We start from the raw sequence: 72,089 nt of genomic DNA, 5'->3' as shown, positions 1-72,089 counted from the left end.
TACAAGACAATTGAAGTACACTTTTTTCAATTTTTCAGATGAAGATATTTATAATGACCATAAATTTAAATTTTTCTTTCTTTTTTCTTTTTTTTTTTTCTTTTTTTTAACTAATTTGTTCTATCTAAAATCATTTTTATTTTTAAAACGAACATGTTTGACAATTGTAGAATTTTGAAAGAACCCAAAATATCTTTAAGATTAATCATTTGGAGGACACTCTAGAGGTTGTGAGAGATTTTGCTTTCAAAATTTATATTATTTCATAAATTTGTTCTAAAATTATGTGAGTATTTTTTTTCTTTTTTCTTTTTGTCTATATCGTTATTTATCTCTTTTTTTTTTCTAAACTTTTTTTAATCCCTGTTTCAAAGTTAGTCTCTCTATTAATTTTTATAATCCATTTTTATACTCTTATCTTAGGGTTGTTTATCTATATGCAAAATGAGCTAAACTAATTACAAATACAGTGAAGCCTAAAACAATTTATAAATATTACAAAAGTTTGTTCCATCTCATTTAAAAGTCCAAAAAGTTCATGCTCCACGAAAATCCATTTTGGCTTGCTTCTCCAATCTATGATCATTGTCTATCACTGGTAGTCAATAATAATCTACTATCATTGTCTATCAGTGTCAATTAGTGATAGTCTTATATCAATATCTAATCAGTGTTAGACCCTTGTCACCATCTTAGTAACTATGTAACTTCTAACTTAAGAAAATAATAATAATAATAATCTTGCCAGAAGCTAATGATGATGATGAAGAAGAGAATTTAAAACGAAAAAGGAAGTGACAAGAAATTGACTTTAGCATAATAGTTTTATAGTTGTATTTTTTATATAATTGATAGAATATGATATTAATGATACACTTATTTCAAGTTAACAAGAAGCACAATTTTCACACATATACCATCATTGATAGACATCGATAAAATATTACCACTAATTATCGATGATAAAAGTATATCACTTTCTATCACGACATGAATAAAAGACTATCACTGACTATCAATGATAAAAATATAAGTATATTACTTTTGATAATTGATAATAATGATAAAACATATTACTTTCAAACGTTGATGATAGTAATAGAAGGTTATCACTGACAATCTCAATAACAGAAGTATATCTTTTTCTATCACTGATAAACAATAATATGATACAAGTATTTCACCTTCCATCACTGATTAATTGTGACTATCAATGATAGAAGTATATCACTTACTATCATTGATAGACAATGATAAAAAGATTATTATTGATAAATTTTGATAAAAGTATACAGAAATATCACTTTCAAGTATGTGATTATTTTTGCATAAAAGCATGTTAGGAAATTGGAAGGCAAAAAAAAGACAAACAAAACAGAAGCAAAAATGGAAGATGAATGAATAGGACCAAAGAAAACGCAATCCATGAATATAGTATTAATAAAATTTCATACAACCCCTTTTGAAACCTATGAATAGGACCATAAAACACAAGGTCCAGAAGAATCCAGAAGCAAAAAAATTGAAGATGGGTGAGAAATTAAGAGATTTGAAAGAATTGAAAAATGGAAAAAAAAACAAAAAAACAAAAAGGAGAGAGAGAAAAAGAAAGATTTGTAGTTTCGGTGAAGGAAATCTCACGCAGGACACAAACAATATGCACAAAATAATCTCCAATAATAATAAGAAGAAGAAGGGCAATATTGTTATTAATTAATAACAGAAACCAGATTGTCATTTAATTACAAAAATCATCTCTTATAGTGGTAGTTGCAATTATACCCTGAAATATTTTTAATTTTGAAAAACTAAGTCCTCAATCTTATATAAATGTTAAAGTTGGGTCAAATTAGACCTTCAAACTTACATAATGGTATAAATGGTAACATTTGTATAAGTTTGAGAGTTCATTTTTTATCATTTATGGATTTAATTTCTATAATTATTTTAAATTTAAGGGTTCAATTTCAACACTAGTAGAAATTTAGGTGCCTGATTTTTATAATTGAAAGTTTGAGGATGTAATTACAACTACCACATACTTCACGAGTGGTTTTTGCAATTTGCCCTATTATTTAGTCTATTTGTAAATAAGTTTGTTAATTTTACTATATAATACAACAAAATATAATATTTTTATTCTATTTATTTTAAATGTAATATTAAAATAAATGTAATATAATACAATAATAAAATAAAATAAATTAAACATAATATATGAAATTAAATAACAAAAGTAAACAAAGTTAAAAGGATGGAATTTTTCACTTTCTCCAATCTTTTTGGATTTTTTCCAATGTGTATGTATTCCAAAACCCACCAAATACCACGCAATTTGACAAGTAGGAGGTGAATTACGTGATCTAATAATGTGTAATGTTGAGACACATGGACAATACTTTGGGAAATGAGTGCATGGCACATGTCAATGGACACTAAGTCTGAGCATCTAATGGTCCTCTATTATCATGATAGATGCCTATTACATATACGAAATATGCTTCGTTAAAACCTTATTGGGAAGAAATCCATTGGGAAAAAAATCATAGTGAAGGAAAAAGATTACATATTTCATATAATCTAATACTCTTAAAAAGAATACAGTATATTTACTCTCCTCATGGAAGTATCATTTGAGATCTCTGAGTCGCCGTATTCTAATATTGTGCACCAATTTCTCAAAGGTTGCGGTTGGTAATGAATTTGTAAATAAGCCTACTAGTTTAACCTTCGAACAAATTTGTTGTACAAATTGACGCAATTCTATTTGCTCTATGCTTTATTTGCAAGCTAAGACAAAATTTATCATTCCAATTTATTTCTTCAGAAATTCTTTTGTCTTTGTAATAGCAAGCTAAGACAAAATTTATCATCCCAGTTTCTGCTCAAATCATCAACATATAGTAAATCTCAGGTTGTGATTTCTTTATAAAAACACATGGACATATTGGATTGTTTTGATATTCTTCTCTCAATAAATATCCATTCAGACGATTGTACTACATTCGTCCTGATTGTTTCAATCCATATAGAAATCTCTGTAACTTTATCGAATACAATTCCCCGAAATTTTATTTATGTTTCAAGTACCTTAAATCCTTCTAAGATTCTCATATAAATATCATTATCAAGAGATCCATATAAATAGGTTGTGATTACATCCATAAGATGCATGTCTAGATTTTTCATATATGGTCAGACCAATTAAATATATTAATGTAATTACATCCACCATTAAAGAATACATCTCCTCAAAATCAATACCAGGTCTTTGGGAAAAACCTTGTTGCAACTAGTTTTGCCTTATATCTTGCGACCACATTATTTTCATATCTTTTCCTCACAAATACCCATTTGTATCCCGCAGGTTTGACACCTTCTGATATTCAGACTACTGGTTCAAAACCTAACGTTTTGAAAGTGGGTTTAATTCTGCCTCGATTGCTTTTTTCTACTAAAACCAATCTTTTCTATGTCGACATTCTTCAAAAGATTTTAGTTTAGGATCCTCACTGTTAGATATAATATCAAGAGCAATATTATACGCAAAAATGTTAACAATAACTACATTAGTCTGGTTCCATCTTCTTCCTGTTTTGACATAGTTTATTGAAGTCTCATTATTATCTTTAGATATTTCACCTTCCTCATTAATCATGTCAAGGATTTCTTCATGGGTATTTATATCCTCAACCAAGTCTTCTTGACTATTTATTATTTTCTTTTTCAAGGATTTTTATCTTTAGAACCCACTGGTCTATTACGCTTCTGGCATGTTCCATACTCATTAGCGACAACTTGCTGTATTGAGATATCAATTTTTGATAGAATATTTGCAGTTGGTATATGTGACTTAATTACTTTCTTTGCATATATAAATGCATTTAGTAACTTATTTGCTATATTTTGCAAAGGAATTATCTTCCGAACTTCAAGTTCACATTAATCTATACGGTGATCTAAATGAGACAATAACAATGCATTCCATGTAATTTCTTTCTCCAACTTTTTAATTCCTCCCTCTAATGTTGGAAAATTTGTCTCATTAAAATGACAATCAGCAAATCGTGCAGTAAATACATCACCCATCAGGGGTTCAAGATATTCAATAATTGATAGGGAATCATATCTAATATATATTCCTAATCTCCTTTGAAGACCCATCTTGGTATATTGTAGTGGAACAATTGGAACATATACTGTACATCCAAAAATTCTCAGATGGAAAATATTTGGCTCATAACCATAAACTAATTGTAAAAGCAAGTACTTATGATAAGCTACTGGCTTAATGCGTACAAGTGATGTTGTATGCAAAATAGCATGTCCCTATACAGAAGCTTAACTCTCATAAGCAATGGTCTAGCAACTAACTGCAAACATTTATGAATGATTTTGCTAAACCTTGTGTATGAATATGAGCTACAAGATGTTCAACATGTTGGAGTTTATGTCCTAAATTCCATGTATTTTGTAATTTGTAAAGACAAATTACTTATCTAATAAAATAAAAGGTATTTTATTAACATTTAGACTGCATTAATTCAATCCAGTAAACTAAGATCCAAGGTTATCTGATGAAACTTAAACATGTATGTGGGGACATACAGGTGGATCATGTTTAAGTGATAACCTAAATAGTTTGTAGTGTATGGATAAGACTAGGTATCTTATCCTGGTGACACTACGAATACGGCCCGCTTTGTAGATATTACTAATCCTGATCATTCATGTGAAGACATACGAGTCAAGGTATTCTATACAAAGCGTCTGTATAACACCAGACCGCGAAATGAATAGTCTCTCTTTAGAACACCATTGCTAGAAGAGACTTATATTTCACTAGAATGGTCGTAGATGACTTGATTTTAATCCTAAGTGAGTTGTAAACCCTTGTCTATGAGGGCGATTCTTTGATTTGTATGGGTGAGAGTGGCCAGATTAGCTGACTCAACAAGCCTACCATTTTCGAAATTTGTCCAAGCGGGGAGTTGGGAACACAGCTACATAGGATGGAATTTACTCCTTCCCGTCTTTAAGGAAAGTAGATAAATTGCTACCTTAATAGCTGATTTTGGGTCTTAAACATTGAGGCATTAACCTCTCACTCGCCCAGGAGATGTTAGTTTATAGTTAGACTATAAACTGTTTGTTCACTAAAGGGATCGGTGGTATTTAAGGAATTAAATGTAACTACAGGGGTAAAATGGTAATTTGACCCTATAGTTATGAGCGATTTGTGAAGGGTTGACTCACTGTTGATTGGTTATATCCATGGACACAGAAATATATCTACAGTCCGAAGAGTGTAGCAGTCGATCTTTAATAGAGTGCTTGATTAATTTAATTAAATAGTTTAATTAATTAACTAAAGAACTTCTCAAGTTCTCCTGTTGGATGAGGCATGCGAGCTTAGCCATTGAAAGTCTTTTCTTCACTCTTTCTTCAGTGTGTCTGTTTACCACCTTTAATTAAAGAGTTTAATTAATTAATCTCAGATCATTGGAGCTTCTAATCTGTAAGTCTATAAGGTTCCCTTGTTAGCTCACAAAAGAATTTGAATTATTCAAATCAATTGAAGAATAACATATTAATGAGATTAATATGATATGGTTAATTATAGATCTGCTCTATAATTAAGAGAAAAATATTTGAATAGGATTCAAGTATTAAATTCTTATGAATTTGATTCATAAAGAATTAATTAATTAATTTTGAGAGGTGGAGAGGCAAATAAACATATGATGTTTATTAATTAATTAAATATATATTAAATTGGATTTAGTATGACTATTTAATTAATGAACTAATTAATTAAATACTGATTACTTAGTGAAATTAGCCATAAGGGTAATTTTGGAAAGCTATGGAGAAAGTCTCCATATGAATTCATCATTTTACCTAAATTAGGGAAAAGGGATTTCATTTGATGAAACTCTAGCCTCCAAATCATTTTTCCTTAGAAATTTTCCCTTATCCATATTCTCTATTCTTCTTCCTCAACTAAGGTATGAGAGACCACTCTTCTCCTCTTGGTTCCTAGAGAATAACGAGGACTCACTTACGGTGGTGTCTATTGTTTGTTGGATAATCGTTCCGGAGAAGACGACGAGAAAATCGTGAAGAGTTCGGGAATCGACGAAGGTATGTGATATTCTTCTTCCCCTTTTCTCTACTCTCTTTTAAGCATGCTGATCTACAAGTTTATCATCTGTTTTGTTCTATTTAGTTGTTGTTTTGTTTCAATTTAAACCGAAAAGGAAAAATGCAAGGTCACACGCTTCCGCTCGGGAATCGATCCCTTCACAACATTTATCCCAATTGACATACAATAATTATCAAAAGCTTGAGATGTAAATCCATCAGCATTATCAAGACGAATGGTCTTAATTGTATAATCAGGAAATTGTGCTCATAACTTAATTATTTTAGCAACTAATATTGCGAATGCAAGATTTTGACTTGATAATAAGCACATGTGTGACTATCTGCGGGATGCGTCTATTAATACCATAAAATGGTTCACTTGGTGGGTTAATACGTCCATGTATATCACCATAAATTTGTTTTAGAAATGCTGATGATTCAAACCCCACTTTAGCTGGTGATGGTCTAATTATCAATTTTCCTTGAGAGCAACCATCACATGATAATGTACTAGATTGAAAAATCTTTTGGCTCTTCAATGGGTGTCTATTTGAATTCTCAATAATTCTTTCCATTATTATAGACCCTAGATAACCTAATCTGTCATGCGAAATTGTAAATATGTTTGGATTCATGAACTTTAAGTTCATTGTTGCATATGTTTTAATTACTCGTATATGAGTATAATATAATGCAGAAGATAAAGCAGACAACTCTTCCAATATACGTTTTTAATATGAGACAATAAATATGATATAAAGATACTTCATATTATTCTTTCTATCTGTCTCAATATGATAACCACTACTACGTATATCTTTAAAACTAAATAGATTTCTCTTTGATTAACTAGAAAACAATGTATTGTCAATTGTAAATTTTGTTCCTCTAGGAAAGATAATATTTACTTTTGCAAAGCCTCCAATTAGGTTTTGTAGAACCTGATATCGTATTGACATTGTCAGTTTGGAAAAATATTTTCTATTTGTATGTATTGTATGTGTAGTTGCACTGCCTGCCAGACATAGATCTTTTTTACTCATTTTTTAGTCACCCAACATATGAAACTAGTATAGGTTTCTTCATTAAAAGAAAATAATTAAGGAAAAATAACACTTGGAACATACAAATTTAATATTAACCAAGGACAAAAAACACGAAAATAAAAAAAAGGATAATATTATACTAAATATTCTCAAAATCAAAAGAAACACTTGTTATGCCATCAATTGTAGCACATTTTTTCACCCAATTTTCCCTTTAGGAGATTTAAAAAAATGTATCGCATCCACATTTGTTATATTGGATGGGTAAAATATCTCATCATGTTGGTATGCAAAATTTGTTTCCACATTTTTCCCTTTTTTCTTCAAGAAGGCTCGATAAAGATCAACTAAGTGTTTTGATGTACGACAGCTACAAAACCACTGCTCGGTCATTTCACATCAGAAACATTTATTTTCAACACGTTTCGAACTCTTATCTTGTGGATTTTTTTCCCTTGTGATCATCATTTTGTGTGGTTCTTTTGAAATTTGAATGATTAGAACGACCACCACGAAAATAATAATTATTTCTTCCTTTGCCACGGTCATGACCTCGACTACGACCATGACCTCGACCACGATTATTAACATTCACAATATTCACTTCAAGGAATGATGTTGTTTCAGTTGGTCCAGATTCATGATTTTTCATCAATAACTCATTATTTTGTTCGGCCACGAGAAGACACAAAATTAGTTTAGAGTATTGTTTAAAACCTTTTTCTTGATATTGCTACTGCAGGAGCATATCCGAAATGTAGAAAAATGTCTTTTAACATATTGGTTTAAAATTTTGAAGCAACTGCATCCATATTGGGACGAGCTTTAGGAAGAAAAATTATTTTTCGATGATCACATTTTTATGGCATCCAGGTGTATTTTGGCATCAAGCACTAATGACAAATAATTATTACCATTAATATCAAAAGCTACAAATTCTAATTTTATGATATTTTCATAGTAACACTATTACAAAATATTATATTTATATTAAAAATTTAATAAATATCAAATATATCAAACAACATTTAACTTATTAATTATAGCAAAGAGAGAAAAACCAACATACTTTTAGAACCTACCTTTATGGAGGAAAACGATAGGAGCTCGTGCTGATAACTGTTGTGAATTTGAGGAACACAACAAGAATACGGATATAAATAAAATATAATATTAAAAAATATATAATATAATATAATATAATGATAAAATAAATTAAACATAATATGTAATTATATTAAATAAATAAATAACGAAAGTAAATAAAATAAAAAGGAAGAATTTCTTCCCTTTCTCCATTTTTTTTAGATTTTGCCTAATGTGTATTCTAAAATCCACCAAATGCCACTTATAGGAAATTTGGCAAGTACAAAGTAGATTACGTGGACACTAATGATGTGTAATGTTGAGACACATGGACAATACTTTGAAAAATGAGGGCATGACACATGGTCAATAAACACTAACATGAGTACCTAATGGATATCTATTATCATAATATTATTATATATTTATCTACTTTTGTTTCTTTTTTGTACCATTTTTGTTATCTCTTTAACTTTTTTTCTCTGGGTATTTTCTTTCTAACCCTCTAACTTTTCTCACCTGATTAAAGTTCTTATCCATAAAATTTTTGCATCTCTCCAACTTTATTTCATTACCTTTTTTTTTTTCTTTTTAGGAAAATCTGTCTGATTAAATTTTGTTATCTTTTTTTTTCTTGTTCCACCATAAATTTTTGCCCCAGTATCTCTAACCCTTTTCTTTCTCAAACTTTTATCAGCATTTTATTTTCTCTTTTAAACTATAGTTTTAAAAAAAATGTTTACCGCTCTCTAATTTAGTTTATATATCTTTCAAATGTAAGACTTTTTCTTAGTAATTTATCCTTGACTCTAAAATCACAAAGAAGACTTTTAGTGAAATCAACCTTACTTAAACAAGTTTGAAATCAAATATTAAAATAATTTATAATGAAACACTTTCCGATTAAATCATTTTTGCTTTAAACAATTAAGTTAAACTCACTTCTAAATATGTTTTCAATTACTCAAAGCACATGGTATAAAAATCACCTTTAAAAGTATAAAACCAACTATTTAAATGATTATATGAAAATTAATTTGAACCTTAATCCATCACATAAACAAATCATATTTGCTAAAATCACTATTCATAGTAGAATCCAAAGTATAAGAAGACAAGAAGTCCGGATATGAACATTCAACTCGACACAAGTACATTAATTAATCCATGCTAGAGTTGGCTAATACAAGTAGGCCGAATTACATAATGATACTTGTAAACTTTGACCTTTCTTTAAAAAATGCTCATGCTCTTTTCAATATTACAATATTACCTTGAACCTTTCATAAATGTTTTAAAATTATCTCTTGTAGTAGAAATTATTTAGAATGTTGAATGAAAATTGAGACTTGAAACGAGTGTAAGATGACTTGGAATGGAAATTAAGATTGGACACCATCACACCATTTTAACTAGGTCAACAACACATTTCTACGTCGCAATTTTCATCAAACAATATAATATTGGCTAAATTATAAAATAAATGTCATTGAACTTTGTAATTTGTGTAAAAAAATACCTTTGAACTTTCAAAAGTTAAAAAAATACCATTAAACTTAAACTTTCAAAAAGAGTTTTTTTTTTAAAAAAAAAAAAAAAAAACTTTACCGTTAGTTTTAGGTAGAAAGTGTTAGTGTTTTGTTTAAACAATACTTTTGGACTTTCACAAGTGTCAAAAATACCATAAACCTAAAAAAACGATTCAAACCTACCTCATCGTTAATATATGAAAAAAAATCGTTTATACCTCGTTGTAAATGTAGGATCAATACGGTAACTCTAGAGAGGAATGACACTAAAATAATTTGGATCTTTTCCGACACTGCAAACCATCTAGATTGGTCGAAAATAGTGTCGGCCAAACCTTTCTCGATGGTCAAATAATCGTCGGCTGGATGGGCATAGTCTTGTCGGCGTAACCTTCCCCGACGGTATAACAGTAGTATCCTAGGGAAAAAAAGTTATCTCGACGGATGGAGAATAAGACTTTTATGCCGACCCTAAATACCACTGTCGGGATAATTCGCGAACCCCGCCAGTCGTAATTTATAAAGATAGACGGGATAAAAAATTTCGTCCGACGGTGATAAGACACCGTCGGGATAAATAATTATATCCCGACGATGACTTTGCACAGTTAGGCAGTTTTTATCCCAACGGACCGTCCGGATAAGTTACTTCCACAGACGGTGTGTTTTCATCGTCGGGATTTAGTGGCTTTTCCCAACCCCATGGATTGTTGGGGGTTTGTTTATTAGCGTCGGGAAAAGATAAAAAAGTTCATTAAATTATGGTTTTTTCCGACCCCTTGTATCATCGGGATTATATATTTAATCGTCATAATTAACTTTTTTTTTATTCTTTATTTTTTTTTTTTCAAATATCATACTTGTTTGAATCTTACAAGCATCATTCAAACTAATATAAAAATTGCCAAAATCAAGTAAAAGTCTACAATAGTAAATAATATATAAAAAACATGTTTGAATTTCGAGAGTTACTAATACTACTCGTCTTAAATTAAAACAATACATCCATAATTTCTTAATCCAAAATAACATTACATGATAGCGTCAGGTCTTATTGGGAGATGCATTTACAACCTTAATCCACAATTCCTAAATCAAAAGTTATATTTAGATCTACAACCTAAATACACTTGTCAAGAGACGCATCTTCAACATAAACCTCGAGGTACCTACAAAATACAAATTTAAATAAGTTTAATGCTCAATATACCATATACGAATCTCAAAATGAATATAGAATTTAAAACTCAACTAAGAACATTAATGAATTGAAACATACTAACTCAAACTTGCATATTTCAATCTCAAACTCAATATATAACTTAAAACCAATATAAGAACATTAACAAATAAAACCCACTTTAACTTCAAACCTAATATAGCACCTAAAACCCAATGAACTGATAACTACATATTTCAATCTCAAACCTAATATAGAACTTAAAACCTGACTAACTCATAAGAATTGAAAAAAACCAAGATATACCTACATTTACTTATTCAAACTCAACTTCATAATCCCCAGTTTGTAAACTTTATATGAACAAACTATTATGTGATTAATAATATTTATTCACTTTGTCTATAAAATATGTGATATTTTAGTTGCATTAACCACAAACCAATAAACTAACATCTAAGGTTATCATTGTACCTTAAACATATATGTGGAGACATACAGGTGGATCATGTTTAAGTGATAACCTAAATGGTACGTATTAGAAGGTTAAGGCTAGGTACCTTATCCTTGTGACACTACGAGTATTGCCCGCTTTGTAGGTGCTACAATTTGTGTAAAGTGCTACAAATGATCTGATCCTGATCATTCATGTATTAGATATGCGAGCAGGGATATTCTATGCAAAGGAGTTTGTATAAGACCGAACCACGAAATGTTTAGTCTCATTATATAACACCGTTCATAATAAAGACTTTCATTTCACCAGGATGACCATAGGTAACATGACTTTAATCCTGAGTGGGTTGTGAACTCTACCTATGATGGTGATCCTGTGATTTGTATGGGTAAAAGTGGCCAAATCGTCGACTCAACAAGCCTACCATTTTGGGAATTCATCTGATTGGAGAGCTGGAAATACAGCTACATAAGATGGAATTCACTCCTTACTCGAAACAGAGGTAAGCAGATAAATTGCTCCCTTAAAAGCTGATTCCGGATCTTGAACAATGTGACATCACACCCTCTCTTGGCCTGAGAGGGGTTTAGTCATAGTAGGACCATGATCTATTGTTCATTAGAGGGATCAGTGGTACTTAAGGAGTTAGATGTAACTAAAGAGATAAAACGGTAATTTGGCCAAGCTGTACTTACAAGTAATTTATGAAGGGTCATCGTACTGTTGATTGGTTATATCCAATGAACATGAAAATATATCTATAGTGCGAAGAGTGCAGTTGTCGCTCTTTAGTGGAGTGTTCGATAGTTAATGGATGGTGAATAGTTAAAGAGTTTAATTAATTATTCATGTACCATTAGAGCTTCAAGCTACTGGTTCATAAGGTCTCCTTGATAGTTTAAAAGGTTTTAGTTGAGAATCAGTTTTTGGGTTAATTTGAATTGTTTAAACTAATAAGAGAGATTTAATTATATATATAATTAAATTGTTTCAATTATATAGGATATAATTGTTATAATTTATTTGATACATTATAGTTTAATGGGAGAAAATAAATATTTGAATGAGATTCAAATATATTATCTATGAATATGATTCATAATTGTTAAATTTAATATAAATATGATTTATATTAAGTGCCATAAAATAGAGAAAAGAAACTATAGTTTATATTGTATATGATACAATATTAAAACTATAGGTTATATGTTATATTTGATATAACATATAGTTTAATATAAATATAATATGATAAGTTAGTTATCATATTTATTTATATTATTTTATTATTTTGAATAATAACTTCCTCTATTTTCTCTCCAACCACCTTAGTGGGTGGTTATTAATTTTATTGCAAGAGGAATAAAAGAAAATTTGTTTTCTCTTCCCCTCTTTGCATTGGCTGAACGATTGAGTATACAGAAAATTTATGTGCGTTCTCTCAATCTTCTTCCTCCACATTCGAATTATCCCTCCTAACCAAAATAGTCAGAGTCCACTCCTAGGTTCTCACCCTGAGAATACTAAAGGCTCATGGTAGTGTCTTCTTTGTTTGATTCGAGAAGTTCTTGAAGAATGTCTTCAAGAGGTTGTTGTGTTCGAGGCTCGTGATTGTTCGAGGGATACGTGAAGAGAAAGGTTCTTCAAGGGTAATGTATCTTGAAATCTTTTTCTTGTATCTAGCATGCTATAATTTATTTTGAATGCATATCTTATATGTTAGCTGTAAATTATGTTTTTAATAATTAATGAAATTTGGACGATCTGCTTCCGCTCAAGGATCTCTTCAATACGAGTTCCTTCAATAACAACATACACAATCTTTTTATTAGTTTGCTACGAAAATTTAAGAGTTCATACATAGTTCGATTTATCTCTCATGAGCTATAAGAGCATAGCTTTTATATCATCCATCTCAGATTGTCTTTTTGTTTCTAGTTCGTCCAATCTAGCCAGTCTAGCATTTAACTCTTCTATCTCTTGTTTTTGCTCCTCTATAACTTTTGATGAGGATGTACTGGATGATGATTTACTTTTTTCATTGTTTTACCTTTTGGTGTCCTACCAAGGCCCACTCCTGTGGCCAACACCTGCTCGCACATTTCTTCTTCTGATATTGGTTCAGACCCTTCTTGGGTGGAGGCTTCTCTCAGCTCGACCGTTTGACTCTACATCAATAATTAGGACTAATTATTGTATGACAATTGTATATAAATAAAGTTACATTGTGGAATAAAAACTTACGTATGAATCATTAGCGGTCTGATTAAAAACGGCTGGTCACTCTTATAGTGTGTTTGTTTAAATAAATCCACTTTATGTCCATTGTTTGACTGTCGGGTCCTTTCTGTAAAACAATTCACATGGAATACATTAATAATACTTTCTTAGAAATCAAATATAGAAATACTTTTAATATTACCGTGGATTCTCATATGAGTATGAAAGTCTTAGAACCAACTGTATGAGGGTACTTTTGGGCTGACCGATTCCTTTGATTAGTTTTTGCCACTTTCTAAGAAAACAAGAAATTAAGAGGAAATGAGTAATTGAAATGTAAGTAAACAAAAAAAAAACACAAAATTTCTTACTCTTCATTTGGTGGATTCAAACTTGTTGCATAAAAAGTGCCAATCTTCTATGTCGTCTTTAAGTCGATTAGGTGGGTGTGGTACTTCTTCAGGATTTGCATATTTTTTTTATAGTGTTTGTGTAGTTCCCTCCTATACTCTTTGAACAAACTTTTCATCTGTTCATTGATGAAATTATTGACCAGTTGGTTGGACAAGTCTAACATAAAATGGTTCTAAATTAAGAAAGAAAAAGAAAACTAATTAGTATCTCTGCATATGTTAATTAATATATATATATATATATATATATATATATACCATCTTACAAATAATCGACTTTAATTGGCTCTTTAATTTCTATTGGTACCTCTCTCCTTGATCCATAACGAATAGAAAAAGATTCTCAAACATTAGTACCAATGGCTATGCTAAACCTTGTAGCATTGTTGCAAATTGATTTCTCCAATACAGGGTCGAACTCGATAGGAATTCTCCCAAATTGTTGCATATATTTATCCAAAGTAACGTTTCGAGAGTATCGCGTCCAGCCCTATTAGTCGTACAACCAGACTCTGTAAAAAGTATGTATCGTTAGTTTAATTAAACATTAGTTTATATACAAATTATCGATTATAGATCTAAAATAAAATGTGGATCTAAAATAACCTGAATTATCTCCCATGAAGGATGATGCGTCAATATGCTCGAATGCTAAATACTCCAAGGCTACCTCCTCATTAGTGTGACCTACCATTGTTCCTGTGCAAACAACAATATGTAAGTTATGAAATGAAAAAGAAGATACATATTTACATGTTTATTCCATATCATTAAGATGTTCATCGAAACTAAAACTCCTATTAGAAGATGATTGTACATTTTTTTTCTTGTCATTTATGAAGTCATCATCAACTCATTGAATTATCTGTTCTTCTACGACTATAGGATCAATATTAACTCTACATAAATTGATATCGTTCATTAATTCATCGATTGTACAAGTAATGCTAGTCACAATTTCTAATAACTTAGGAGTTTTAAAATACCCAATATTTGAATTTTGTTATGCCAAAGTTCATAAGGAGTTTTATCCAAAGAATGTCTAATTAAAACTCTATTTAAAACATAACAAGCGATGTTAACGGCTTTCGCCCAAAAGTATGTAGGTAAACCATACTCATGCAACATTGATCTAGCAAATTCTTGCAAAGTACGCCTTTTCCTTTCAACTACACCATTTTGTTGAGGAGTTCTTGGAGTGGAGAAATTATGAGAAAAACCATTTTCTTCACAAAAAGTTTCAAAAGCATTGCTATCAAATTCTTTCCATGATCACTCCTAATTTTAGAAATCAAAAAACTTTTTTCATTTTGAACTCTTTTTGCAAAACTAGAAAAGATTTTCAAAGCATCATCCTTATGTTTTAGCATCAAAACCCAAGTAAATCTTAAAAAATTATCAACTATCACAAAGGCATAATAGTTCCCTCCAAAATTAGCAATTCTAGAAGGGTCAAATAAGTCCATGTGTAATAGTTAAAGGGGTTTAGTTATAGAGATTACATTTTTAGATTTGAAAGAAGACTTAGTTTGCTTACCCATTTGACAAGCATCACAAACTTTGTCTTTTTCAAATTTAAATTTGGGAAGACCTCTAACCAAAGAATTCTTGGAAATATTTGAAATTAAGTGCATGCTAGCATGTCCTAGTCTTCTATGCCATAACCAAGAATCATTATGCAAAGTCGATAAACATTTATCATTAATAGGACAATCATTCAAATCAATAGTATAAACATTTTCATCTCTCTTTCCAACAAATATAACTTTTCTATCACTAGCATTTTCAATGATACAATTCTCTTTATCAAACACAACTCTAAAGCCTTTATCACATAATTGACTAATACTAAGTAAATCATGCTTCAAACCATCAACCAAAAGTACATTTTCAATTAAAATAGAAGATTCATTACCTATACTACCTTTACCAATTATTTTACCTTTCTTGTTGTCACCAAAGGTTACAAGACCTCCATCCTTTTTGGAGAGAAAGACAAACTTAGATGGGTCTCCCATCATGTGCCTCGAGCAACCACTATCCAAGTACCACTTGTTTTTCTTAAAGACTTTCAAACAAACCTACAAACACAAATGTTCAAGTTTGATTCTTTGGTACCCACACTTGTTTGGGTCCTAGATGTTAGCATTGACAAACTTGGGAATCCATTTCATTTTTGCATAGACATTTAAGGCATTGGATTTAGACAAGTAACAAGAATAAGTTGTATGTCCAAACTTGCTACATGAGAAACAAACAACATTATGCAAAGATTTATCTCTTACAACAAATTTATGCACTCTACTTTTCTTGGAGAAATTATTCCTTAGAGCATTGTGAAACTTTGCCCTTTGAGAAAATTTTCTTCTTGGAGAAGTAGTATGAGTATATTTCAATTTAAAACACTTAGGTCTAATATGGCCTTCAACACCACAATAATGACATATAGGCACAAAGTTGATTTAACATGCTTAGATACAACCTTAGGCATATTAAGCTTAGGCATATAATGAGATGCTTTAACAAGGAGTTTTAGAACTTGAAGGAGTAGAACATTCATCAATATAGCCTAAACCTCTTTTATCACCAAAAGACTTGCCTACTTCAATTATCTTGTCTAATCTTTGAGCACCTATTGTCAACTTTTTAATAGATTCTTTAGCCTTATCAAGTTCTTGCAAAGCACTAAATTCCTTTTCTTTGAATAATTTAATCAAATTATCTTTTTCACAACTATCATGCTCAAGAAATTTAACTTTGTCAAGCAAGGCATTTTTCTCATCACAATCAAAAGCATGTTTGTCACAAGAGATATTCATTTTATCAATATGCATAGCATCATGCTCATTATCTTTTAAGCAAGCAATTTCTTCAAGTAAATACTTATTTTTTTACTAGATAAAACATTGTATTTCTTTTTAAGCACAACATACTTAGAACTAAGTTTTTCTAAATCATTTTGCATATTTTCAAAAGTTTCGAACAATTCATTATAAGAAAGAGGTTCTAGAGTTACCTCATCATTTTGTTCATCCTCTTTGTCACTAAGAGTCATGAAGCAAAAATTGGTCACTTCTTCATTATCACTCCCACTTTCGCTTTCATCGCTATCATTCCAAGTAGCTTTCATTGCTTTCTTCTTGGATTTATTGGATGATTTGAGAAAAGGACAATCGGTTCTAATATGACACGGCTTCTTGCATTCATAGCATATTACCTCATCCTTTTTGCTCTTTTCACCTTTTGACTCTTTTTGGATGGAGAGATGCTTATTGAATTGCTTCTTTCTCTTGATGAAGTTCTTATACTTACATGAAAGATAGGTAACATCATCTTCATCAAGGTCATCTTCATCTTGGGAGTCAACTTCTAAAGAGATGGTCTTTAAAGCTATACTATTTTCTTTCTTTTTCTTCTCATCCTCCATGTTTTTCTTGATCTTTATCTCATGCGTCAACAACGAGCCCATGAGTTCATCAATGGAGAGAGATTTGAGATCCTTTGCCTCTTGAATGGTTGTGACTTTAGGCTCCCATTGTTTAGGCAAAGACCACAATAGCTTCTTTATCTTCTCAAAATTTGAGTACTTTTTTCTAAGTCCTTCTAAAGCATTGACAGTGTTAGTAAATCTAATAAACATATCGAAAATAGCTTCATTTTCATCAATTTTAAACATTTCATATTGATGAACTAACATGTCAACCTTTGTTTCTTTTACTTGACTAGTTCCTTCATGAGTAATTTCTAATTTATCTCATATCTCTTTAGCGGTTTTGCAAATAGACACTCTATTATACTCAACTTCATTCAACAAAATAAGCAATTAATAGCTTTGGCATTTAAAGAGTATGCTTTCTTTTCATTTATTGACCATTCTTCCTTAGGTTTTATAGTGCTAACACCATCAACATCTTTTGTTGGAATTTTAAAACCTTCCTCAACAATATCCCATAAATCATAATCAATAGAAAGCAAGAAAAATCTCATTCTATTTTTCCAATAATTATAATTAGTACCATTAAAGAAAGGAGGCTTTGTAATAGATTGACTATCGGTAAAAGGGATAAAACATATAGTTGTCATAGCTCAAAAACAATTAAGTTTATCAAGAAATAATTATTTCAAGAAGAGCAACCCACTCTGATACCAATTGTTGGATCGATATGGCAACCCTAGAGGGGTGAATAGGGTTTAATTAAACTTTTTTTTATAAATTAACCCAATTAAACTAATTAATACACTTTTTATAAATAATAAGAAAAATTCAATTTATGCAATAAATAAGATGACAAAAATGTGATAATTTAATCTATCAAATTTTAGCAAATAAATAAGAACAAACTAAAACATACAATAAATTGCTTAAACTAATTGCAAAAAAAAAAGGAAAGAGTTAGAGAAGAAGACACTGTAATTTTTATAGTGGTTCGGTCAAACTCGACCTACCCCATTCCCCAAGTGCCTCTTGGGAATTTGAATAAAATCTATCCGACTCTTTCCACGGATTAAAGCCCAACCGTTACACCACCGCTCCTTTTACGGTTTCAAGAGCAAACCCGATCTTTTTCACGGTTTAGGATCAAACCGTTATGAATGTTGGAATTTTTGAAGAACACAATACAACTCTCACTAGAGTGGATTTACAAGTTTAAGTACTCAACAAGTTTATCCTCACAATACAATAACACTCTCTCAAGAATAAGATGAAAAGAAAAATTGGGAACTTAGAGAGAGCAACAATGGAACTTTTGAGTTTTGGAGGATTATGAAATGTAAAATTTATTGGTTTAAAAATTGGAGAGGAAAATGGTTTATATAGAGATGGAAAAATTTTTAGAAACCACAATTAATTTGGACTATTGGATTTTGGAAAAGAAAAATCAATGGTGGAGATTTTAAACTAAACTAGTCGTTAGATACAAATAAAATATAATATTAAATTCCTTTTCTTTTGAAGTTCATTTTCTTTTTAAAATTAATCCAAAAAATAAAAAAACATACCATGTGTCAAAAACTAGCCGTTAGACACAAACATAAAATAATATTAAATTCAGTTTCCTTTTAATTCATTTTCTTTTTAAATTCATTCTCTTTAAAGCCAATCCAAAAATAAAAAACAACCATGTGTAAAAAACTAGCCGTTAGACACAAAAATAAAATAATATTAAATTTATTTTCCTTTTAAATTTCTTTTTAATTTCAATTTTTTATTTTAAATCAATCCAAAAATCAAAAGTTCATCATATGTTAATCTCTTAATGATTCACCATTCAACCAATATGCTGCCACATGTCTAAGATGGTCTAGTTATGCCACGCCATCCACCACGGTATTTTCTCTATAGACTTGTTTCGGTCATATCGTCTTCGTTTTAGCTCCGATTTGAGTGATTCAAGAGGTGTTGGAATCGTTGTTCCGAGTTCTACGCTATGGATATATTAAAATACTAAAATTTTTAGTAATTAAAAATTGAGTTTGTTATCATCAAAACATTGATTAATTAATTAATTAAAATTAATTAATTTGAGATTAAGGGCCAAAAAGCCAACAACCATTACAACTACTCTTTTTCATGATCAGAAGCAACACTTACAAAATGTGTGTAAATGTTAGAGAATACTCTTAAAACTCTCTTAATAGAGTGGTTTTACAAACGTTAAGCTCACAACAAATTAATCTTCACAATACATAAATCTCAATAATAAGATGAGAAAAGAATAAAATTGAAGCTTTAAAAGAGTAACAATGGAAGTTTTATATTTTTTGTAGAGCATTGAAAATTATGAAAATTGTTATGAAAAGTTGGAGAAGAAGAGTTTACAAAGAGGAGAAAGAAGCTGAAAACCACATTTTATTTGGATCATTAGATCTTGAAAAAGAAAAATCAATGGTGGATACCTTTTATATTGTGAATAACCAACAGTTAGATGTAAACAAAAAATAATATAATAATTTTTTTTTATATTCATCTTTTAAAATCCAACAAAAAAATAAAAGTTAATCATGTGTCCAAAATTTGTTGTTAGACACAAACATAAAATATATTAAATTCATTTTCTTTTTAAAATCAATAAAAAATTCAAAAGTTCATAGTACTCCTCTATTGCTTCAAGTGGCACCTTTCAATTGGTCCACTTTAATAAGAAAAATTTTGCCACATTATCACCTCAATATTTTTTTGTTGGTTGTTTTTGTCATATATTCTTTGTTTGAATTCCGATTTGAGTGATTCAAATTGCGTTGAAACTATTGTTCCAAGCTCTACTTCAAAACATTAAAATTAACAAAGCATGTTTGTTATCATCAAAGCATTAATTAATTAATTAATTAAAATTAATTAAAATTTGAGATTAAGAGCTAAAAACACAACAGTAAAATTAACTCTAATTTTTATGTATAAAAAAGTTTTAAAATACTTCTACAGTTAGTATTGTGATCAATTTGTTTGAAATTTTCTTGGATTTGAAAAGAACGAATTTCAAAAAAAATTATATAGAAATTCTCTTTGGTTTATATTTATATGTATATATATAGGTACTCTCATTTTTCTCCTATTTATCAAATTCTTATACATATTTTCTCAGCGATCAAAATATAAATCAAAACTTTAAGTTAAGACATAAAATCTTACAAAATTTCAAAATCAAAATATCTCCCCGAGACATACCAATTTGATAAAGAGCCAAATATAAAAAAGGTATGTAGCTATTAACACGTACTCGACTATTAATGTACAACTTTATTAAAATATTTAAGTCTAAGGTCACTTGGTGCTTCCATTATTCTTTTTCTTCTTGTTATAGTTTATATAGCTTAATAGAAGTGAGTTATTTTATTTATTTATTATTATTTTTAGATAAACAAATGTCAAACAGTTAACAAAAAGGGAAGTAAGAAGGTATTGCAAAAGAAACGAGAGAATATAGAGAATGAATAAGTAAGAGGAAGTTAATAGTTTTTGTTCATATACTAACAATAAGGATTTTTTTTTTTTAAAAAAAAATTAAGCTTAAGGGTATTTTTTAAACTTCTAAAAGTTTAAGGGCATTTTTAATATAAAACACTAACTGTTTTCATCTAAAATTAACCGTAAATGTAATTTCAAATTTTTCTTGAAAGCTTAAAGGTAATTTTTGAAATTTTTAAAAATTCAAAAATATTTTTGACATAGAGTACAAAATTTAGATTGTTTTGTAAGCCTATAGTAAGTTTATACTACAAGAATAATTTTGAAATATGTTTATTAAAAGAAAAAAAAAAAAGTAATATTACAACTCTCACAAGATTATAAGATAATATTTAACAAATCAGATTCACCAAAGAAATGGTGACACGTCAAGTACACGTGTACGTTGAATGCTCCCCGCCATTGCCGCAAAGGCAATCTTCCCGAAGGCTGGGGACTCATCAGAGCCGTCGGTTTTCATGAATAATATAAATTGACCGACCATTAGTAGGCGACTTGGCACAGAGTCAATCAAAAACTGCCACGTGTACTTTCTGTCCCGTTCCCTGGGGTAGAGGGATTATTTTCCTCCATATATTTTAGGTTGTTAGCAATATTACTCAAAATTAAATTAATTTTAATTACTGTGGACCAGACCAAGGTTCATGTGGGCCTTAAAATAAATAGATCCATTGAACCATGGAGAGAAGCTGCACCACTAATCATAACATGGGAAAATTCCAAAAAACCATCTAATTACAACCATAAACTTTAATCCTAAAAATTAAGTCTTTAAAGTTATACAAAAGTTAGAATTTGACCCCTCAAACTTATCATTAACGTAGAAATTGGACTCCTATAAATGTATCAAACCTAACATCTGGTTTATATAATAGTGCACTGCTACATTTTCTAACACGTTGCGTTAGAGATGACCATGTCTATTGTAGCCTTAACGCGATGATTATCTCTATTGCAATCTTAATTTTTTTGTTTGTTGTATTTTTCTCATTTTCCTCATAGTTTGTTGTATTTTTGGGTGAGAAAAATAAAGATCGTGATAAGGATGACCATCACATTAGGGCTACGCATGGTCATCCCTAATGCGATACGTTATAAAATATTGTTGTGTTTTTCCTATTTTTCTCACACTTTGTTGTATTTGGGGTGAAAAAAAGTAGAGATTACCGGAGAAATGACCATCACATTAGGGTTACGATAAAGATGGTCATCCCTAACATGATACGTTATAAAATATAGTAATGCACTGACGTAAGCAGAATGTTAGATTTCATACGTTTGTGAGAGACAGATCATTAATCATAAAAGCGCTTGTGAATAAGTCATCCGTACAAAAAACTCAAAAATTGAACCTTCAAACATTTTCCACCATTACAATTTCTACATTTACAAATATTTTAGAGTCCAATTTTAACACTTTTAAGAACTTAATTTTTACAATTTATAATTACAATGACCAGCACACTTTAAGGGTAATTTTTACAACTTAGCCTCCAAACAATATAAAAGCTTTAAATCTCTCTCTCTTCTGCTTTAAAGCTTATTTAATTTTGGATGATAAATTTTCAAAACATTTATTTTGATTTTTTTAATTTTTAGAAATAACGATGTTGGTCTCCAAACATTCAAACTTTAGGAAAGTAATTTATTTTTGCAATGGTTAATGTTTTGCCTAGTTTATTTCTATCTACTCATGATTTCTCAGTACACGTTTACATTAATATGTTAATACACAAATTCTAAAATAATACATTACTCGTGCATTAAAATATTAACAAAAAAGATATATATAATAATAAAGAAAGGGATTAAAGTGCTTTTTTAATGCCCATCAACTAAGATATACATGTTTTTTCTTTTTGGCCTAGGTGAGCTTAAGCTTAATTATAGTCTCTTCTTTGAGTTCAGGGATTCAATACCTCATTTTCAGGATTGTTGCACTAGAAAAATACTACTTGTATGTATGAATTTCTTTGTTAGGTTATGTAATCTACTTTTCCTAAGGTTTTTAGATAGCCAAGAAATGAAAATTAAAAAACTTAGGGCTGTTTGGAATTTTAGGATGACTCGACAACTAGAATAGTTGTCAAAGTTGATGCTCAAGCAGTTACTATAACAACAATAAAATAACAATTAATAAAACAAATAAAAATACACAAAAAGATGGTAATCCCAATTTGATGTTAAATCACCTACGTCTGGAGTACAGTGTGCTCGAGAAAGATAATTCACTAATATAGGACAGTCAAACATTTATGATGGAGTACTTATTTGTACAGTGACACACATAGAGCCTAATTCAATAATAACCAAGACTTCTACATGTGAGACTCCTTCTTAATATAACTTAGTCTCTCCTTAAGTAAACAATTATTAGTGAATGTCACTTCGATTTTTCTCAATATATAAGATTTCCTCTCTTTAATCCACTCTTTTTCATTACAAGTGAAGACGATTCACCGATAAGACTTAGACTCTCCCTAAGTAAAAGAACTCTTTCGTGCAATGATGTTTTATGTTCTCCCTAAAATAGAGAATTCCTTTTCAAAAGACAAGTCTTAAGCTCACCTTCATGAAAGCTTTTTGTTAAACAATGATTTCCCACAACAAATATATCAAGCAAAGAGAGTACTCAAATGCATGGTAAAAACGACCACTGCACAAAGCACAAGACCACTAAAATCAATGTAAAAATGGCAACCCCTAAAAATGCAAGAAATTCCAAATAAATAGGCACAACGGAGAAATGGAATAACATCCTAACTAAAATCGCCCAACCAATAAGAAAGGAAAAATCCATGGAAAACAATCATGCAGAATATTCCCCACAAGAAAAAGATAATTTTGCAGAAATAGCATCTTGTGTGACATATTTTTTGTGATAGCCTCTATAACATCACTCATTCATTCGCAAAATCAAACACCTTAAACAAATATTCAACCAACAACAAAATCTCTAAAAGTTTAGAAACCACTCAAAATAGAGTTGGAAAAAACGAGTTTTTATAAAATAAGTTGGTTTAAGATAAACATTTGAAATCAACCTTTAGAAAAATGAACTTTAAGTGTTTGATGGTTAATCTCTCCATAATTTGTATAATTCTTAAAATTACCAAAACGCTCCAAAAGTCATATACCTCAATTCCACTATGTTGTCGTGGGCTACCATCACCGACCACCTGACTCCAACCGCCACCTCCGGTGACCAGCGTCATTGGCCACCAACTCCGACGGCTACCTCCGACTGCCACTTCTAGCGACCACTATTATCGGCTTCCAACTCCGACAACCACTTTCGATCAACTCCAACAAACACTCCCCTAGCGGCCAATTCCAACCAACTCTGGCAGCACCATTGCATCAGCGTTCTTTGACCACATCATTGCGCGACCACCTCTACCAACTCTGACAACGACCAACACTAACGACTATTATTTTAAATTATTAATTCATATTACTTTATAGTTTTTGACATCAATAGAAACACTTTTAAATATATAACAAACCAAACAAACTTGTAATAAAAATACTTTTGAGAATGAGTTAGAGTTGTCAAATACATGAGAATTTTTTACGTTAAACAATTATATATTTTTTAAATTAATCTAAATACGTCCTTATTTGCGTTATTTTTAAAATTTTATTGAGAGTTCACGTTGATGATGGAAAAAAATTCTAGCCTAGTCATTAATTTTTTTTCAAAAAAGAGTTGGTCAACTTTTAGTTATTGCTAAATTCAAGCAATGAAAATGAATTAATTAACTCAGAGGTAGAATACAAAAATTATATTTTAAAACTTTGGGATAGTTCTAGAAATTTTCCAAGAGGTTTTTTTAATTAATTAATTATTATTTATGAATCAAAACATCTCAATCGAAGTGGATAGTATAAATTTATGACAATTGAACTATGTTTGTATTAGCTTTAAGATGTTAAAATGAAAGCAATGATAAGTATTTGATATTTAATTAAGAAAAAATATTCTGATTAAATGGAAAATTAACAAAAATAACCCTTCACATTAATATTTGACAAACTCAAGTGGGTGAATTGACATTTAAATCAACTCAATAAATGATTAGCATTTAATTTACATACTAAATGACGCAAATTATTACAAAGTTGAAATTTGATTAACCTCATCGTAGATTTTTTTTTTTTTTTTTTTTTTTAAAGTTTAAACTTAAAACTCTATTATTTTGAGTATCATTGAATATGAACTCGCGATGTTTTATTATTATTTTTTTGAAAAAAAAAAAAAAAAAGAATTTTTATGTTTGTAATCGTAACTTGATTACATTTCATGAACATAATAATATATATTCATTTTGTAAGTTTTTTAATTATTAAAAAAAAAAAGTGAATTTGCTGTATTCTTTACCATTCCAAACAAAAAAAAATTATATCCTTATTTATTACTCGAGGAGATATATCTTAACTAATTCAATTATGTTATGATGGGCATATATTCAAATCTTTACCGCTTTCTCTGTGATTATTGTGGTAGAGTAATTAATTATTTTAAAACAAGTCAACAATTTTAGATGAATGTTACAACTTGGTAGTAAAGAAAAGATATTTGTAATCCGACAATATAACTTTAGAGCAAATATCGATTTATACCCATAAATTTTGAGAGTTGTATCAATTTAAACTAAACTAATAATTGTATAAATGTAATTCCTAAACTTTGATGATTGTATTAATTTAAACCTTAAACTAATAATTGTATCAATTTAAACCCTAAACTTTGGTGATTGTTTCAATTTAAACCCCAAACTAATAATTGTATCAATTTAAACACTAAACTTTGGTGGTTGTATCAATTTAAACACAAAACTAATATAATTGTATCAATTTAAACCTTGAACTTTGGTGTTGTATAAATTTAAATCATGAACTTTCATAAATATATTAAATTACAGTTTCGCCTTTAGATTTCATTTGAAAAGTTTTTTGCAAAACATTTAATTTTTTCAATTAAACTTATAAATTGTTATAAATGAATCAATTTAAATTCTATTATATTTGAATGTCGTCAATACATAAATTCTTATATGTGTGTAGACTTCTACAAATATCGATTCAACAAAATTGACGATTATAACATGAACAGACAATTTCTAAATAAATTTTATTAAGAGTCTAAACTGATATATTTATGAAAGTTCAAAGTTAAAATGGATACAATTATCAAATTAGAGTTTAAATTGATATAACTCAAAAAATTCAGGGATATAAATTGATATTTGTATTGATCAGGGTGGGTTATGTAAGTTAAATTAAATTACAAACATATGTTGAAAAAATTTACTCATTATTATTAAAATTAATTAAACAAATATTAGTTGATATTTGTGTGTGGAAAAGAAATTCAAACACATGACTTTAGTATACACATGTATGATATTCTAACAATTTATATCCTAAATGTAAAAGTAATATAGGGAAAAAAAACAAAATTAAATTAATAGAAAGACCCTATTCCTATATTTTATTTTGTATTGATAATATTGGAAAAGATCATAAGGGTGTGAGAACTTTTTTCTTCAAATTTGTATTTATTTTTCTAATTTACATTCAAATATCAATAATTTATTTTGTTTATCCCAATAGATGAAAGAGAGTGTATATGAAAGATGGGTTGAAAATGGAAATTATTATTATAGTTGATATTATCGTTCTTTTTGATATTATGACTCCTCGATTATTTGTATAATTGTACTTTTAATTGCAAGTTGTTTAATCCCAAAAATGAAAAGACCATAAGTTAAGTAATTTAATTTTTTTTTAAAAAAAATATATACTAGTTGGAAGACACGTGCATCGCATGACTAAAATTTTTTATGAAATAAAATTTTAAGATATAATTTCAATTTGATAGAATATTCATTGAATTAAATTAATAAATCTTTAACATGAAATGAAATAATTAAAATATAAAATTGTGTAATTGGAATAAAATTTGTGAAGTAAAATTGGTAGAGAGTGACATATGAATATAAACTATTTTTATTATGGGGTAGTTCTTTGATGATTACTTTTTGGGAAAAAAATAAATAAAGAATATATTTCATAAGAATTATATACCTCCATTTAATAAAAAATAAGTAAATACATATTTAATCATTTTGACATTGAATAAAGAAATATCTTTTTGTAATCAAAATTAAATGTTTTTTTTCCTATTATATTAGGATCCAATCTATTAAATCATTTTTAAAAAAAAATTATAATAACTAAATCTTCTCATGTTTTAAAGATTTTTTTAACTATTAATGAGATTTATTTTTTTTAGTTTGTTGAAATCTAATTTTGATTATTTTTTTTCAGTATCCAATTAAGATATGAATTTTTGAAAAGATAATTAAAAAAACAACAAAAGTCAAAAACTATGATTATACTAAAATATCTATTTAGAAAAATAAAATTACCTTCATTTTTTAATTTATTTATTCTAAAATATAAAACTTCAAAAATTAATAAATATATAAAACTATAGCAGTAAATAAAGATACAAGAAGAGATAGATGAATCAAATTAAAATACATAATGATTTAGTTGAATTATTGAATTGGAATAAAATTTGTGGAATATAATTGATAAGGGTAGTTCTTTGATGGTTGCTTTTTGGAAGTAAAAGAAGGAAAAAAATAATATAAATATCATCGTAAACAAAATTATTGTTTATATTCATGGAACATAGTTTTATAGTTCTTGTTTTGACCATTTTTTCTTTGATGATATGGACACTGTTTGTGAATTTTATCTCGAAATTTGATAAGTGAAATTGCTTCTTATCATTAAGATCTCAAATCATATTTTTAAAATATATATATATATATATATAATAACTAAATATTCTTCCATTATTGTTTTAGTGTTTTGTATTGTTACTCAAAATTAACTTTTTGAATTTATTGATACATGATTTTAACAAATCTTTCTTTGGGTATACTACTAAGTTAAGAATTTTAAAAAAGAAAAGTATAAACAACAATGCCAAAAACAATGATTAGGAAAAAAAACTACCTTCATATTTTAAATATTTTAATTTATTTTTCTTAAAATACAAAACTTTTTTTTAACATGTAAATACAAAAAAAAAAGTATGACTTCAATATTTCTTTAACAAGAAATAAATAATTTTATTATATTAATGAAAATGGCCAATATAACCCAAGTTTGAGCAACTAAATCAAACATTAAGTTTAAAATATCAATCAAATAATGCTCACAAAAAGAACTATGTATACGATAATAATAGAGAAATAAATTTGAAAACTTAAACTTACTAGTTTTAAAAAATCAACAAAAAAAAAAAAATGTACTAAATCTATAAATGGTGGATTGAACTAAAATATCTACAATGATGGATTTGGAATTGAGAGTGGAAAGAATCTATAATACCCCTAGAAAGAACTATGTGCATACAATAATAAATTGAAAAATTTTAACTTAATAATTTTAAAAACTTAACAAAAAAGACTAACTAAATTTACCAAAGAAGATTGAACTTAAACATCTCTAATAATGGATTTAGAATTGAGAATGAGAAGAATTTGTAATGCTCGTAGAAAGAACTATGTATACAATAATAATAGGGATATAAATTTAGAAATTAGCCTTTACATAGAAAAACAAAGAAATAAAATTTGAATTTGAATTTGAATTTAGATTAGGGATTTCACAAATTATTCAATTTTAAATCACAAAAGGACAATTTACCAAGAAGTTTAGACAATACAAAAGTTTGGAACATGTTGTAAATATGAAGAAATCGAGTGAGTTAACAATATATATCAAACACAATCATAACAAACAATCATATGAAAGGGTGAGAGTAAATAAAATTTGTGATGAGTAGTAACTAACCTAAGAGATGAAAGGGTATAATAAGTAGTAACTAACGTAAGAAATGAGAGAGTAGTAATTAACTAGGAGATGGGAGGGTATAATAGGAATTTACTTAAAATTGAAGAGCAATATGGGAAGATAAAGATTCTCCCATATGCCCCCATTTAATATAGTATAGATATAACTTAGAAAAATAATTTTTAAAAATGATATGTTTTCTCTTAATTTTTTTTTAATTTAAAAGGTCATATACTTTAGTTTGAAAAAGTATTTAAAAAACCTTTTAACTTATTTTTAAAAATTAAGTGACAAAAAAAAAAGATAAAATTTGAAAACTGAGGAACTTAATATATGTATTCTTCAAGATACGAAGACTTATATATATATATATATATATATATTGTTAGACAATACGGGGAGTAAAGCGAACCTCAGACCTCAAAATTAAAAATATAATTCCGTGATAGTTGAGCAATGTTGAACTGTTCAACGCCTACTTTAAATTGACCCATTTTGAGATAAATTGTCAAGGGAGAAAGTTGAAATAGTTTGGTTAAATTAATGATTGTTTTTATAAGATTAATAACCCAATTTATTGAGAGAGTGTATGAAACGTTTATATAACGTTAGTACTTATTATGGTAAAATTAATAACTCTTACTTAAGCGACAGGTTAAAGAGCTCAATGATATGGAGGAAAAATATATAAATTACTAATTTCTTAGTGGAGAAGATATTCTTAAATTACTCGTGGAAATATCTTGAATCTATTATATGATGTTTAATAGAGAAGTGCATTATATAAATTCTCTAATCTTAGATGTACCACTATTTTGTATTCTATAACATTCTCTCTAACTAACTTGTTTTTTTCTTTATCCCATAGATGTAACAAACATCTTTTCCGTTTGTTGATTTTGCAACATTACTGATTGACTCAAAAGCTTAAGCTTATGAGTAAAAATTAATTATATCATCTAACATTCCCCTTCAAATGCATAAGTGGAAATCAATATTAATTGGGGAGGAAAAGAACATCATAGATGTTTGAACACATGATCTTCTTGACCTCTTGCCCTGAACTAAAAAAAAAACTTATAATTAGTCGAGATATATGTGTTAGATGATATAATTAAGAAACATTTTCATAGATAGAAAAAATGTCAAATTATTTACAGAAATAGAAAAAAAACTGATAGACACTTATAGACTTCTATCAATCTTTATCGATGATAGACTTGTATCAGTTTCTATGATTAATAGGTGTTGATAGACTTCTATTACCGTCTATCTATGATAGACATTTATAACAATGTCTATCACAACTATAATTAAATTTTGTTATTTATGTAAATATTTTTCCATATTTTTCTATTTTTCAAAATGCCCTATAATTAAAGCCAAAATGGGTATTCGGTCCAATAAAAAGAAATTATAATTTGATCAAGAATGGCGAACCCAAAAGATATACCATCTTGAGGGGACATGATGAGGATCACACATTGAAAAAAATGAAAGGATCTCACACTCTTTATAAGATAGATGGATTACTCTTTTCATTACCGATTAGTTTTGAGATAAAACTTTATGTTATCTATAATAATGATTGCCAATTGTTTTAGTTGAACAATCTACGTGGTAAAAGTCATCATTTTCAAATATTTATTCAATGTCATCATTTTTATTGGACGCTAAAACTAATCTAAATTCAATATCCATATAGATTATAGAAGTCACTTGAGATTCTTAGCACCCAATTTGATCATATTGCTATTAGTTTAGACGGATTAATTCTTAATAAAGAGGTACGACGTTTTCAAGTTTTCTCACATTCCAATTATTGTGTTGGACTAGGTTAGAATGTTGTCTCGTAAAATTAGTTGAGGTAATATATTGTGTTGAGAAAACTAAATTCACTTAATAAATAAAAAGAAATAAGAATACACTCGATCTAAAAAGTTTATGTCATGCATAAAAATTGTCAGTTTTCTCGTCAGTTTTCTCATTACACTCAAAATTAATAGTAAAGTCAAATATAAACTAATGGAGAGTTTAAAACTAATTTATGATGAAACATGCATCGGAAGAAAACAGGATCATTAAGCATTATAATTCCTTGATTTTTGACATCAAAATAAGTATGTTCATAGAGAATTAAGAGGATTTCAACACATACCTTTAAAGAACCTCTTGAATTTTGATCTTCAGCTGCAATCTCCTTTTTCTTTGGTTGTGAACCACCCCAAGGTCTTCCCTACTATTCTCTTGGAGTCTTAGATTAAGTTGTGAGACTCAAAACAAGCTTGAATTAGGGGAAAATGGAGAGGAGGTCACTAGTTTACCGAGGTTGAAGACCTCAACCTCCAAAATTTCTCTACAAATTCAATCAATTTGCATGGGAGTCTTTCCGCTGAAGCTTATGTGATATATCTTGGAATATCATGCAATCCAGTTGCATTAAATTTTGTCACCTTCAACTCCAATTTTCAGTACTAAGAAATGAATAAGGTGCTTGGTTAGAAAGTGAAAAAAATCCCACTTTTGATGGGGTTTTTCCATTTTCTAATTTTTCATTTTTCTATTAATTTTGAATCCATTTTCAAAATCAAATATCATTTTCAGTTTTTTAATTTTATAATTAAAACTAAAAATTTATTAATTTTACAAAAATTAATTCAAAATTAATTTTTCTAATAAAATTAATAATTAATAATTAATTAAATAATTTAATTAGTTCCAATTAATTTAATATCAAATATTAAATTAATTAATCACCAATTCCACTACCAAGAATCCCTATTCATGAAATTAATATGTAAATCATATTTAAATATTAATCAATTCTCTAATTATGTTTAGTTCCAAAATTAAACGTGTAATTATATCACATATAATTACTAATTCCATTAATTCTAATTTGAACGTTTCAAATCAACTTATCACGCTATTCTAAGGCTTATCCATTTGTGAGCTAGTAGGGGACCTAATGAACCTACAGATCATTGGACTCCAACAATCCGAGATTAATTGGTTAAATTTTTTACATCAAATTAACCCTCATTCGTTAACTACTGGGTCATTCCACTAAAATCCAATAGTTGCTAGATATATTGTGTCCACTTGATAACCATGATTAGTAAGTTAACCCTTCACAAGTTGTTTGTAATAACAGTTGGGTCAAAAGGCCGTTTTACCCCGAGATTACCTCTTGTTACTTAAGTCTCGCTAATTCTCTAATGAACAATTAGTTTCCGATCACAAAAGCGAGTCCCTCTCGGGCCAATGAGAGGGTGGGGCCCCTTGTTCAAAACCATGATTAGTAAGTTAACCCTTCACAAGTTGTAATAACGGTTGGGTCAAAATGCCGTTTTACCCCTAGATTACCTCTTGTTACTTAAGTCCCACCGATCCTCTAATGAACAATTAGTTTGTGATCCGATCACAAAAGCGAGTCCCTCTCGGACCAATGAGAAAGTGGGGCCCCTTGTTCAAAACCTAGAGTTAGCACTTAAGGAAACAACCTCTCTACTATCCCTAAAAGCGAGTAGGAGTGAATTTCGTCTTGCACCATATTTTTCCAGCTATCTACTCGGTCTTACCCCTAAAATGGGAAGCTTATTGAGCCGGTGCTGTTGAGCCAACCCTCACCTATACAAATCTAAGGATAATCCTAAATAAACAGGAGTTCATAGTTAGCTCAGGATTAAGGTTAAGTTATCTAGGTTATTGTTTTGAAATAGTCAGTCTTAAACAGTAAACAACGTTATAAAGTAAGAGTGACTGATTTCTTGGTCCGATCTTGCACAAGACGCCCTCACTCCTCATGTCACTACATTTACGAATCAGGATCACTTCGTCTGTAGCACTTTATAACTTTTTATAACAACTACAGAGTGGACCGCATCTGATAGTGTTACTAAAATAAGGCACCCAACCTTATTCATATACTATAGATCATTTAGACTATTTACTCGAACCTGATCCACTCTTATGTCTCCACATAAATTTCGAGTACTCATGTAATAGTCATGAATCTTTTAGTTTATTGGATTTGTTTCTAAAACGGCTTATTCATATATTCAACAACTACTTTATCAATTTACAGAATGAGTTTATCGTTTATAAACCACGAGTTTTAGAACATAAAACCCAACAACAATGTTTGATAATAAAAAAAAATTATATTTATTTCTTAAAATTACTTTACAACGGTTTTAATCTTTACTAGGAAAATATTTGAAATCTAGCCAAATTTCAAAAATAAAAACAAGTTCTTGAAGGGCTCTTTTCCCCTTCAAAACTTGGCTTTCATTTTGAAATCACTAATTCAAATAAGAAAATTCATATTAAAAGTAATGTTATAAACTCTAATGTTAAAAACCTAAATGTACATTAGAGGTTGATTTTGGGAGAGTTAGAAGTGATTTTGAGACATTATTAACCATTTTTTGTGCTTGGTAAATCAAATTGTGATTAAATCTATTAAAAGCACTTTTAGAGAATCACGCAGTGTATAAAATCAATCTCCTACTAGCTTTAAATTTTTGTGAAATAAAAATTTATTTTTTAAAAACTAAATTTTAATTATATTCTTTAAAATTAAGATTTATCTTATATATCCAATACCTTTCCCACGTAACCAAAATCTATCACCTCATTCATTTTTGTAAATCATGCCATATTGATTTTTTTTTAAAAAAAAATGTTATAACATTTTCCATTAATATTACTAATTATCACTTCAAAATTAAAGTACAAAAATCGATAATTCGAGGAGCACGTACTCCTGATCCCTATATGACTCCGTCCATCCTAAGATAGTAAATTATGGATAAAATGTAAATCAGTTCCCTCAAGAGTCAAAGTCTCAACCAATAGTGTAATATTAGAGCAATAAAAACAATGATTTTTTTTTTCTTGTCTTTTGCACAAAAAGAGAAGAACTCATTACAACTGGTAAGTTTGTGCCACATGGGCTACAATGTAATGTTATCATTTTTTAGCTTCTCAAGTAATCAAGGAGAATTTAAAAAAGATATAAAAATGTATGACCCATCACAACAAAAACAACTCATGACTCACATAGATACAATTTAGTTAAGATCAAACTAGATAGAATGTGTTAACATTAAGAACCAATTTAAATATAACTTAGTAGATAAATACACAAATTAAATTATGATGGTTTGATTCTTACATCTCCGTATAATTTTTTTTTAAAAAAAAAACTTAACATTTTGGTCTCTTCGTGTTTGGAGTAGGACAACAATTTAGTTGAAAGCCAACGAGAATCATGGAGGCTGCTTAATGGTATCATCAGAAAGTCTCTTTTGATTAGATAAATTAATTATTCAATTCCTTCAATTGCATAATTGTAAGAATACTTTAAAAGTAAACGTTATATTACAAATATATATATATATATATATATATATATATATATATATATATATATATAATATTAAAAACTGAGCTAAAAAATGTTGTGTCACAAATATTAGAATGAAGATTCGAACCTAAAACTCGTTAAAAGCGAAAAGGATAGACTACATTATTTAGGTTTCCAATAAAAATTATTTGTAAAAGATTAAAATGGATTGAAGTGTAACAAGTTGGAGCTAAATTAGTTAATACATTTAGTCCCTTCTGCGATAAAAAAATTCTTTTACCCATCAAAATGTTGTTAGAATTAAACTAATATAATAATTAATTTAACCATTCACAATATCCCTCGTTTTAAAAGAGAAACATATCCTTAAAAGACTTTTAAACATGCGTATGAATGTCTCTAATAGTTTAAGAGTCTAAAATGACAATTTTTTCACACCTTTTCTCTTGGGTTCACTTTTAATTAAATTTGGTAAATGAATGGGATTGTGAAATCTATTTAATTTTATACTTTTAAAAGTTTTAAATATATAGATTCCTAATTAACTTTTATAGTTGTGTTTGTAGTCTCATTATACTTTGAAACGTTTTGATAATTTTAGATCATTTCTCACGTTATGCCTAAATCTATTAACATTTAACCTTTATGTAATTCATTATGTATTGAAGAATCGTGCTAAAAGTTATCCTTACTAAGATCCTTAAAATTGTATATGATTAATTCGAGGGTCATATTAACTGTGAGGACATGCACGAAATAAAATTTAAACATTTAAACCTTCATTAAAACTCTTTGAAAGTATAAATATTTAATACTCACAATTTGCAAGGTTTATGGACCAAATTCAAAATACATTTGAATATAGTTTTGGTCCCTACTTTTGACTTTGGCTCATACTTTCAATATATCGAATTAGATGATCTCTATACTCTCAACAACTTTTTTTTTTTTTTCATTTCAATCATTTGGGTCACTCTACTTTTAAAAAATGACTATTTTGATCTCTTTATCTTTTTATTGGTTAAATTATAAATTTGGTCCATATAGTTTAGAGAAAATTAGAGTTTAATTCCTATAGTTCTAAAAGTTAGAATCTAGTTCTTATGGTTTGATAAAGAAAAAAAACTCATCAATAGTCTAGGATTATTTATGAGAATTTTATCAAACCATATAGAATAAATTCGATTTATAAATCATAGGAACTGAATTCTAACTTTTTTTCAAAATAGGACAAAATTTGCAATTTTTTTTTTTTTTTTTGTTTAATCTCTTGTCCTTTGATCAAATTTTATCATGATACTTGTACTTCATTTACTAAATTTCGAAAAATATAACCATATAAATTTGTAATAAAATAGTTCTATTATATATAAAAATTTTAAAAAATAAGACCAAAGTGGTCACTTTTTAAAGGACATTTTGAATTTAAAAACTATAATCAGTATAAATCAAAAGTACATATAAAGATCAAAACAAATATCATAAAGATACATTGATTAAAATAAACTAAAAAGTATAGAGACGAGAATGACATTTAAATATAAGTTTATTATTATGATTATTATTATTTTTAAAGGAAGGGTAAATATATTATATTCCAATCCCATTATTCTCCCAACATTTAGTTATAAAATCTATGCTAAGTGTGTATTCCACTGTCCCATTGTGCTACCAAACATTTTGCCTTATATATTAAATTCAAGTTAAAATTTTGTCACAAACCAAATCTCTTTTCCTTTTTACAGACCTAAAGCTTTTGTTAAGTTCTTCCTTTTCTCTCCTTCTTTCTCTTTCTTTCTTCCTCTTTTATATACTATATACATACAAACCCCTAATAAATGGCGGTCGTGGCGGCGACGGCGATTGTGTGGCGAATGCGCCTAGGCTTAGCTTTACGAGCGGCTTTGGCATGTGCCATAGTCGGTGTCGTCACGATTTTCGGGCCGGCGCCGGTCAGACGGTTACTGGCGTTCTCGGCTTTCTCTTATGTCACCACTATTTCCATTGTACTTTCCGACGCGGTATCGGTCGGTGATGCCGTCAGGGGTGTGTGGCACGTGATGTGGGCGGTAGTGTCGGTGGTGGTCTTGTCTGTGCCGTGCTTGTGGCTGATCGGACCGGGACGATTCACCGGTGCGGCATCGGCGGCGTTGGCGGTGATTGTCAGTGCGTTTGTGGTGGCGCTGCCGGAGCGGACCCACTTGCTGACGAAGCGAATTGCCTTTGGACAGCTGGTGATCGTGTACGTTGGGACAGTGATTCACGGCGGTCAGATCAGTTTTGTTATGCACCCAATTCGGGTTGCGTCCAGTACGGCTGCCGGAGCTCTCGCCGCCGTCGCCGCCATGATGCTTCCCTTCCCACGCCTCGCCTTCTTCCAGGTAAAATCAAGGTCCAGAAATAATTTTCATAGATACGACCAAAATTTTTGTTAAAATAAAATCTTGATTTTATAAATATATAATCTTTCTTCCTCCGATAACTTGATCCTACTTACAATAAAATATTTTTAAATGTTTTTTATATTTAAAAACCCCTTTTTTACTTTTTTTTTTAATATTTATTGTTTTATTTTATTTTTTAGTTATATTCCTTCCTAATTTAAGAGGAAAAAATCCATTCCAACCACACATTAAAAATAATAATAAAAAAAATCCTCAAAGATATTTTAAAAAAGAATTGTCACATGACAAACTATAATTAGACAAAAAAAAATGAACTACATAAAAATGAATGACTCAAGATGTCTATAAGTATTTTTCATATTTAAAAGACAAATTCTTTGAATACAACGTTAAAAAAGTTCAAACATCTTTTCATAATTGTGATGTAATATTCTAAAAGAATTAAAAGTAATAACCTTTTTTTATAGATATTTTTATGAAAAACTGTTTTAAATGAAAAATCTGTTGAAAATATTTATAAATATAGTAAAATGTCACAATTTATCAGATATCTATTAATGACTATTCGTGTTTATCAGTGATAGATGATAATGACATTTTGCTATATTTATAAATATTTTTTTTGTTCATTTTTCTGTATTTAAAAATAACCCCATTTTTATTACACCAAAACTCAAATACTAACCGGAGTATATTTGAAATACTTAAAACCAAGAAGCAAATTGGAAAAAGAAATATTAGTAATTATAAGGGGCCTTTCTAAATATATTTTTAAAAAAATTGGGAATTTTCAATTTATATAATCAATCAAACATTATGAAATCAGAGATCACTATAAAGAGTGATCTAATTAATTTAATTGTATGGCATAATTATTCTCTTAACCACAATAATACTCAAATCTCCATATGAACAAAAGAATTAATTGAATTTTATTTTATTTTTAGTTTAAAGTAAAAAAAAAAAAAAAAAAAAGACAATTATTCACTCTACTAAGTTTATGTCAAATCAACGAATGTTTGTCTACATGTATATATATATTGAAGGGCAACACACATTCTCAAAATTCATACTTATAAATGAACCATTAATGAAACTTTTGAAAAAAATAGATAAAATGATTTTAGCAAAACGTTGAATATTTGGATAAAATATTGCCAAAGTAAGTATAGGTAAGAGGTAATAATTGGCATAAGCTTATTTCCTGTTAGCCATAATCTCCAGTTTGATCTTCATACTCCATTGATTGTACTAAAAAAAATAAAAGGAAAATTACCTTTTAAGTCCCTAAGTTTTGAAGAATGTGTGTTTGGTCATTAAATTTTAAAAATATATTTTTTTTAGTCCCCAGGTTTATAAAAATAGACTCATTTGGTTCCTAAGTTTTCAAAATATACCTTTTTAGTCATTGAGTTTTTTAAAATAGGTTTATAAGGTCCTTGAAGTATTTTTTTTGTTTGATTTTTTTAAAAATAATTATGTGATATTTAAAATTAGAAAAGATAGTTTTAGAGAGGATGTAATTTTTTTAAAAAAATATATATATTTTTCTAATTTAGAATGTCACATAATTATTTAAAATAATAATATAAAGTTATTTGAGAGACTTTTTAAAAACTCAAGGACTAAAAAAACACATTTTGAAAATTCAGGGATCAAATGTGTCTATTCTTATAAACCTATGACTAAAAATGTACATTTTTAAAATTCAGAGACCAAAAATATATATTCTTTAAAACTTGAGAACTAAAAAAGTAATTTTTCCAAAATAAAATTATACATCAATCTATGTAGTTTATTATAAAATTCATATAGAATTATATACTAGGCCCACTAACTTTTTTGTTAGTACAATTAAAGTAGAGGGATTTGAACATAAACCTGATAATTATCATCCCGTGATTTAAACTTTAGAAAAGAGTTTCTGTTTAAATAATTTTCTTTTAGAAAAATCTATATAAAAAATTACATTGACAACAAAATAAATATTTTGGTTATTTTATAATTGCTGTAAAAATATATCTTTGGTATTTATTCTCACAAAACGTCATTCTCTCAGAATATATGTGGCCTACCAATTGTATAATTGCAAAGAACATGGACAAATTAAGGTGTTCAAATTTTTTATCATCTAAATACAAATTTCAGCCATTAAGATATTTCTTCACATATGAAAATAAGATACGAACCTCTGACTTCAATGAAAAGAACTGATGCATCAATAGATGATGATTATAGATCGAAATTATTAATTTTTGACGTGGAAATAAAATGAGAATATTTTTTGTAAAAAAAAAAGGAATATATTATGAATGATATTATTTTGGTGCATGTGGGTGCAGATAAGGAAACTGAGTAGGGGTTATTGTGAGAATGGTTGCGAGAGAATTGGGGCAATGGTGGAAGGGGTGGGTGCGAAGAGCAAAGCAGAGGCAATTGCATTGATGGTTGAAGCCAAGTCTCTATCAACAAATGGAACAAAGCTTCTTCAAAGTATCAAAGCCAATATGGTATGATCACTTCACCTTTTTCATTTTTTAAATCAACAACGAAGGAGCTTTAATTAGGTTTAAATGCGTCTCGTTTCGTTTTATTTTTAATCTTATATTTTTAACTTTTTATTTTAGTATCTAAAAAAGATGAAGTTAAAAGTACATAGACAAAATGAAAAAGATTAAAAGCTCATGGATAAATGTAGTATTTAAGATCCTGTTTAGTAACCATTTCGTTTTTTTTTAAAAAAAAAAAAAATTAAATCTATTTCTTCTCTATTTCTTATATTGATTTGTATTTTTCTTAAAAAAATATATAATAAATGAAGAAATTTGGAGGTAGAAGTGGTATGTTTAATTTTAAAAAATAAAAATAAAAAATTAAATGATTATCAAACGAAGGCTAAATAATTGTTTTATAAAAACAAAGAGGAAATTAAATTTCAAATTTAATTGAGGGAAAGGTTTGATCATCCATCCATTATTGTTAAAAAAGTTAATGCAGTTAGACTCATAAATGAGGATTATTTGTCAAGAACATTTTTAAATATAAAAGATATTTGAAAATATTTTACATTTTATAGCAAAAAGTTCCAAAAGTACTGTACTTTTGGAACTTTTTATTAGAAAATATAAATATTTTTAAAATTTTTATATTTATAAGAATTTCCTTATTTGTCATGGTAAGTAACTAAATAATATAGAGAGGATAAAATAGATAGTAATATATATATATATAATGACATATAAAGTAAAATTTAAATTGATACTTTTGATCTACCTATAGTTACAACCAAATTATATAATGTCAAACAATTAATATTACATTAAGGAAGGTTAGTTAGTACCGGTAGAAATTTACTCTTAAATATTTTTTTAAAAAAGAAAATTATGCTTAAAACTTTATTTTGTTTGTTGGTTTATCTTTATGTATTTTCCTTTTCTTTTGACGTACATATTTTATACATGAAATAAAATACATCTATTTTTTTTTGTTCATGTTGGTAAATTACATTTAAGTTTGATTATAAAAAATAGATTGTATTTTATTTCATCGATACTATTATACATATAAATAATATCTCTTAACAAAAGATGAATAATTTTAACCTTCAACAAACACGAGAATAAAAAAAAAAAAATTTCATTAATATAAATAATGTTACTGATTAACATTGAAATATGAATTTATAACCGCCTAAAGAAAATAAAATTCTCCCAGCCTTGTAATTACAAATTTAGTCCTCAAACTTCTAGCTTCGCTCTTATTTGGTCCATAAATCTTAATAGATAATTGTTTTTTCAATTTTTTTTACTACAATAATAATTTAGCGATAAAAAGATTCAAAACTCGACCTCATGATTATGACCAAGAGTTTCTATATAACTTAAACGACACAATAAAAGCTTTTTCTATCCCAATCTGTAAGATAAATAAAATTCTTTTTTTCTTCAACTCCGCTCATATAAACCGATACCCAGAACTTCCATTAACAAAAAAATGGAAAAGATTCAAAACTCGACCTCATGATATGAGTTGATTCTAAAATTTTTAAAATCACTTTTTATAGTTTAAAATCATTCTTAAGTATGTTTTTAATTATTTAAAATCAATTTCGTTGATATCAATATTATACTCATAAAGTTAAATATTAAATTAATTTTCTCACAATAAAAAACATATTTTGATTTTTTTTCATAGAAGTGATCTTAAAAATTTTAAAAATAAATCACCCCTAACTTATAAGTTATTACGTAATTTTTCCATAATTTGGAAGTTTAGAGAGTTCGAATCATAACCATTGTTCTTGTGAACACAGAGAGGAATGATTTGGGAGAGACGACAGATGGGCTTCGACATTGAAGAAAAGATGGAAGAAATTGAAGTTGCAATGAGAGGAATGGAAGCCGCGTTAACTTCCCCTTCAATGGCCTTCGGAGCAATGGATGAACAACTCTGCAATTTCCTCAACAATCTCAAAACCAAAGCCATCTTAAAGCTACAGCAATTCAAGATCTCCGTTCCTTCTACTTCCACAACCGCGCCGGAGACAAAGCCCACCTTCTCAATCCCTCTGCCTCTCAACATTTCTCCCATTACTCCTCAGATTCTGCCCACTTCCTTCTTCTTGCGTTGTATGGAAATCCTTCTGTACGACTCAACTGCCTCCGCCGCCGGCCGGAATCTCATCTCCGAGGTGGAAATCGGTCGGAGAGCCAATGGGGAAGAAGCAACCGAGTTGAGAGACCATCGTACAAAAGAAACTCGTTGGGGCATTTTGTCGAACATGTTGCCTACAAACCAGAGTTTGCGTTTTGCGTTGAAGTGCTCGATTACATTGGGGCTTGCTGTGTTTCTGGGTCTGACTTATACAAAGCCAAATGGGTATTGGTCAGGATTGACGGTTGCCATCAGCTTTGCAACTGAGAGACAAGCCATATTTACTGTTGCAAATGTTCGAGCTCAAGGGACGGCAATTGGGTCAATCTATGGCGTTTTATGCTGTTTCATTTTAAAGAAATATGAGTATTTATGGCTCTTACCTCTTCTCCCTTGGGTTGTTTTTACCAGCTTTCTTGTTCATAGTAGAATGTATGGTCAATCTGGTGGGATTGCATCAGCATTAGGCGCATTGCTAGTTCTTGGGAGGAAGAATTATGGCATTCCATCTGAGTTTGCAAATGCTAGAATCACAGAAGCTTGCATTGGATTGCTCTGTTTTCTAACAGTGGAGATTGTATTCAACCCAACAAGAGCAGCAACTTTGGCAAAAACAGAATTCTCAACAAGTTTGGTGGCCATTCAAGATTTCATCAAAAGGGTAATCCTCATTCCCCAAAAAAACTTGAATGAAACTTCTAATTTCATTTCATTGATAGAATACCACAAAATTCTGAAATCCCATGTTAGTCAATTAGAAAAATTCATTGTTGAAGCTGGGTTTGAGCCTAATTTCTGGTTCACACCTTTCCAAGGTGGCTGCTATGAGAAACTTCTGAAATCCCTCCAGAAAACAGTGGATATCTTACAGATTATGCTGCATGAAATGAAGTTTCTGTCTCTAGAACTCAATAGGTCTGGGCTTGTTGTGAAGGAACTCCATGATAGTTTAAGTGAAGACATGGAAGCTTTCAGCAAAAAAGTTGGATGCTCTCTGGAGTTCATGGATAAGGTAAGCCTAATAAAGTCCTTAAAAGAATTGCAGAACAAAAACTGGAACCAATGTTCTGAAATGGAGATGGGGAAGAAGGCTTCAAATGATGGATGCAAAGCTTTTGCTTTAAGTGAAGAAGATGTTGAGAAAATTGTGGGTTCTTTCTGCCAACGTGCAAATGAAATACTGAGCAAAGCTTACACAAATGATGAAGTTGAGGGAAATCTGAAAGGCCAAATGACATTATGTTTGAGTTCCATTGGGTTTTGTATGGAATGTTTGATGAGAGAAACAATGGTGATGGAGAAAGAAGTGCATCAGCTTCTGAAACTGGAGAATCCATCCATTCATATAAATTTGCAAGAACTTTCAACAAAAGTAAATGCTTACTGTACAAAATAAACTAACTAGAAATTCAAATCCATAGTGAGATATTTATAAAGATACACTGAGTTTGCTTTGCAGTAATCAGGCAAAGTTTATGGTCTGACTGATGCAAAAGCTTGACATACTTGATACTTCTCTGTGTTCTAAGTTCAAATAAAGTATTTAAATGCCTTGATTATTTTTTAAATCAAAAGGCAAGCAACATGTTATATGTAATGTATCTTGATTGGTGCATAAGTTTTCTTTATTGCAATAATTGTATTATTAACGAAGAAAAAATTCCAAAGTCTCATGATTACACTTAGCTTTTGGTCCACTAATCTTTATTAGGAGCAACTTGCACTACGGCTAGTAGTAATGCCAGCATGTGCAAAGCCATGCACACTTAAATTTACAATATCTTTATTTTAAAAAAAAAAACATTTTTTTCCAGTTTTGTGGCAAATAGGACTATGAACCTTACCAAGTTTCTACGAGTCTCTGAAGAATTTTGTGTTTAGCAGGGTTGGGTTTTGAGTTTTAGAAAGTGTCTAATACGTTTTTAAACTTTTGTTTTTGTATTCAACAAATCTTTAGACTTTGAATTTTTATTTCTCGGAATCCTTGCGACTTAGGCAACATGTGGTACTTTAGACTAGCCTCATTTGGTTTAAAGATAATAATCCCAGACATTCACTCATTACCTATCTTGTTGTTTGAAATCGATGTATGATGGTATTAATAGGTGGTGTTTTGATATCCGTAGTGAATGTGTTATGTGCTTTGAAGGAGTTGAGTCTCGAGATAATTTATTCTTTGGGCCAGACTATTTGGGGGACATGCTCTTGTGTCACTTTAGTGTAGCAATCAATTGGGAGTAAGATATGACAAGCCGCTTGGTGTGCGATTATTTATCATATTTGACATGAGCGTAATATGTGTGTCCATGAAGCTACCTTGCGTCCATTCTAGGTGGTCAGTCAGGTTGTTCAGTTCAAGTTTTTTCTTTGCTAATCAAAGTGGTTTGAGGCTTTGATTGATGAGACTGCAGAGGTTTTTCTCTTTGGGACCTCTTCTCTTGAGTTGTGTGTGTTTGATTTTCTTTATTATTCTTTTCTTTTGGTTGTGGTTTGTTTGTGCCTTGACTTCACAGTGATAACCAATTCTCTTTTTAGCTTAACATTTAATTCTCTTTTTAGCTATCCAATACTTTAAAAAAATAATAATATAAAATATTTAATAAAAAAATATATTTTTAAATAAGAATCTCAGTTCTTCAAAATTTCATCAATATTGATTAGAGATTTAACTTGGATGCAATTTTTACCCCAACTTTAGGACTAACTCCTTAATTTAGGCCATTCTTAATTAAAGTAAAAATATTTAATAAAAAAATGTTCTTTAGGCAAATAGGGATCAACAATACACCCACCACAACCAATCACACCTAAACCCTAACCAAGAAGGAAAAAAGCATTATATGGAAAAAGACTTATTTTCATATCAAAGAACATACTTGAGAGGAGAACAAAGATGCAATGTTATGAGTAGATTTGTTCTCCCCTTGAAGGATATAATAAAACTACATCGTTTCCAACAAAAAGAATATCCTCAACGATGATTCCAATTTCTTTTTTTTTTTAATAGACAATATTATTATACAACAACAAGAGGGATCTCACAGCCTGGGATCAAGGTACCATAGTAAACAAAGCACCTACATAACAACGGACAGACGGAACAAGTATAACACCAGCATAACCAATAAAAAGTGATATGAACAAACCAACCAGAAGCAAAAAGTAATCATAACAAAAAATCCCCAAACCGAGGACAACCCAAGAACCATAGTAACAAAAGACAACAAAAAAACAAGTAAGCTAGAGAAGGTTATGAAGATCAATCCGCCAAGAGACAGTACGCACATAGACCATAGAGACGATAAGCTGTAACAAAGTAGATGCCATTCTCGGATGCCCGCCATGCAACCGACGATTCCTCTCCTGCCAAATATAATAAATTGACGCACACTAGAAAACTCGAAATAACTTACTCCGAACATGCTTACTAGACCCCACCCGATACACCTAGCTCAACTCCACATCCCACTCAGAAACCCGATGAGACGAACCTAACAGAGGCAACATACCCTCCCAAACCTCATCCCAAACACACTGTCAAAAAACAAATGATTTCGAGACTCCACCCCATCGAAAGCAGACAGACAACATCCACCGTTCGATCTTACCTCCTCAACCAATCTCGATTACCTAATCTATCCTTCATTGCCAGCAGGGCACAAAAAGAATGTCTCGGAATATTACCCCTAGACCAAACTAGATGAGCCCAGGACACTCTAGGACACCTCAGACGCAAACTCTCCCAAGCACTAGCAATGGTGAACTGACTATTACCACTCGATACCCGAACCCAACAATCCTCCCCACTCACCCTCGGCTCCACATCCTCAACCAGGCCCACAATTTAAGAAGTTCCCAAGAAATCGAAAGCCAATGTCAACAACCATCAATAGATAAAAAATCTGACAGTCTAGCCTCATGACGACTGGTAGCATCATTAATCACGTGATCCCCATAAATCTTGAAAATGGACCCCACAGGTAGCCACAGGTCTTACCAAACAAAAAATCTCCTCTCATTACCAATCTACATACTAACAAATGACTTAAGCCTATTACGACAACATAAAATCACCTCAAACACCGGGACCGCCCTATCTCAGTACGAATTGCCTAACGAACAACTTTGAAGCACATACTCCTCCATCCATGCAACCCACAAGGAACCAGACTGCACCAACAATAACCAGAACAATTTTAAAATAGCCGCTACATTCCAGGAAGAAGTATGATGGATACCCAAACCCCCTTCAACTTTCGGCAAACAAACCTCATCTCAAGCAACACGCACCCCCCTCCCTACCATCAATCCGCCCTCTCCACAAGTAAGCCCGTGAAATACGATCAACCTCATGGGCAACAGAACCAGGCAACACAAACACACTAAACCAATATACCTGGAAGCTCTGCAACACCGACCAGACCAACTACAAATGACCCGCAAAGGAAAGGGATCTCACAGCCCAACTTCTAACCCGAGTAGTAATCTTTTAAATCAAAGGGGCACAATCCATAGCCTTCAACCTACCCGACAACAAAGGAAGCCCAAGATAACGAACAGACAAATACCCAAGAACAAACCCCATAGTCCTAGCCAACTCCCTAGCCACATCACAAGAAACACCAGCAACAAACATAGAGCTTCACATAGCCACCAACTCAAATAACTCCGCAAACAGACTTAACACCTGATTCAAAAACTCAATGAACCATGATCAGCTGCACAAAAAAATCATGAAGTCATTAGCAAATGATAAGTGAGTCAACCTCACCTTTTTACACCTATGATGAAACACAAAAGAGGGCAGAGGGTTATTCACCATACAAGATAAGACCTCCATAACCATCACAAACAGGAACGGGGACAAAAGATCCCTCTGCCTTAACCCTTTCCTACCAGGAAAGTACCCCTCAAGAGATCCATTAATCATCATAGAGAAAAAAAGGGATGTAACACAAGCACGAATCCAACTCACAAACTTCAAAGGAGTACCAATGGCCAAAAGAACACCAAACAAAAAGTCCCAATTAATAGAGTCATAGGCCTTCTGAAGGTCCATCTTCAGCACACAATGAGGTTTACCCCTATTAAGCTGATACCCCCTAACAAGCTCTTGGCACAATAAAATATTATCAGTGATACACCGCCCTTGTACAAACGCCGATTGGTTCCCACTGATAAGCCAAGGCAAACACCCACGAAGTTTGTTAGCAATCATCTTAGAAATACATTTATCACCACATTACAGCAAGCAATAAGGCGAAAATCCACCATACGATCAGCACTAGGACATTTAGGAATTAGGGTCAGAGTTGTGGCGTTTACCCCATAGGAAAGATAATACATAACAAAGAAATGGCGCAGAGCCGTGCAAAAATCCTCCCCAACCACACTCCAAACATATTTATAGAATTCCACATGATAACCATCTAGGCTAGGAGCTTTCCCCGATTTCATAGAAAACAAGGCATTACGTACCTCCTCCCTAGTAACAGGACTGCACATGTCCCTAAGACACTCATCAGGCCACTAAAATTGTACGATTTCATCAATCTGGGTCGTAAGGTCCCTATACGCCAACTTCTACATCCCTAAACTTCCATTAAAGTATTTAACAGCCATATTTGCCACTCTGCTATGTGACGACTAACAAATCTCATCAGAATCATTCATCGAGAATAAACCATTTCTAACCAACCACGCCCGAACCGACCGATGAAAGAACAACGTGTTCTGATTTCTCAGCTCCAACCATTGAACATGAGACTTTTGACGAAGTGAAGCCTCCTTCAATCTTGCTAACCTCCAAAACTCCTCAGTCGTCGAGGTAGCCTCACCAATCAAAAACTCAGAAGATGGGTCACGCTCCACGGCAGCCTGAGCGAACTCCATCCTACCTCTGGCCTCCCGCATCAAACATCTCAAACCTTCAATATGCTTACTAAAAGTAGAACGAAACACCGGTTTTAAGGTCTAAATTCCTCGTCAAACTAACCAAAAGGAACACTCCAGGATGCGTCTTCTAAAAGAGGCAACGACAGCCATGAAATCAGCAGAATCGGCCCAATGATTAAAATACTAAAACGTGGGTACCAGACGAGCAACACAACCATCAATGGAAACCAAAATGGGGCTATGATCAGAAATCCCTCACGGCTTCACTCTAACCCTAGTATGAGGACCATGATCAGTTCATAACTCATTCATTAGGGACCTATCTAAGCAACGCAAAATACCAGCTCCCTTAACCTTACTCGTCCACATAAACCAGTTCCCCTGAACACCCAATTACACTAGATCAGCTTCAAGAATAGCCCTATCAAACTCCTCCATCTCCCCCTATAAGGATTACCCTCAAAACCCTCCAAAGGATTACAAATATCATTAAAGTCAACCATAACCAGCCCTCTAATTTGCCGATCAAAGCAAATATCAATCAACGGTCTCCAAAGAACACGCCTCTCGGACACAATATTAGAGGCATAAACAACAGCCACATTTATAGCATCAGTAGAACTCATCGCTCTGAGACACCTTACGATGCACTGATCATCAATAATCTTAGGAGATGAGTCATACAGATTCTTCTTCCATATCACCTAAATGCGCCCTACACCTCTCGGGCTATAGCTACACATACAACTCCAAGAGTCTCCAAATCTGCCAAACATAAAGTCAAAATTCTCTACACGCACCCTAGTCTCAAGTAGACAACAAAAGCTTACAGATGAAGAATAAAGAAAATTCGCCACCATCCTACATTTAACAGGTTCATTCAAACCCCTTACATTCCAGAGCACCAGATCATGATACTGACAAAAAATCTTTACTGCCACCCCCCACAGGCATTTTACTTGTACTCCCACCAGACATACCCATAACACGCAGTGGATCAGGGTCAGATTGCACTATAGCCAGCGTAAGAGAATCATCCCCCTCTTCCCTTAGAATATCAAATTGATTATGTTCAACAACATGCTTAACAAAACCTATAATTCCGGGGGACCCCCAAACATTTCTACCAGTACCTAGGGAACCAACCGTCCGCTCTCGACGTCGACGATTTACCAGAGTGAACTCATTACCACCACCCTCACCTCTACCCAACCAAGGTGATTGCACATCACAAACATTTGTACTACCCTCATGAATGGCACCTCCATCTCCCCCTAGTGTGTAAAGACATCCTTTTTAACACTTACCTCCCTAGCACATCCCTCACTAGCCACCACAATACTCAAATCATAATCATTCACCACGCTCTGCTTTACACACAACTCAGGGGTATGCCCAAAAGAACCACAACAACCACATTTACGAGGTTTCCACTCATAGGTTATAGGGACTATGAATTCCTGACCTTGCATTCTAACAGTAACTATTGGAGGTAACAGCAAGGCGCCATCGAGTTCCACACAAACTCTAACATACGATAGACGATGCCTATCCCTAGTAGCAACAACAAGAGTTACAGGTTTTCCTACTGCACTAGTAATTACTGCCAAACCTCTATCTGTCCACATCTCCAAAGGAACCCTTGCTAATTTAATCCAAATTGGCACAGAATAAAAAACAAAGGTTTCTGGAACAATACCTGGAGACCATTGCCGAAGTAAGATTGGCTTGCCACACAGATGCCACGACCTATTTGCTAACACCTAATCACACGACTCCATTTTGAGGAATTTAAAAATAATCAGTCCATTCTCCAACACCGTAATAGAGGGCATCTTCACACGACCCCAAGTTCTCTGAATAAGCCAAGAGATCATTGAGAAGGGAAGCCTTGCATCCACAAACTGCCCAACCAACGAAGTTTCCCACATACTAATACCATCAGACAATACCTCTTCACATGGTTCCACAACAACCCTGTCATTCTCAACCACCGGAGGAGTGAATTCCAAATTATGTTTCAAATTGGTCCCAAAAAGAGCATTCCACGATTTTTTCCCTCCTTACGGCCTACAACCCTAGACCCCTCACACAAAATCTCACCCCCCAAATCCAGGCCTACTACTCTTTAGCCTATCAAGCCCTTTAGCGCCCCCCTGCCAACGACATCCGGTCCAGGAACCACAGGCCCAGAAAACGTAACCCCACCCACTCGATCCAAACTCTGCCCCGAACCGACCACACACTCCACCTGGCTACCACTACCCAACTACCCTCACCCAACTCGTTCGGCTTCTGGGCCTTTAAAAGCCCACCACGACCTGAAGCCCATCTCCACCCAGGTGCTGAACCCAACCTTAGACTAGATCGGTAGCCTGGTTCATCGGATCTAAGTCAACTTCGTCCATCTTCAACCTTTTGACAGCGGCCACCGATGAGACTCCACTACCGCAACCCTAAACCATACTCCAGGATTCTGCACCACTCTCATTCCCACCATCAGCGACTAAAGCCTCTTCCCTCCCTGAACGCTCCCTAGGACCAGAGCCTCTTTCTTCACACAAGTTTAGGACAGAATTCACTTTCAAGTCACCATTAATATCAATTTCACTAGATACCATTGATTTAAACTTTAAGTCAGCTATCTCTGATTTGAGCACTCGGTATGGTTGGCGAGTTGGTCGAGTAGCATTTTTGTCTTTTAAACGCAATGGAGAGCATTTCCTCACCATTGAAACAAACCTCCCTTACAGATATTTTCGCACAACACGAACAGCAGACGAACCAACCTCTCCTCGAAATTGCCTGACGAAGTCAACTCTACAGAAAGAAGCACATAGCTTCATGCACACCTCAAGATTTTCTCTAATTATTATTCATGGTCCCAATTTCAACAAAAGAAAATTTCTTCCTATTCAAAAGCTTGATACGATCTTGTGCATCACATTCAACTTTAATAAGAGGGTCGTTACTAGACCACTCTTTTTCAATAAAAAAATAAACCCTCCAACAGCGTTTCTGCTTCCAGCAAATTGACATTGCCACATATTTGGACGAACTTGCAACTGCCTAAAATCACCTGATTCTCATGATTATGAACCAGCCAACCAATCCCACCTATATCACCCACTGATAACCAAGTTGCATCTGTATTCAATTTCAATTACTAGCTACTAATGGAGTCCACTTAGAAGGATGGTTGAGCGTAGGAGGAGAGCTCATGGGGGCATGACTTGAACTGATGCGAACGGTCTAGGCATTAAATTATAAATTAAATTTTATTTAATAATTTTGATGTAATTTTAGCATTTTTAAATTTTATTCTTTTTATGACATTTTATTATGGATAATTTTAGTCTTTTTATGTTGCATTAGAATTTTTATTAGGAGGCTATTTAAGCCTTGGTATTAGGTTCGTTTAATCAAATTACAATTAATTGAGTTTTAGCCTCTGTGTTTGGTTTCAAGGTTATAGAGAGTTTCTTGAATTTGCAATTCATTTTAGTTGTATGCCAAGAACATTCAAGTGGAATTGATCATCCTTCTTATGGAGTGTTCGAATCTTGGGTGAGGAATTTGCTCTTACTAAGATATTTGATCTCAAGGCAATCAATGTCTAACATAATCGTTAGGTTTGAAATCATATTGATTTGAGGGTTTTAGTGATTGAGAATTAGGGGTTCTTCATCCGAAAGGGTTTCTAATTCACATTCGTTAGGGAGTGAAGGAACTCTAATTACAGAGGACCTTTGAGCGGAAGTGGATCGTCCAAATCCCATTGTGAATGAAATCATACATTTACAGTCATACAAAACAGATTATGCATTAAACTTAAATTATAGCATGCTTCTTGAAATAAAAACATAGGATAAGAGATTATACCTTTGAAGAACCCGTCTTCAAGTAAATCCTTTGATCAACTTTGTTCACAAACGCAACGAACAATTTGATCTCCCTCGAACAAGCAGCAACTCGATCCTCGAACTAACTAAACACTACCACTAGATTACCTTGGTATTCTTGGTATGAGAATCAAAGAGTGGTGGGCTCTGGTTTATTTTGGTTTGAGGGAAATTTTAGTGTGAAGGAGGAAGACAAACGAGTAAACCAATAAATCTATCGTATAGATGAGAAAGTCTATCGCATAGACTAGCTACTCGATCGTGTAGTCTCTCAAGTGATCGTAAGGTTAGACTTTCTTACTCGATCTCTTATCACATCTGTTTGTACACTCTCACTTTTGGAATAACTAAAACAATTTTATTTATCCCAACTTACCATAAAATCGTATAACTACCTACTAAGGGTGGTTATGGAGAAATATAAATTAATTATCATATAATTAATAAATATGATAACTAACTTATCTTATTATATTTATAACATATAGTTTTAATATTGTATCATATACAATATATAAATCACAGTTCTTTTTCTTTATTTTATGGCGTTTAATATAACTCATATTTATATTAAATTTAATAACTATGAATCTAAACCATAGAAATTATATTTAAATCATATTCAAATATTGGTTCCTCCAATCAAACAATAATGTATCAAATACATTATATAAATTATATCATATATAATTGAATTAATTTAATTATATCACATATAATCAAATTCCCTCTTATTAATTTGAACATTTCAAACTAATCCCAAAAACTGATTCTCAACTTGAATCCATTGAGCTACCAAGGGAACCTTATGGACTTGTAGCTTGAAGCTCCAACGGTACATGAATAACTGATTAAACTCTCTAATCACATTATCCACCATTTGTTAACTACCGGGCACTCTACTAAAGACCGACAACTGCACTCTTCACACTACATATATATTTCTGTGTCCATTGGATATAACTATTTAACAGTACAATGACCCTTCACAAACTGCGCATATGTACAGCTGGGTCAAATTACCATTGTGCCCCTGAGTTACATCTAACTCTTTAACTACCACTGATTCCTCTAATGAACAATAGATCATAGTCTCACTATGACTAAACCCCTCTCGGGCCAAGAGAGGGTGTGATGCCACATTGTTCAAGACACGGTATCAGCTCTTAAGGGAGCAATTTATCTACTTACCTCTGTTTCAAAGAAGAAGTGAATTACATTTTGTGTAGTTGAGTTCCCAATTCCCCAATCAGACAAATCTCCAAAATGGTAGGCTTGTTGAGTTGGCGATCTGGTCACTCTCACCCATGCAAATTAAAGAACCGCCCTCATAGGCAGGAGTTCACAACTCACTCAGGATTTAAATCATGTTACCTATGGTCATCCTAGTGAAATGAAAGTCTCAATTATGAACGACATTATATAACGAGACTAAGCATTTTGTGGTACGATCTTATACCAAATCCTTTGTATATAATATCCACACTTGCATGTCTAATATACGAATGATTAGAATCAGATCATTTGTAGCACTTTACAACATTTGTAACACCTACAAAGCGAGCCATACTCGTAGTGTCACTAGGATAAGGTACCCAGTCTTATCTATATACTACAAACCATTTAAGTTATCACTTAAAACATGATCCACTTATATGTCTCCACATACATGTTTAAGTTACAACGATAACCATGGATCTTAGTTTATTAGTTTGTGGTTAATGCAACTAAAATATTAAATATTTCATAGACAATGTGAATAAAATATCATATTTTATAAATCACAGAATGTCTGTTCATACAAGTGTTTACAAACTACGGGACCCTACGAGATTTAGGGCATCAACCCAAACAGGGAGTTCATATCATTTGGTATCAAAGCCTAGACTCTAGATTGGATATATGTTTTATTCAATTTCTTTCTAAATTGAGTCTATTTTAATTGCTTTCTTTGTTGAGTCAATTCTAATTAGAGTTTTTTTTTTGTGTTTTATTTTGAAAAAAAACAAATTGAAAGCTTGAGGCATTGAAATCTGGTCCTGAAAAAATAAACAAATCGAAATTGGAATTGGAAAAGCAAAAAGAATAAGAATTGGAAAAGAAAAAAAAAACCAATTGGATTCAAAAGAAGAACAAGACGAAGAGAATGGGGAAAAAAAATTGAAGTGGCGATGAGTTGACGCAGAAAGGTGGATAAGAAAAAAATGGAAGCATAACATTAAGCAACTAGGTTAAGCAAGTACATAAATTAAGCAACTCAATTTTCATGAGTTTTAAACTGTTCAAATTCAGAAGATTAGTTTAAGTTTATTTAAAAATAAAAATAAATTGGGATTTCAATAAAATTAGTTTCTTTAGTATTTAATCTTAATTCTTTGTTTCCTTTTTTATCATTAATTTATTTAGTAGTTTGTCATCTTTATTCATCTTGCATAATTCTTTGAATTTTGAATATTAGATTCTTAATTCTTATTGTTTCGTGTCCTAGTTTGTTTTTTGAACATTAGGTTCTTGATTTCTAGTTTTGCTTTTGTTGAATTCAACTGGTTCTTGCTTGAGTTTGACATAGCCATTCTTGTTTGATTTGTTTTTGGTTTCCTCTTCTGATCTTGATTGCAAATTTTGGCCTATTATCCTTTAGAGAGCATTCCTTTTTGTGAGAGAGCGCCTACATTAAAGAGTGTAAACACGAATGACATTACTTATCGAGTGAAACATGTGATGGAGTGATGGTGAGGTCCAATTTTTCTTCATGCCAGCATCTTTTTGTAGCCATGTGCGCACAAAGAAGAGCTCCAACAAAAGGTCATCATGTTGACCAAAACGTGCATCCATTATTTTATGGAAGTATTTCAAATCCTGAGGAGTATCTCCTTTGGAATGAGGAAATTGATGGCCTATTCGATCACCACCACTATAGTGAAAAGGGAAAGGTAAAGCTTATCGTCTCTACATTTGAGAAATATGCACTAAGATGGTGGAATTTTTTATTGTCAAAAAGGATGAGAAGTGGAAATAATGCAATACCCTCATGGAAAGAAATCTAGCTTCTCACGAGGAAACATTTTGTTCCTAAGTATTTTCACAAATTGCAAACTTTGAAGCAAGGGAGCAAAAGTGTGAATACTTACTATGAGGAGATGTTGTTAGTAATTGAGGAGGTTAACATATTTGAGGATGAGTAAGCTACCATGGATCGATTCTACCAAGACTTAATGAGAGATTGTCGATATGCTTGCCAATCGAGAAGAAATTCAACCTTGTGAGGATTTGGAAAAGATGGTGCACATTGCCATCAAGATAGAAAAACAACCACATAGAAGAATTTCAAGGTACACTAAATTTAAGTCTAGTATCAATGTCAATACATTAGTGGACAAAGTTAATTTACCTAGTATATATGAGCTAAAATCTAGCGAAAAGAAACTTGCTAATGTTGTACCTATGCATGATAATAAAAGTTTGCTTAGTAGGTCATTCGATAAAAAGGAATCACATGATTATAACTTTTCTACTACTGTTGTACCACTTATTTCTGAGAAGCATCACTTAATGGTAGTGGGTAGATAAAGTAGATGGTTGTGAACTTGAGACTAATATACTTTGTGCTAACATTGCTAGTCCATTAGAGCCCAAAGTAACTTTTGATCCTATTGTTGTATCATTATTTCCAAGAGAAGTAAAACTTGATGTATGTAAGTTGGAAAATAAAAGACATAAGACTAAGACAAAAATAATATAAATGTATGATGAAGAAAAGCATGTGAGTAATACTCAGTCTCTAGATAGAAATGAGAGAAAAGAAAAAAAAAAGGTGAGTTTAGAAATTCGTGAGGTTAACAAAAGACTTTGTTTCCTGATAGGTGAACTACCACAAAGTTTGCATAGTTTACTCTTTGAGTTTTTGCAGGATGTTAAAGCATTAACTTTGAAACAAAGTTCAAAGATTGGCTCAAGTTCCTTTGATGGTTACAAATTGAATGGTGATTGGAAGGATGACTATTCTTCCAAAAATAAACAGAATCCAAGGCGGTATCAACATTTGACATCTCATGACGGTTGCTTTGCAAGAGAGACTATCCAAAGAGAAGTTCAAGAAAAATACCAATATTTTCTACTTATGACTTCAAAACTGCTTTATGAGGCTTTGATTTGGATTCGAGAAGGAATCTTTCAAAAGAAGGAGAGGATGATATGAACTTTCAACGATGGCCATCAACTGGGAGTTAATCGTAATGTTGAGCGAAACATGATCAGAAACCCTTTTCCTAAAGCAAATCGCATCATTTTTTAAAAAAATATAAAGAGATTTAAATTATTCAAATTTTCATCAATATTGATTATAGATTTATCATGCATGCAATTTCTTAATTTTTTTACCTCAACTTATGATTTTTTTTATTGTAATATTTATAATATTTAATTTTTCTTTAGATGTCCACTATCTTGTGCAGACCGCAGAGAGAGATACTTTTATCTTTTCCTTGCATCTACCGTAACTGTAAACTTCAATGGTGGAAATATCTAAAGATTCCAACCCCCATTAAACGCCAAAACCTTGCCTCTTTCAACCTGCTCCTCTTCTTCTCCTTCCTCAAAACCCTATGTCCTTCAATTTCCCTTGACATTTATTTCCTCTGTTCCTGGTTTTTCCAACACTTTGATTCCTTTGATTTCTGCCCACTTTTCAACCACCAAATCCCACCCACGATCTCTCTTTCGATCCATACAATTCCTTGATTTCAGATTTCCAAGGGTTTTTTTTCCCCCTTTTCGTATCTGGGAATTTCGTTTTAGGGTTTTTGATCCCACAAATTTTCTGGGTTTAAGAAGCAACAACCCATGTCGGCTGGAGTTTGTGGAAAGCGGGTGGGGTTTGAGGAGATCTTTGGATCTTCTTCTCCGACGGCTTGTTCTTCTGCTAAGAGGACTCGGTGGTCCACTTTCGGATCCACGACCCGATCGGATTTCGGGTCTGGACCGGACGATTCTGCTTCGGTTTTGCTTCAAATGTTCCCTGGAGTCGGTGCCGAGGTTCGTTGCTAGGATCATCGGGTTTTCTTTATGTTTTATGAATTCTGTTTTAAGTTTGATTTGGGTCATTGGAAATTTCTATTGGTATATTCATTTGTGTTAATTTTCGTTTTTTTTTCTTTGATTCTGTCTGTTTGTAAACAATGCTTCTAGATGTAATCAGAAAGGAATTGGATAAAGATGGTTTGATATCCATAGGAAATATAGTCAAACCAATTTGTCATGAATTAGAGGCTCTTGGAAGATCTGATTATCCTTTATATGCATGTTTAGCCGGTTGAAATCGAAACTGTTCTTAGGAATTATGACATGAAGATTAAAGATGCAAGTGATGTTCTACAGGTGTCTTCCTTTGATGATTTTAGTGCTCGTGTCAATTCTGCGACGATTGGAAATTGTTCTACTGTTCCGGATGAGAGAACAGCAACATGTAAGTTGTTATTATGCTTGCATATCATCTGACATTGGGTAAAACAATTTTGATGACTGAATAAATAGTTGCCCTTGAATATCTTATCACAAGAGAATAAGGGTTTTTATTTTTGGGGGATTTCTGAAATCAGGCAGCCAAATGTCACACGAGAAAATTGAAGAAGCTAAAGATGTTAGTTCGGCCATTGATGAAGGGAATGGAATGAATGGGTCCAAGTGGGTGGACATGTTTGTGCAAGAAATGATGGGTGCAGTGGATGTTGGTGATGCTAGAATTCGAGCTGCAAGGATTTTAGAAGCTTTTGAACATAATGTAACTGTGCATTCAAGAGAATCAGAGGAGGTAGTGTGGAAATATTATTCATGTACTTTTTAATCTTCTTTCGATGAAGTGTCTGAAGGTAAAATTTATGTTTCTCTCCACATTGTGTTGTAGTTAAAGCATGCTTCTTTGAGGGAGCATTTGCAAAACTTGGTAAATGACAACCAAATTTTAAAGAGAGCCGTCGCCATTCAACATGAGCGGAATCTCGAGCAAGAAGAGAAGGCAAGAGAAGTCCATCAGTTAAAGCACGTCTTATGCCAGTATCAAGAACAAATTCAAAGTTTAGAGGTATGCAAACTTACTCGTTCATAGCTTGCTTGCTTAGAGTTATCATGTGATGTGCCTTCCATGTAATCGTCAAACTTTTATTACATCATTTTCTTCACCCTTGTCAGTTTGTTACGTTTCTCTCCACATTGTGTTGCAGTTAAATGTATAGAATTAGAACACCATAACTGGGAAATCTTATATCCTCTGACTCGATGAAGATTAAGAGAAGTTAGACTGTTGAATACACAGCTGTCAGCTTATAATCTGAGTAGTCGACGGTCATCCTTCGTTGGCAAGATTAAGAGAAGTTATGCTGAAAATTTGCTTTTGTGATAAATGCTACAAATCCTCATGTTGCTTTGAATTGTTTATGTGCAGGTAAGAAATTACACATTAAATCTCCATCTGCAGAGGGCACAATCTGTTTCAGGACACTTCCACCAAGACATATTTTAAGGTTATTTTTGTTTTCATTAATTTCCAATCTATACCTTTTCTTTGACCAACATTGAGTTGATGCCAATACATTATAAAGTCATTTGGGTTGTGATTGTGATATTCTCAAGCCAAAGCCACTTTGGCAGTTTGTTGTGATGAAAGGTTCAATGCTGGGCTCTACTTTATTTTAAGTGTTTTGATGTAACTCAAGATGCAAAGCTACGTATTGATTAAACCTAGTTTATGTCTTCATATTTGATTAAACCACCTCCCCATATGATTTGCCCCACAATCTCATTGTCTTGAGATTCAGAAATACACACACACATATACGGTACAATTGCGTGGGGGGGGAGGGGGGGTGATCAAATCTTCAACTTCTAGGGAGGAAGATCATGCCAATTACCATCGACTTAAACTTTGGTAAAATTCAGAAATATTAACACCTTATATTTAAACTTTGAAGATATCTTTGTCTATGAGTTTTGGGACGTACTTGAAATTTGATTTGCTGTTATTCTTATGGACAAGAAGTAATCAGTCGTTCAAAGATGGCATGTGAATACTTTGAATGTCATCTAATGATTCGATCTCTTCACAGATCATGATAGTTAGCAATTAACATTTGGATTTCCTATAGTATGATTTCAGAAAATAATTGGTTTCCAATAATAAATAACTGAAGGCAATGCTGTCATTTAATAGAAGGTTATAGTAAATTAAAATTTGTCATGCATTAGACTATTGTAACATTTTAGTTTTGGTGTCAAAGTGAGCTTGACTAAGTGATATTGGCATGAATTTTCTCTCTCAAGAGGTCGGTGGTGTTCAATCTCCCACTCCCGCAATTATGATGGAGCCATTGAAATAAGAAATTCCACCTAATCGAATTATTTGGTGGGTAAACAGTAGCATTAGGTCTATCAAGTTCACTCAATTAGTACACAAATTGTTCTCTTCTATATTTTATTATAGCTTTATTATTTTAGATAGATATTCTTGAGGTTAAGAAGTTTAAAGTTCTCAATATAATATCTTTAACACAATCTTAGTTCATACCTACAAATTCTCACAAAAGTTAAATAACATTAAAGTTGGCTATTTCTTTAAAACAATAAAATGGATTAGTTTGAACGTAACTAAAATGGATTAATGTGAACGTAAGTACATAATTAAAATGGCCAATCGAAGTTTAAATCCTAATCATTAGCTCGATAGTTAAGGTAATAGAGTAACATATAGTTAAGGTAATAAAGTAACATATGACCTTATCTAATTGGACTTTTTTTCTTAATCAAAATTAAAAAAAAAAAAATCAAGAATCGAAACAATCATTTTTATTCACATTAATTTGGGTTTTATCTTTACAAAATCCAAACTAAATTGGCTATTATGATAGTGTTTGAATATATTGAAATATGAATCACAATGGAATGAAATTACATAATAAACTAAGTAATTCATGATCTTTGGATTCCTAAAGTCACTCTCAAACTCAAATTCACTCCTCAAATATTACCTCATTACTCACTTCCTCTCCCTCTCTATTTATAATAAAAAATCACAACTTTGCTAATTAATTATTAACATGCCCTAAAAATCTCAAATAACATTCCCATCATTTTACCCTACATAGTATAGATACGTAGATCGATAAATATAAGGATAAAATTGTCATTATAAGAAGTTTGTGAGGGCAAATGTGAGACATGGAGAGGATAAATTTGCAAATTTTTGAAACTATAAATATGACATCGAGCTATAAAGCATTCCCGCGCGTAGTACCATCTTCTTCACCTCAAAAAAAATTTCAAAACTTCCCGAAGAAAAAACCTAATGCAAGCAACTTCTCTTTCAAAATCTTTCTAGAATTTCGCAAACGATCATGGCTTCTTCTCCAGAATTCCATGAACCAACAATCCCCAACAGCGGCGGCGCTTCAGTTTCTTACTTCCAGAAAACAGTAAGCTCTCCCCTCAAAATTCCCTTCAATTACTTTTACTGATTTGATTCTGATTGTGCGTCTTATTGATCGAAACAAACAATTAAAGGTTCGTTTGCTCGATTGGTGGTTAATCAAAGCTGAAAATGACTTCAATGGGAAAACCCTAGCCGTCGCTGGCTTAACATCCACACCGTAATCACATTTTCCTCTCCCGTTCTGGGGTTTTTCTGTAATTGTTTCTGTTTTCTTTCACTTTTTGCTTCAATCTTTTGGCAAATCGAGTAGCAGTTCGAAAATATCTTCTGGAGTTTTCTTTCTGCTTTCTTCTACATTTTGTATAGACTGTTATTTTTTTGGTTTGTTTTAGGGGACAACCTGTTCGAATATTTTCTTCTGCTCCCATTGTTAAGAGATACGATGTTTTCACTCTGGAGACTGCTGATGGAATCTGTGTTATTCTTAAGGGTTTCATAAACAAACTGCGTACTGCTGATAATGGGTTCACGCCGCAGGTTTGCATGTCAAATAAACAACTTCTAAATCTGTGGTTATTTGGTTTCCACTTATTTCTTTTTCTTTATTTGTATATTTCTTGCTGCTCTGATTTGGGTTACTATTAACAGGTTTTCAAGCATTTTGTATTTGGGTTTCCTCCCAACTGGGAAAATCATGCAGCAAATTGCTTTGAGGGAGAAGCTTCTAAGAGTATTGCTGCTGGGGGAAATATTTCTGATACAGACAATTCGCCCTGTACATCAAAAAGTAATAATGGTAGATAGGCATATGTTGGCCTCTTCTACTTGTTGGTTAGATACATGTTAGACACAATTTGAATATTTAAATATGATTCCAATAATTGTACATGTAAATCACTTGAATACACTAGCCACATGTTATCATGAACATAAGTTGAGCAACTATTTATTTATTTGTTCGCTTATAAAATGATGGGTATAGCCAACTTAAGTTAGCTCAATTGACCAAAAGGTCAAAGGTTCGTCAGCACACTCACACGTGAAAATTTTGAAAAAAAAACGATGGATATAAGAAATATAGAAGTTATAAAACAATGTATTGGTGTCTTGTTCGTGTCCCATTTCTAACTTTCTCTTCAATTTTGGATGGCTGCAGATGCTGACATGAACAACTGTACTCTCACCAATATGAGTTCTCCTTTGTGTGAGATTTCTCCAAGTAGGTTTAAAAATCCTACATATATACCATATTGATGTTGAATCACATAGAAAAATATATCTTTGGTTCTGGGTTTTCTTTAAATCCTTAATCCTATGACGTTGTATTAGAAATATGTAGTTCATTTCAACTTTATGAATGTAACAACTAAGAAAAAGTTGTCAATAAGGTCATGGATGGGATCATGGAGATTCTGTGGCCGAAGATAAGATGCAGAGAACAAGTGCAACTGATATTCCAGCACCTTTCACTGTCGCTGATATTCAGAATGAAGTTGAAAACAAAGGAACAAAAGAGACAGAATCTCGGAAGAAAGTCAAGAAGAAAATTATTTTTGATTCACCTGTAAGTTATTTCTGCCATTCATGCTGTCTATCCACTGCTTCTTCTAGCATTAGTAGCAGCAGTCTTCTTTCCAGATGTCTAGAATTCAATTTTTGTATTTGTTTGTCGCTTCTCTTCATGATTACAACTGGATTTCTGTAGTATCTTTGGCTACATAGTCCATCCAAGACCAAATCTTCATTCGTGCAGATGAAAACTCATAAAATGTGTATGGATGGTGGTTATTGATTCAGGGAAGTAGTGGTATTAGTATGAATACAAGGGGAAGAAAGGAGAAGAAATGTATAATATCTCCAGAATGTAGGAGTTATGGGCGATCACGATCAGGTGAGAAGAAGATATAACAAAGTTGAGGATGGGTTGTTTGTTTTGTTTTGGTTAATGGAATTGGATTGATGATGAACGGATGTATGCAGGGCGATTACTTCTGCCGACAATGGAGTTTTGGCGCAACCAATTACCTGTTTACGACTCGGTAACTCTTATTCTAGTCAATATCCTGTTCATTCTTTCCTTAAAGTTTTCATTCTCTATTGTTATTATCTTTATTCTATAAACTTCTAAGTTTATCTATTTGGTCCATTAAACATTTATTTTTCTATCTAATAGGTGTCATATGGTCAATTTTGTGGTGTAATAGGCCGTTGACCTATTCAACAATTTTTTTGATTGTCGGATCTACTGAACCATAATTGGTATATGCTAGTTTTAATAAAATTGAAATATTTAGCATAAAAATTCACTTCTATTTAATAATATATTAGTTAAATTTTAAGAAGTTCAAACATGTCAGGAACTTCCTAAAGTTCCAAGCTTGTTTTAGACACAAGCTCTAAATTTGTTCGTCTAAACTTATTTATTAAAAGGATTTTACAAAATGAAATATAAAAAAAAAAGGGAGAGTTCTGGAGTTTATATGGTTCTAAGATGCTATTTGTGTAATGTGGCTAAATACTTGATTTAGTTGTTAATTTTTTAATAAAAAAATGAAAATATAATTAATTAAAAATTAATCTTTATTTTCTAATATTTCATTAATACATCAGTTTTTTGAATTCTAAACTTTGCCGACGATGAACTTGCCAATTCTCTGGGAACGTTCATTATCAGCCGACTGTGAATTGGATTAAGAAATGTTAAAACGTAAGAGATTATTTAGTTGTTTTTCCTTCTAACTATAATTATGGGGAGACAGGATCGAAAGCTTAGATGGATCCAGGAAGAGCGGCAGGACATACAACCAAAGCCACCATCACAGCCTAGGGGTTTGTTATATTTTTGCATTGCTTTTCAACTTTTTTTTCCCCTTCTTTTTTGAAATTAATTAATTTATAATCAAGAACAATATATATATATATATATATGTATATATATATATATTCACTGTGCAGGCAGGAAAAGCACTGGTGGAAGAAAACGAAAAGATAGTTGAAGTGATGGTATGGGACTTAGGATGTTTATGCAATATGCAGGAGTTAGCAAACTGTAAAGTTCAAACCCCAACATATAATATCTTTATAGCAAAATCAGAGGGCTCATCTTGATTTTTGTCAAGAAAACCAATGTTTTTGGCAAATTCGTACTGTGCACATAACATATACTTTTTTAATCTCCAAATTATCTAGGGTATGGTCAGATAATAACTTTTTAGATTATTGTGTCATTGATATACTGTATATCAATTCTCAATAGAAATATAATGGAATCATTAGGTATGAGACAATACGGTGTAATTGAAATTGTTGGTTATGCGATTTCAATTTAACGGATTTAAGAGATAAAGGTGTTAGATTTTTCTCCCATTTTGAAATTTGAATTGTCAATTTCATATCTGATTTGATTTGATTAATCAATTTTCAAAGATCGTTAGAACTAATCCATCTCTTTATCACCATTTCAATTCTATTTTATAATATACCTTAGATTATCTTATTCATTTTTATTATTTTAAATTCGATTAAAATTTGTGATTATGGATTTTAGTTATCATTTTTTTTTTTAATCTTTTGTTCATTATCATCTTAGTATATTATTTTAATAATTTAGATATATTTCTCATTTTATCAATATTTCAAGAAGAGTTTGTAATTTCGACAAACTAGTAATTATTCATTGTTTCAATCTTTTCGTGTTCTTGAGGCTTATATTCTATTAAATTCTTCATTTCAACAATTTGTTGATTGTGTTTAAGGTAAGCCTTTTCATCTTTCAATCTCTCTGTCTCGTTTGACAGTCTACTTAATTCAATCGTCCTCAATCTTTCTTTGACCCTTGTTTTTCCTTTCGTTTTTTTTAAAAAAGAACTTTAATCCTTTGAATGCATTTAAAAAGGGTTTATTATTTTTAAATTTATTAGTTGAAAAATGTTGCTAAACAATTAATATTTCATTTCGGTTGGGAAAATCCTAAAAAGTAGGGAAATATACAAATTGTCAAAAGATTTCAAATGAAATATTAATTTAAACTATTTCCTAAATCTATAGTTATTTTTAAAGATATAAACAACTCTACTTGTAACACCCAAGCATTCCCTTTAAGCAATTATTTGTTATCCTTAATGGTTTGAAACAATATATCCACAAAATAGGTTGTTTGGAATCATGCTTCTGCTCTAATATCACTTTTCAAGAAACAATTTGGGAAGGCACACTGACGGAGGCATGATGACCTCGATCCATATCAGTACAAACGGCGTCGTCGAGTTGGACCAAATTGTGGTCAATGGGCCTGAGAGAGAGAGATTCGATGGGCACGACGGTGGTTCACATGTGAAAGGAGATGAGATGAATTTCTTTTTCTCTATGTTTTATTTTAGGGAAGATTATTTAGTATTTTGAATAAACTCCTTGAATTGTATACCAATCTTGTCAAGTAAGCCTTGATTTAAAATTTGCCAGATACATATTACCTTGGTAAGTGATTTAATTATAATGTATTTTTTTTTTTAATTATTTAGAAACTCTTCGAATTCTATATTTGAAAATTAGGAATTATAATTCATCTAATCAATCCTATATTTATTAGATTAGTGTAAATCTTGTATAAATAAATCTCATTTGAATTGACTTAAAAAAATACATTTTTTAAAAAACTTATTTTTATTTAAATACTTTTAACAAAAATGGTTGAAAATAATCTTAAAATTAGTTTGTTGTCAAAAACTAATTTTTTTCTAAAATAATTTATGTTTTAAATTGAACACTTAAAAATGCACATTCCAAACACGCATAATATATCTATCTCCCCCTTCCATTATGTAATTTGATTGCATTGCATGAATTTACCACTTAATTCTACATTTTGTCTCAACCAAGACTAATAAAACAAAATTCAAGGCGAATGAAAAGTATAAGTTATATTAAATTTTTGTAATCTTTCATCTTCCTTGTTTTGGTGGGTGTATCCGTTCAATTGAATGTTGCTGAATTTCAATCACTTTCAAATTTTTCAATCCTTCATTCGTATTAAATCTAAACTTCTTACTTATTAGCATGAACAATATCAGTAAAATGTTAGAATCTACAATAAGAATAACACGTCCATTGCTTTTTTTAACTTAAATAAAATGTTTTGATAATTCCCCAATCATAGGTTGTCATGTAAAAGAATGACATTTTTCAAATGGCCTTCTTTAGTTTGTCAAATACAAGTAAAAACCAAACTGTTAAATATTAAAAAAAAATAATAACAAATTGCAAAGACCACCCCTCAAGTATGGTAGTATTTACAATTACACCATCCAACTTTCAACTGTAAAAATTGGATGACTCTTCAAGCTTACAATAATTATAAAAATTGAACCAAAAAAATCATAAAATTGTAATGTCTTCATAAAAGTTTTAAAGCTACCTTGGAGTAAGACATCTTTTAAAACATTAAATTAAATTGAGACTTGAAACAGTGTAGTGATAACCTACCACAATGACTATTTAAACTTTAATTTGAAGTCGCGTTTTCGTAACATTATAACAAACAATACCAATGATGGTTTTGAAACGTTTATAAGAGTATATATTTTTTAAACAAAGAGACATCAAACCAAAATTAAATAAAAAAACTACCAAAATTAAATAACAAAACTAACACTACTTTCGCTCTTGCAACAAATACAAAGCAATGTATGCAAACCCAGGGTGGGTTGAGTTTAGTACAAAAGGAATGAAGAGATACAATGAACTTATGAATGATGGATGCATATTATATGGTTGTTAACTTGTTATGTACCACAAAAATATTATCATCCCATGAATTCCTTGACAACTGAACTCCGCCAGTTGTTTCGAGAAATCGGTCCAGAAGATGAGAGTTAGCTAATCTGAAAAGTGATGTACGCTTTTATATGACAAATACTAATCAATGCGTGAACAAGTTTCCACCATTCCAAATTAAAGAAGGCAAAAGTTCTCAGTCAAATGATGCTACGAAAAAGAATTCATGTTCATTTAAGAAGTAAACAACGTCATCACAAAAAAATCCATCCAAGTTTTGATACATACTGAGAAGTACCGAAAAAACTTGCTTCAAATGGCTTGTAAACTAACCGTAGCATCCGTTATTTTGCAGAAATGAAAACATCTCACTTTGCAATGCCAATAATCCCCCTTAAAGGATTCACCTGCAGAAGGAAGAGCATTAACTTGTCAAGCACATTCCTATGTTCTAAATCAACAATCCCCATAAAAGTTAAAAGGAATAGAGAAGAAGAAACACTCAAAAACCGAACATGTCTCTCAGCTGTAGAAAGACAGATACTCAAATGCAAAGTTTCTTTTTACATAAACAAGATATGTGATTGTATAATAACATCTAGAGACAAAGAAGCTTAATAACTTTCAGATTATGGTCAAAACGAAGTGACCCTCTATTCAATTCTCACTGGAGATGATTTCAGGTTATATATGATGGATTTTAGCCTCCCCCTTAAATCGTCTTTCAATCAAGATTTATACTCCAAAAAACTGGTCACTAGTGAGAAATAAACAAGGAATACATGCACAGAAACAATTTAGACTTCCACACTCAAGTAAATGTAGAAACCCTAATTCAGAAATCAGAAAACCAATAATAAAATGCAGAATTATCTTCAATGGATTCGTGATTTTTCAGATTAAAACCACAAATCCACATACAAATCGAAAGTGTATTCACTAGATTTAATTTATATGCAAATCGAAAGTGCGGGGGCGTAAATTAGGGTTCCGAGAAAATACCGATTGTGCCTCTGAACGAAGGGAGAATTCTTCACCTCTTCCTCTGAAAATTAATCGACGAAATGATCAATACAAAAAGAAGTGAAGGATCCAAATTCAACCCATTAAGACAGAAAAGAAGACGAATAATCGAGAAGAAATAACAAGCAAGTATGATAATCGACGATCGTACCAGAAAGACCAGCAGTCATCTTGGTAATTAGGGTGCCGGTTATGGCGAAACCAACAAGGAAGGGCCAGTTCCTCTTCCATTCTCGCCTGAAAAACACCGGCCATGGATCAAATTTCCTCATCTTCCTTCGACTGTCTGCGTTCGTTCGTCTCGATTCCCTTTCGCAAGTGAAAATGGAGATTTTCTTCAACTCTCAGATCTTGTTTGCTTATAAAGAGACGACTCAAAAGGCTCGGCCCAAAATTATCCATAACTGGACCAAGCCCAAGCTGATTAACAAAATTATTTTTAACAATTAAGTATTTTTTTTCAGCCACCTACGCGCCTGACTTGGGTTGGTTTATGGTTGAGTTAGATTGGATGGTGGGATGTTTTTAGACTAACTTGAAAATTTGGATTGGTCGAGTTGTTAACCTAACAAATCTAAATATGAATCCAATCCAATCCAACCCAACCTATTGGATTGGGTTGTGTTAGGTTGTTGGGTTAATATTTAAAATCTTATATCAAATGTTAAGTACAAATATCCATGATATTTATTACAAACTAGGGATGTACAAAGGTTGAGTGTATTTTTTTGAACCAACCCAAAAATTCAGTTGGTTGGGGTATCTTTTGGGGTTGAGTTGGATTGGGTTGTCGGATCATAACTTATTTAAGTCTATCTATAACACATGATTAAAACTAAAATCTCATAAAATTCAAATGTTAATTTTGGTTGGGTCGGGTAAATAAAAAATATTCAAACCAATCCAACCCAATCTAAAAAAAACAAAACTAACTCAACTCAACTCTTATAATTTTGGTTGGATAGTCCGAATTATCAGGTCATTTGAACCCATACTTTTTAGTGCATTAGTCTTAATTAGTTTTTCATTTGGTCTTAGGTTTTAAAATCGATTGAAATTTTCAAACTATAATTATTTTAAATCAATTAGTTGAAACTTAACGGTAACAATTCATTTGGTTCATGAAAATAAAAGGTGGGAATGAGAAATGATATTTTATCACCATGTTTAGTACAAATTTTCAATATTAAGAATAAGAATATCTTATTCCAAGACGTCTCATATTTCCATCTATAAAGGTTTTTCATAACCATTCAAATAGATGAGTTTTCTCTCTCTTGGTATCTTTTCATTCTATTTGTTTTCTTCTTTCTTAATATTGTTTAATTTACACAATTTTTATAAATATGTTTAAAGTAAATTTACAATTAACATATATAATTAATTTTATTAATAATAATGTTAATATAATAATTTAGTATATTATTATGAATTAAAATGAATAAACACAATTATATCTCTTAAATCTTTTTTTATTGGCAAATATATTGACATCGTAACTTATCTATTAAAATTATTAATTAGTCTTTTAAAGAATATTAATTAATTAACTAATAATAAAATAAGTTAATTTTTCTAATTAAATAATCTCGTACATTTATACTTCTAATTTTAATTTATAATTATATATATTTTTAATTAAAAGCATTGTTTGATGATTTAAAATCATTAGTTTATATAAACTTATTTTCTATATATGTAAGGCTTATAATTGACGTTGTCAGTTAGCTAATTAACTCTTTAATTAATACAACTACAGGAAAAAAAAAAGAAAAAATATATTTAAATCAATTATCAATATTATTTCATTAAAAATTGATAATAAAAAGGTGTGATATAAAAAATTTTAATTGATAATAAATAAATTAAACTTACCTAGTCATTTTGTCATATTAAACATATATTTAATTAATTTTAATTGATAAGTAATTCTGACAACATTTCCACGCACAAACAAACACAGTAATTCTTGATTTTCAGATATCATATTCTCATATATATTATTCCTGGTCATTCTTAATTCTATGGCATCTACGAAAACTTAAACGCAATAACACCTAAGAACCAAGAACAACCATTAGTTGTTCAAGGATAAAAGTATAAAATATAAAAAATTTGGGACCAAAGGGAAACTAAATTCAAAGTTTAGGAATAAAAATGTGTCATTTTAAAACTTAAGGTTAGATGAAAACTAAATTCAAAACTTATGGACTAAAAAGATATACTTTTTTCTGTTTTAAATAACGTTTAAATATTACTTTCATTCCTATTCTTTTGGTTTTTGTTCATTTTGATTTCTATATTCTTAATATGTTCATTTTAGTCCATTTATGTTAATCATGTATTTTCAAGGGGCCATGGTAGTTATGAGTTGGTTATTATAGTTAATGGTTATTACAGTCAATGATCATAATAGTCGGTAGATAATAGTTTATGTTTGGGATGCAACATATTTTACTATGAGTTATAATAGTCTGTATTCGAGATATAGACTATTTTAGTCTTAATAGAAAATTTTAAACATTGAATAAAGAGAAAAAGAGAGATCTAGTAGAAAATAATTACTATGTAACAAATAATAAAGATTGTAATAAAAATGGATTTAAAATAGTAATACAATAGATAATTGTAGGTAGGAGTGAGCATGGGAGATTGAAAATCGAGTCGACTGACCTAAATCAAAACTAAGTCGGTTAGTCGGAATATAGTGGGCAGACGGTCGATTGAAATGAATTGGTCGAGAACGACCGACCAACCGAATACTATGATTATTATTATTATTATTTTAAATATATAATATTATAAAAATGTGCACATCTTTTTCTTTATGGTTTCTTCTCTTCAGTCTTCAGTTTACGCATCCCAGTCTCCCCTCCTCTCTTCCTCAGTGTGTCTCTGTCTGTCCGTTAGCCTCCCATCATCACAGTCGCAGCCTCCCCTCTTCGCTTCTTCAGTCCATCAGTCCGTCAGCGCCTCATTGCAACCTCCCCTTCTCGCTTCCTCAGTGGCCGTCAGCCTCCCCTCATCGCAGCTTCCCCATTCCGACACTCTGACATTGAAGGAATTGGTTATTTTTTTCCTTTCTCTGAGTCTTTCAACTTTCATCTTATTAATGGATTTCTATTTTTGTTGAAGGTTTTTTGAAACTTTATTACTTTGAGGAGTTTGAGTTTTCTTTTTCCTGATTTATGGAGTTTTGTTTTCTAAGCTTTTTTTTTGGGGCTTGTAGCTTCTCTTTCTCTGCCATGTTTGATACTTGCAAGGATTCGGTTTTAACCTTTCAATCTCATGGGTTCAATCTTTTAGTTTTCTCACTTTGTTCTGATTTATGGAACTTTGTTTTTGTTGAAGAAATATTGGCTATGGCTTATATCTTTCTCTGCCATTTAAAAAAAAAAAAAAAAAGAAGAAGGATTTAATTATTATTTTTCTTTTATTTCTGAATGTTTCTTCCAAATGGGGTTTTGAAATTTACTGTTCTTTTTGCACTTTGGTTGTGGGATTTACATCAATTATTTACCACACCATAGATGATTGAGTGGGGGTTTAAAGTGAAGAAGAACGACTGAGATTTACTTTGTTCACATCTTAATTTGAACTATTTTCCCCCCTTTTAATCAGTTTAAAAAGCATTGCATTATTTCTCTTTTCTATATTAATTCTTTTGATGGTGATTCTCCACGTTATCTTTGATTGATCACTATATGGGAAAATTCTAGTCTATTCAAATCATATTCATTTTGAATTTTCTACCCCCTCTTCATTGGATTGAAAAAGAAATTAAAGAGATTGATTAATATTATTATATAGCCACTAACTATCTCATCTATATTAAACTAAATTAAGAGTTCTAAACTTTCTCACCAAATATGGACACAGTTTAACTAACATATAAATCATAGTTCAATGATTAAGAAATAAAAAGTTCTAAATCTTTCATCTCACCTATTGTTAAACTAAATTAAAACAATATAATATTGTCCATACTCTTTTTTTTTCTTCAGATTAATGTAGTTGTAATTGGTTTTCCTTTTCAATATCTAGTTGGATGGATGTGTGACATAATTGTCTAGTTATTCAAACTCGAGATTAACTAGTTTAACATGCTCGAGGTTGTTTGGATCGCAGTTTTGATTATTGGCGTTTTGATTTTATGGACTTAAATGGAGTCAACGGATATGGAGGTTGATGGAATTGATACTTCAAAAAATGTACAAGATACAAATACAAATGTCAATATAAATATCGTTGATGTTGGTTTAGATGAGACATCAGATGTTCCAAATCCATTGAAAAGAAAGAAGAATGTGAAACAAATCCATGGTTTGGGATCATTTTGAGAGTCTAAAAGGTGATCTTAAAAGACCTTCATGCTCAATGTAAATACTGTGGACTTGTCTATGCATGTCATTCTAAACGTAATGGTACTGAGATTATGAAAAATCATTTGGAAAATTGTAAAAAAACACCCTTACCAGAAAAAGAGAGATCCAACCCAAATGACATTAGCTTTCAAATCTAAAGACAAAGACAATGTTGGGATAATACTTCACAACTTGTATGTGAGTTATATAGTTTAGAGAGTTGTCGGGAAGTTTTGGATGAAATGGTAATTGTAGATGAATTGTCATTTAAGTTTGTGGAGGATAAAGGATTTAAGAAATTTGTCGATAGACTAACATGTGCAAGTCAACTTAGATTTTTCGTTTCATCTTGGTTTACTATGGCTAGAGATGTACTTAAGTTGTATATTAGTGAGAAAAAGCGTCTGAAAGATATGTTTACAAAGAAAAAGTATAGAGTCTCTCTCACTACGGATTGTTGGACATTGGGACAAAATATAAATTATATGGTACTAACTGCCCATTTCATAGATTATGATTGGAGATTACATAAAAGGATACTTAGTTTTTGTCCAATTGAGAATCATAAAGGTGATATTAAGGGTAAAACCATTGAAAAGAATTTGAAGGATTAGGGCAGGATAATAACTTTGACGGTTGATAATGCAAGTTCAAATGACACTACAATTGCTTATGAAGAGATTCAATAAGGAGTTATTGTTTGGTGGAGAATTTCTGCATGTTTGTTGTTGTACCCATATATTAAATCTTCTAGTATGTGATGCTTTTAAGGAACAACATTAATAGGGTTCGTTATGTTGTACGATTTATAAGATCTTCTCTTGCAAATTTTTTGAAGGAAGTACATGAAATTGAAAAAGTTTCTTGTAAGAGTTATGTGTGTCTTGATGTTCCCACTAGATGAAACTTCACAAATATGATGCTTGGGCCAACTGTTAAGTTTAAAAAAGCTTTTGATAGATTAGAGGATGAAGATGCTTCTTATAGACACCACCAAATAAGGAAGATTAGACAAATGCTAAGATATTGATTAGGTTTTTAAAATTATTTTATGATGTGACGTTGAAATTTTTTGGCTCTATGTTGAGAATGGTGTCCTAAATCTCCTGGTAGTCTCGTAGTTTGTAAACTCTATAAACATATTGTTATTAATAAAATAAATGTTATTTTATAAGCATTTACTCAATCCAATAAACTAAAATCCGAGGTTATTTTATGTAACTTAAGCATGTATGTGGAGACATACAAGTGGATTGTGCCTTACGTGATAACCCAAATGGTCTGTAGTATATGGATAAAGGAGGGATACCTTATCCTTGTGACACTATGGATATGATCTGCTTTGTAGATGTTACAAGTATTGTA

General features: G+C 31.1%; 4 protein-coding genes across 9 annotated transcripts; 3 read left to right on the top strand and 1 right to left on the bottom strand.

Moving 5' to 3' along the window:
• The first annotated feature begins 35,948 nt into the window (after positions 1-35,948).
• Positions 35,949-42,934, top strand: LOC120073933 (uncharacterized). Its single transcript, XM_039026853.2, has 3 exons — positions 35,949-36,672; positions 39,039-39,206; positions 41,009-42,934. Exons 1-3 carry the CDS (start codon positions 36,130-36,132, stop codon positions 42,743-42,745), a joined length of 2,448 nt encoding a protein of 815 aa, XP_038882781.2. The 5' UTR covers positions 35,949-36,129; the 3' UTR covers positions 42,746-42,934.
• A 12,306-nt stretch (positions 42,935-55,240) lies between these two features.
• LOC120074014 (uncharacterized) lies at positions 55,241-57,909 on the top strand. 2 transcript variants are annotated; one of them, XM_039026979.2, is made up of 5 exons: positions 55,241-56,180; positions 56,523-56,610; positions 56,744-56,955; positions 57,049-57,225; positions 57,586-57,909. In XM_039026979.2, exons 1-5 carry the CDS (start codon positions 55,989-55,991, stop codon positions 57,661-57,663), a joined length of 747 nt encoding a protein of 248 aa, XP_038882907.2. In that variant the 5' UTR covers positions 55,241-55,988; the 3' UTR covers positions 57,664-57,909. The 2 variants fall into 2 exon arrangements, with proteins under 2 accessions (XP_038882907.2, XP_038882908.2); XM_039026980.2 differs by having other exon boundaries at positions 55,313-56,180; positions 57,365-57,909.
• A 1,378-nt stretch (positions 57,910-59,287) lies between these two features.
• LOC120074013 (uncharacterized) lies at positions 59,288-62,911 on the top strand. 5 transcript variants are annotated; one of them, XM_090311632.1, is made up of 10 exons: positions 59,404-59,608; positions 59,697-59,782; positions 59,958-60,102; positions 60,214-60,352; positions 60,722-60,784; positions 60,954-61,129; positions 61,363-61,456; positions 61,546-61,604; positions 62,325-62,394; positions 62,521-62,911. In XM_090311632.1, the coding sequence occupies exons 1-10, from the start codon at positions 59,531-59,533 to the stop codon at positions 62,559-62,561; spliced, it is 951 nt and encodes a 316-aa protein (XP_090167758.1). In that variant the 5' UTR covers positions 59,404-59,530; the 3' UTR covers positions 62,562-62,911. The 5 variants fall into 5 exon arrangements, 4 of the variants coding, with proteins under 4 accessions (XP_038882903.2, XP_038882905.2, XP_090167758.1 ...); XM_039026978.2 differs by having other exon boundaries at positions 60,214-60,361; XM_039026975.2 differs by lacking the exon at positions 59,697-59,782 and having other exon boundaries at positions 59,311-59,608; positions 60,214-60,361.
• Positions 62,912-65,545: 2,634 nt separating this feature from the next.
• Positions 65,546-66,782, bottom strand: LOC120072840 (ATP synthase small subunit 6-A, mitochondrial-like). Its single transcript, XM_039025357.2, has 3 exons — positions 66,512-66,782; positions 66,340-66,382; positions 65,546-65,744 (listed from the first exon to the last, which is right to left on the bottom strand). The coding sequence occupies exons 1-3, from the start codon at positions 66,630-66,632 to the stop codon at positions 65,741-65,743; spliced, it is 168 nt and encodes a 55-aa protein (XP_038881285.1). The 5' UTR covers positions 66,633-66,782; the 3' UTR covers positions 65,546-65,740.
• Positions 66,783-72,089: the final 5,307 nt, after the last annotated feature.

This window comes from Benincasa hispida, chromosome 3 (genome assembly GCF_027475165.1).
Source record: "Benincasa hispida cultivar pf3 chromosome 3, pf3_genome.v1.1, whole genome shotgun sequence".
Lineage (NCBI taxonomy): Eukaryota > Viridiplantae > Streptophyta > Magnoliopsida > Cucurbitales > Cucurbitaceae > Benincasa > Benincasa hispida.
The sequence above is the reverse complement of the archived record's forward strand: the minus strand, read 5'-3'. Positions and strand labels throughout refer to the sequence as shown.

Bases quoted from the DNA above. Each gene is read 5' to 3' on its own strand.
- LOC120073933 (XM_039026853.2), top strand. From the start codon at position 36,130: ATGGCGGTCGTGGCGGCGACGGCGATTGTGTGGCGAATGCGCCTAGGC. The intron at 36,673-39,038 runs GTAAAATCAAGG...ATGTGGGTGCAG, and splicing joins CACGCCTCGCCTTCTTCCAG to ATAAGGAAACTGAGTAGGGG. The intron at 39,207-41,008 runs GTATGATCACTT...TTGTGAACACAG, and splicing joins AAAGTATCAAAGCCAATATG to AGAGGAATGATTTGGGAGAG.
- LOC120074014 (XM_039026979.2), top strand. From the start codon at position 55,989: ATGTCGGCTGGAGTTTGTGGAAAGCGGGTGGGGTTTGAGGAGATCTTT. The intron at 56,956-57,048 runs GTAGTGTGGAAA...ATTGTGTTGTAG, and splicing joins ATTCAAGAGAATCAGAGGAG to TTAAAGCATGCTTCTTTGAG. The intron at 57,226-57,585 runs GTATGCAAACTT...GTTTATGTGCAG, and splicing joins AACAAATTCAAAGTTTAGAG to GTAAGAAATTACACATTAAA.
- LOC120074013 (XM_039026975.2), top strand. From the start codon at position 59,355: ATGGAGAGGATAAATTTGCAAATTTTTGAAACTATAAATATGACATCG. The intron at 60,103-60,213 runs GTTTGCATGTCA...TACTATTAACAG, and splicing joins ATAATGGGTTCACGCCGCAG to GTTTTCAAGCATTTTGTATT. The intron at 60,362-60,721 runs GTAGATAGGCAT...GGATGGCTGCAG, and splicing joins TACATCAAAAAGTAATAATG to ATGCTGACATGAACAACTGT.
- LOC120072840 (XM_039025357.2), bottom strand. From the start codon at position 66,632: ATGAGGAAATTTGATCCATGGCCGGTGTTTTTCAGGCGAGAATGGAAG. The intron at 66,383-66,511 runs GTACGATCGTCG...ATTAATTTTCAG, and splicing joins GATGACTGCTGGTCTTTCTG to AGGAAGAGGTGAAGAATTCT.